Here is a 72089-nt window from a genome sequence, read left to right on the forward strand (position 1 = left end):
ATCAGGTGTAGTAGACATGATCTGCATTTTACAGACCCAACATGACTGTGGTCCAGAATTTGGTGGTTACCAATGTCTTTTTTTATAAGTTGTATGATGATACAGTCTATGGCCTTGCAGAGCAGGCTCATCAGGCTAATGGGGTGCTATTTCCTGGTGTCCGTGGTGTCTCCACCCTTGTGTAGTGGGATAACTGTCACTGTGCACCATTCAGCAGGCACAGAGCCTGAGGTGAGGCTATGCCTGAACATGGTACATTGGTGTGGTGCCTGTTCGTTCTGTAGTTTGTGTAGAACACAGCCTGGAAAGTTATCTTGTCCCATGGATGCTGTGATACTGGCTTTGGAGAGTGTTTTTTACCTGTGCAGCTGTGATGACAGCAACTTTGCAGTCTTCCATTATAGAGATGTGCTCTTTCATGGGTGAGAGGGGGATACGGTTAACACTGATCCTATCTGCCAGGATGTGGGCAATATCAGTTGGGTCTGTATATTTAGTGCCATTGAGCTGTAACTCAGAGCAGATCAGAGTGTTGCCATGATATGGACCTGTCTGTTGGGCAGAGATCTCCTCAGTAGACAGTATGCAATGGAGTACAGATTGAGTTAAATTCAGTCTTGTTGCATGGGGCAACTGTTTGAGGCCAGTAATCCTCCTGTTGAGGTACTTCATTGGTCTTTCCAGCTGCTGAAGATGCCTAGTCAGATTCATCGCTGGTGTGTTGTGGTACTCTGATGGGTCTGATGACTGATGGGTAGAGGGGAACCTCCTTTGACCTACATGCAAAGATCTTGGCAGTTTGTGGGAACACATAGCATGATTTTCTGAACACTTTTTGAATGTATTTCTGGAAGTACAGATGACTATCCACATTTGTCCATAGATCCCTTATTATCATCTCCATATTTAGGGTGTTGGCACCTATGTGGTATTTGTATGACCATAGCTCGAGGACATACTTTTGACACCACATCTGTCTGACTGAGACCCTTTTTAAGGATGTCTCTGTTGTCCCAAACATCGATTATGACAACTTTTTGGCAGTCATCCACAAACTTTGCTAAACATAGCCCTCGTGTGTTTGACTGTATTTCTGAAAAGTATACACCAGACAGGAGGGGTCCCAGGACTGAGCCATGGGGGACAGCTGTTGTTACCAGCTTGTACGGGAGACCACAATTCTTATCTTGTGTGATCTATCTGTGCCCCAATTGGCAATCCATCAGATGACTGATGTATTTATGCACAGGTTGTTGATTTTGTGGATACAACATGTGTCTGGGATGTTGGCAAAGGGCTTTTCAAGGTCTATGTGGGACATGTGTAGCTCATTTCATTGATGTATGTCCTGGGTGACTGCCTTGTAAACAGTCTAGCAAGTTTGGGAACCATGATCTGCCCATGACCAAACCAAAATTGGTAGGGTTGGGTATTTGTAGGCTTGCAATAGCTCTGTTTATGAGTTCCATCATGATGGACTCCATGGCCTTGCAGATCAGGCTTAGTAGGCTTATAAGACAATAGTTCCCATGTTCTGTTGTGCGCCAACACTTGTGGAGTGTGTCAAACATTGCTGTAACACATTCAACAGTTTCATATCCTGTACAGAGGGTGAGTCTCAACATACTGTTCTGGTGCAGGCTCTGTTTGTTCTGGAGTTCACTTATGACACAGCTAGGGAAACAATGTAATCCCATAGACACCATGTTTTCAAGTTTGGAAGGAGCTGTTTAACCATTCTTTATATGATATCTGTGCTTTCACAATCTCCAGGTATGATGATAGGGCCTTTTGTCAGTGAGAAGGTGGCATGTATGTATGGGCCTGTCTGACAGGATGTTGGCAATGTAAGTAATTTACAGTTTGCACTGACTCAGGACATATATGAGTCTACATTGCTATTTATGACATAGCGGAAGGAAGCGTCATGGTTCTCTATGGACTCCTTCACAGATTCTTTTGCCAGAACATGGATTGGATAATATTTGGAGTGCACATTGTTTACTGATGATACTGATTGCAGATTTATTGAACTTCTTTGCTTTTTCACTTTCTGTGAACAACTTAAGTACTTGTGGTACATAGTTTGATTATGACAGGGTTCCAATATATCATATGTGTCTGTTTTCATATAACTGTGTGCAAAAGGCAGGATTGGTGAATAGTGACAGGTTCCTGGGGTGAAACATGCAACTGCCAGATATGTGTGGCCCACTGCTGTACTCAGACATGGCCTAAGTGTATGAGCATGCCCAGTATGACCTTTCAGTATGTTGTTGCCTGACATTTGCTTCATTTATTGACGTGTGTGAGCATGCTCAGTATGATCTGTCTGCATAGGCCTGTGGGGGAGGTTACCCATATGCCTCTTTAGGGTCATGATACAGCATTTCTTTGTGTTTGCATTAGTGTACAATTGTCCTGCTGTGTCTGTGCCATTCTAATGCTGTCATGGCTTAGTGATTCAGTACTATGACTATAGTGCACAATATCCTGGGTTTGAGCCCTGTCACTGCTTTTTATTTTCATGCTGGGCAGACCAGACTGTTTAAGGAACAGTAAAGCAAATATGAGCATGTTTACCTGGCTTTGCTCAACTTTGCCCAACTTTGCCCAACCTTGCCCAACATTGCTCAACTTTGCCAGACATTGCTCTAGTTAGCACGGGCAACTTTGTTTACATATACTAAATCATGGTAAAAGCTGCTTAGCACTGCTTTATATTGCTTAAAACATGGCAATCATGCCTCAGGTGGTGCTGCAGGGCTGCCTATGTCAGATGCACATAGTACACTCCCTATACATGTTTGAAAACAGGTAGTGTCAAGTTAGACATCCCTTTTATTTTATGTGCGAGTCAGAGAGAGGTATAATTTCCAAGGTTCATACTGAGCCAGTGTATGTGCTATGCGTTGCCTCTTTGCCAAGGCCAAGGTATTGTGGGCACTCCTCCTTCTGCCTACTGGGGCAGGCTCAGGTTATTCCTCCTCCAAGTCACGCTGTGCTTGTCCAGGCCTTGGCAATGGTGGGGGGCTGTTTGGCCCTGCCCCATGATGTTCCTGTTGCAGCTGTTTTCGCAGGATCATATTGTGTAGCATGGCACATACCATGACAATTTGGGTACATGTAGTTGGTGAGTACTGCAAGGCTCCACCAGATGTGTCCAGGCACCGGAACCATGACTTGAGCATCCCAAACACATGCTCGATTACATTTTGTGTTTGTGCGTGTGCCTCATTATGGTGTTCTTGTTCAGGTATGTGTGCATTTCTGATGGGTGACATCAGCCACGGCTCCAGTGCATATAAAGCATCCCCCACTAGGTGACCGTCAGGGATGTCTCCATTGGCAAATGTCTGGTACAGCTGCGTCAGATGCCAGATATGGGAATTGTGGTTGCTTCCAGGGCAGCCAGCACACACATTCAGTATTATGCCCTGGGCATCACACACGACCTGGCAGTTGATGGAGTGGAGGCCCTTGTGGTTGATGTAGGCCCTACCCCGCTCACCGGCTGGTGCTTTGATGTGTATGTGCGTGCAGTCAATTGCACCCACTACCTCAGGGTATTCCACTATTTGCTGGAAGAGACGCATATTGCTGGCCAATGCATCACAGGAATTGGGGAAATATACATGATCACCGACATGTGCTGACATGGCATTCAGGAACTGGTGCAGTACCCTGGATGCTGATGCCTGTGAAATCCCCATCATATCACCAGTTGGTCTCTGGAAGGTACCTGTAGCTAGTATTCTTAAGCCAACACATACCCTGGTTTCCACTGGGATGGGTTCCCCTCTGTTGGTTCTGTGTGTGAGGCGTGGCCTGCACAGCTCAACAATTTGTTGCAGGAGGTCTCTGTCCACTCTATAGCACTCCACTATCTCCAGCTCATGTAGCCCCTGGTAGGTTACCCTGGGTCTGTACACTCTTCTCCGTCTCCTCACTGTGGGCTGTTCAGCAGCATTCGCAATGGCACCACGCTCAGCATCTTGCACATGTTGCCTTATAATAGCAATGGCAGCCCCTAACATTTTTCTGTCTCAGTTAAGCTTTTTAAGTTTTCACTTCTCTTTGTATACTGCAGTGTTGCAGTGTTTCTGAGTAAAACATGGAGGAATGTTGTTTGCAAAGTTTTAAGCGCAGGGGTGGGCTGGGCTAGTGTACTGCCTGTGTAACTGGCTGATTCTGATTGATTTCACCTGGCAGGTCTGCTAGTTATCCTTGCTTAACTTCCTACTACTTCTTTTTCTTCCTTTTCCCTTTCTGTTTCCAAAGGGAGCAGCGCCACGCAACCACGCACACACGAGCGCACACGTGCACACACAGGCTTACACAGGCTTACACAGGCTTAGGCGGGTGCACATCCACACACACAGGCTTAGCTAGCCTTACACAGGCTTACACAGGTGCACACAAGCTTAGACGGGTTTACAGGCACGCACACGTGCACACACAGTGTAAGCATCTTTGCAAGAAACTTTAGTGATATCCACGGCATACACCTTCGGTTTCTCGTTTTCAGTTAAGACAACTGTAGACACGCCTCTTCCAGTCCTGAGTAACTCACAGCAAACACATGCCACTCTGCTCCAATAAGTTTAACAGTGTTTCATACATACCCCCTCATGATGTCACCTATCTTCTACTCTACTACTCCCCTAATCCTACACTTACACTCTAGGGACATGGTTTACATGGCAGGGAAAACTGGGATTCACTATCCTTATCCTCATTTGCACAGGATTGCCTACTAATGCTTGGTTTCATCTCTCAATCTGAACTTCCCCCGTTTGAAAGTACTACTCAGTAGCCATGTTGTCTTCAGCCTGCCATTCACCTGCATGGCAGAAGAATATTTTTAATAAAATGTCTATTTTTGCCTTTTTTTAATTTTATTTTCTATTTTTTATAGCACCACACGTTTGCACGGCACTGCACTACGCTTAAACATCGGAGATTGGGGAAAAAATTATTTTTATTATTTTGCAACAGATATAAATGCCAATGGCCTTATATTTGGCCATTGGCATGCTTTCTCAACTGGATGCATCCTTTACTTGGAGCTGTCATAGCCCCATTTTGCTATTTGCAGAACGGTACTCTGTTACCAATGGAGTACATTTCTGCAAATAACTCTACTCTTCCATGGACAGGTTAGTGTTTCCTGGATCGCAAATTTACCTCATTTGCATAGCTTTCAGCAGCAAATGAGGTAATTTACATAACATGACGCTGTCCGTGCAAGAGTAGTTTTAGGAGATCTCATGCACGCCCCTGCCGGCTGTTGCTGGATCGCTCGGCAGACATATTGGCTGTCTGACGGCTTACTCTGCTCTTAGACTCCGTGCAAGCCTTCGTGAATCTGGCCCGCTGTCTTAACAATTCTTTTGAAAAACAGAAAACAAAAGACTTCATATATAAGATAAATATGTTCCAGTCATTACATAACTGTGCATAGTTTAATAATAACTTAATACCTTATAATATGCTAATAGTCAAGAAATGTTATATTAGTATTCATATATTTACTTAATCTAACAAACAAGTGATTATATTTTTAAAGAGATATATGTTTGTTTAATTAACAAGCTTGCCTATATTCTAATTACTAATGAAAATTAAATTAATCTTAAATAGATGTCATTTCTTCTTTATTTTTATAGAAAACTAATATTTACTAATAGTGTTATAAATGAGTTACTTTATGATGGTTTAAATAATGATTTTCCTTTGATTTTATTTATTTTCTATATGTGGAGAACTAGTGTGCTGATGGCAGGAGTGCTGATCTGTTTAATGGTTAGGTAATAAGTCAAGGAGATTGAAAGTTGTTGTATGGGAAATGAATGTACTGAAGGTGCTAATGTTAAGTTTGGTGGGCAAGGTTGGTCCAAGTGCTTTTGAGCTATGAAAAATGTTTTTTTTTCACTGAGGGAGTTTGGCTATATGTTATATGATGCCTTTTCATTTTGTTTCCTTTTTCACTCACTTCTATTATCTTTTTTTGTTTTATTTCTGGTTGTGTCTTTGATGTGAGTGATTGGGAGAGTGGATGTGCTGCATGGGTGGATTTCCCATATGTCGGTGATTTAGGATGAGTTGTGTTTGTGGTTTATTTCTGACTAGAAGCAATACGATGCAGTGTTACATCTTTTCCTTATTTCTTTCTTTTTTGCTTACCTTGTTCCCACCAAAGTAGCATGCGTTCAGTTCCTCTTTCTTTTTTTAAGGAAGGGGAGGGAAGAGTGATAAGAAGGAGGTAAAGGAAGAGAGACGTTTGAAAGATGTCATCAATGTAAGGTCAAAGTTTTGGTAAAAGATCAAGTATTTCAATTAAAATGATAGTTATGACAAAAATGCACAGAGCATATTTAATGAATCCTTTGTGCAGTGTGTAGTAGTACTACCTTTTAGTTTATGACTGTTGTCACAAATCATAAATTTTGTACGAAAGACCAAAACATTTTAATGCAATTTAATGTTTGCCGATCTTTACCAAAGAAATCTGGCAAGTAATGCAAAACCATGGAAATTAACAGAACTAAGGAGAGTGGCTCTGTGCTTAAAGATTCTGTCTCACTGTTCCAGGGTCTACTGGTCAGTTCTACATTCTAGTTACTGTTTATATGAAGCTTATTTGGTCTGTCTTTGTCTCTCTAGGCTTCTTTTTCTACTTCTTAAAAGCATTCCAGTTGATTGGTCACTAAACTGACTATATATATATATATATATATATATATATATATATATATATATATATATTGATAGATCATATTTGAGACACATTTTTTATGCACAAATGTGCAAAGTCCCGAATCCATAATCACCGAACATATATTAACAAAAGCGCTTTCAACGAAAAAGCACTTTTGTTAATACATGTTAAAAAAAAAGAAAGAAATCTACATTTAGATTTTTTCATTTCACACCCCCCATACTTTAATATTCTCACTCCAAGATCAAACTACAGTGAGGAAAGGGTTATATTTTCTTATCCACACCATAGTGCGGTCTTGCAAACAGGCATACTTATGTGAATGTGCTTCTTCGGTTAAAGCACTTTTGCGCAAGTATGCCAAACCGAAATTAGTTTTGGTGATTTTGTCTTTGGGGATCTGTACGGATCTCATCTGTCTATAGCAGTGTTCATGACCCTCCACCAGTATAACCAAACTTTTGCTATAAAGGTGCCATTTTTTAACAATTTGGATTTTAGAAAGTCAGTAATATAGTAAAAGTGTTGACATCTGAAGCTCACTGCTAGTACTCGATATGTTGACTGTAGAAAATACATATTAGACCTTTGTAAATGTATATATAGTGTGTGAGTGTGTGTGTGTGTGTGTGTGTGTGTGTGTGTGTGTGTGTGTGTGTGTGTCTGTGTCTGTGTGTGTGAGTGTGTGTGTGTGTGTGTGTGTGTGTGTGTGTGTGTGTGTGTGTGTGTGTGTGTGTGTGTGTGTGTGCATATGCAAGTGGGGCAAGCTAAACTACAACAACATAATGCTTCCCATAAGGCGCAGTAAAAGATAAGAAAGTTGGTCATAGCTAGCTAATTTTTCAAATGGCATGTATTCCAGCAACATTTGGAAAGAGTAATAGAAAGAGGATGTGTCATTACTTTGTCTCATAATGTTTTCATTGACCAAAGTTTAACACAGAGTATTATATCATCTTTTTTGGCATAGAGGATTCTTTATATTAAACAACGAATGTATTTACAGCAAATGTATATAAATTCCTGTTTTTGTTTTATCACAGAAATTGTAAAGCACTTCCACTCAATATAAATAAAAATAATAATCCTAGAAAGCTCTTATGCAGCACACTTCAACAGATAGTGCAGAGCCTGCTGGTTGAAAAATAAGGGCTTGAAATACATTCCCTGGATTCACTCTGATTTCAGCTAATTTAACTAAGGATAAAAAAGACACATTTATGGGAGACAAACCAAGGAAAGAAACATAATTAATAAGTTAACTGTGCATGTGACTGTCTAGAACAGAATCCCTTGGTGTACTTGTTATTGAATATTTAGTTTTTAATGAACATATATATAAAATAACAATCTTCATTATTTGAACTAGAAACATATATTATGTAGTAACAAATAGCAGGTCACATATATAATATAAAGTTTGATTTAAAAGAAATTATATGGAATTAATACACTTTGGTTAAATGAAACAATTACAATGAACCTTTTGTTTAAATTAAGCATTTAAATGTCAATAGAGTGAAGTATGGATTTGATTTTAGTGATTAAGGAGGTATGTTTGCATAGCAATACTATTCAAACTAGGAGTGTTAAACTTCATGAAGGGTGATAGGGTGATAGATATAAAGTTTTTTATGTAATTTATTTTTTGGTGTCTACCATTATTAATATAATGTATTTTATTGATAAAATTGAACATATTATGTGCAGATTTATCTATAATCAACACAAGTTTTATGAAAAGGATTGGCTAATTCTGAGGAACATTTAATTAAACATACTTTTTCTATGATATGACAAGTTTTACTTGCATTTCCATTAATGTTAATGGTTTAAATAATGGATGAAAAGGGTGTAGTTTAAATCAGTATTTACAGTTATTCAATGTTCAAATTATAATTTTATAAGAAACTAATCTAATACAAGAATATATAGAAGGGTCAAATACCAATTATTATTCGGTACTTACAAATTCTAATTAGAAGCAGAAGAGAAGAGGGTTAGCGATATTGTGGAAGAATTATATGCCCGTGCTCAAAATCATAAGAACCTCTAATGATAAAAAAGGAATGTTTTGTTCAGTATCCTTAGAAATCAAAGTAAAAAATATATACTTTAATTAATGTTTACTGGTAACCAGGGATTTGTGAAAAAGTATTTAAACATAAATTTGAAGAGATAATCTGAATTTCTAAAGGATGTGTAATATTTGCTGTGGACTATAATTGAATCTTGCCTAATAAAGACACTAATGCCATTAAGAGAAATAGAAAACCTGCCTCTGCTAAAGCTCTTGTGAATCTTATTGATTTACTTAATATAAAAATATAAATTAATTCTCTGAATCAATTACATTATTCTTCAAATATATTTCATATAGACATGGCATTCATAGGTTTATAGTTTCATAGGTGTGTACTAGGCTAATGACCCTGGAGCCTTTACAAGGCTAGCTCATAGGATTACCCTGGCATCATGCAACCCATCCTTAGTTCCCAGTGCCTCTGTTGAGTAGAGCCACTGGAGTGATCCCCAGGGTGAATTTTCTATTTCCCACCCACTCATCAAGATTTCATTTGAAGAGGGCCAGTGAGGTGTTCTGCTTGACATGTGTGGGAAGTCTATTCCATAGCATGGGCAGTCTCTGGGTTATGAACCTGTCCCTCCAACATGTTCTGTTGATTGTGGTAATGAGGCTGATGTCTCTTGATTGTGTGGTGTGGAGATATTGGGATTTCTTTAGATGTAGCATTTCTAACAGAGCTAGGTCAGACATGGTTTTGTAATTCAAGCAGAGATCGCCTCTAAGTAGGCAATATGAGACAGAGGATAGTTGGTGTTTTTTGAGTCTGTCCATATAGAACACATGTTTAAGGCCTTGGATCCTCTTTGTGAGGTACTTTTACGGCCTCTCCAGTTGTTGCAGGTGTCTAGTGAGGTACATGCCAAATGGGGCATTTTACTTGATGATTGGCCTGATCAAGTAAAGAGTAGAGGAAGACAATGACCACTTTCTTCCTGGATGCAAAACCCTTAGTAATGATATGTGCCACATAAAAGGACTTTCTGACCACAGTGGCAATGTGGTGGTTAAAAGAGATGTTGCTGTCAACCTGTGTTCCCAGATCTCTTATAACACCTTCTGTGTTCAGTGGACTACCATCGATGTGATAATTTCAGGGAACCAGATTTTTCCCAAGAGGGATGACAACACATTTTTTGGCATTGAGCTTAAGGCCATGGTTCAACCATTATGCAGTAGCTCAGAGCAAATCTGGGTATTGCCGTGGAGATGCTTTACATAATTATAGAAAACCTTGTGGTTGTCTTTATTATCTGCTGCAATTCTGTTTTCATATATTTCAAATGCTCTAATTACATGATTGGGTAAAGTTAAATTAGTCTCTTGTCTATTTTCAGATCATAATGTGATTATATTTGAAGTGGTAATAAGAACTAATAATAATTTTATCAGAAGAATTCCAATGAAAACCAGCATATATAACCAATGCAAAAGGTTTTAAAGACTATTTCTGTAAAGAAATACAAACTTTCATAAATTTAAATAATGGAGATGACACTATATATAAATATAAAACAATGGGATAAGGATGATAGATTTACAGGGAAAATAGATTAAAGAAAATTAGATGCAAAAAGGTGATAAAAATACATTAGAAGAATTTAATAGATTGAATCCAAAATATTTAGACATTTTACAAGAAAAAACTACAATAAATATATTAAAGATTAAATTGACTTCTTACTCCCTAAAGCCTAAGAATTTACATAATGCGCTTATGAGAACAAAAGCAATCCAAAAATGTAATCACATTAAAAAGCTTTACATCCCAGGTATTAAAAACAAAGTTACAGATGTAGAAAAATATAGACCATATTCAGAATCCATTTTAACAAAATGAATCAAAATCAATCTAATGTAATAATGGAAACAAAGAATATAATTAAATGCTGCATAAGGAAAATATTAAAAATAAATTATCAAAAGATCAGATAACAGATAAACCCTTTTCAATGACTGAACTTAAAAAACAAATCACAAAATTAAAACTTACTAAATCCACGAAATGATTGTGGTTTACCAGAATTATATACATTATTTCCAAAATAGGTCTTAGTGGTGCTGTTAAAAGTGTATTCAATAATTAGAGAATTATCAAATGTTCCTCCATCTTGGAAATATACTCTCATCTTACCCATTTTAAAAGCTGATAAAGATCCAACAAAATGTTGTTCTTACAGGCTGATTTCCTTATTAAACATAGATTATAAAATATTTATGGCAATGTACTGAAATAGGTTTAAACAATCTCCTCCCATGCTGATAAATGAAGATCGTACTGGTTTTATAGTGAATATAAATTCTTATTATATGAAAAAAATAATTACAACAATTGATGTTGTTAATATTATGATTGAAAATATAACCTTAGTGAGTATAGATATTAACTCATTACATTGAAGTGAAGTCTTCAGGTGCATTTGCAGTTAACTCCTACTGACGCCTCTAGGCATCAAATATTGCTTGTTGGTATTTGCATCAAATAATTTCAAATCATGCTATATATAAGGTTTTAAAATGTTTCATGTTAATGCTTACCTGATGGCAAACTCAATTGAATTAATTTTTGACCTCTGTCTACTGTAGGTAAAGAGATAGTGACTGTTTTTTTATTATATCAGTTAATATATATATCATTTTCATATTTTTCTAAATATCTCAACAACCAAGTAACATAGACAGAACCCTTTAGCCTCATATGAAAGCTCTCAGCTAGATTATTAAAATGCTGCTCACACTATGTGTCTAACTTGAGTGGTTGATGAGATATTGTAAGTTGTTTGCAAAATGTTACTGTGTTTACTCTGACTTATAAAATTCAGTTTAAACCTAGAACCTAAATAATACTACCACTGTAAAAAGTTTGTGAGGAAGGGTTTGCCATTTATACTTCTTCCATAACCCCTACTGTTCCAGAGATATGAACATTTGTTTGAAATGTAAGGGCATAATTTGATTCTGCCAAAAGGCTTAGGCTCCACCCATTGGAAGTTACAGTGCAAACTTCTTGATCTCCATTGGAGTGAATTAGTTAATAGTCCCTTTGATTTGGTTTATTGGGTTTATTTATTATATGTATTGGAAGTGTATCATTTTTCAAATAATTTTTTACAGATTATTAAATTTCAATAAGAAAAATATTTGATTATAGAAACAAATGGCTCATATATATCCAAATCAATTAGAATTGCAAACAGCACCAAACAGGAATGTCTATTATCACCTTTATTATTTGTATTAATTATGGAACCTTTAGCAAATTATATTAGGCCAAATATAAATATTAAGGCATTCAAATAAATGATCATTTAAATTTTGAAAGATTTTTGCAGATGATATTCTATAAACTTTGACTATGATCTCTCAATACTTGATTTAATTCAATTTAATTTTTTCAGAAAATGTGAGAACTTAGTTTTAATGATGATAAAACAAATATTTATCTTATAAACTGTAATCCACATTAAATGAAAAGGTAATTTTCTACGTATACAGTGAAAGGTTAAAAAATAAATATTTAGAAAGTATTTTAACAGATAATATTAAAGCTATAATATCACTTAATTATGCTAATAGTCTATATATTATAAAAAGTCTTATTAAATGGAATAAACTGTTTTTTTTTACAATCAAAGACAGATTGTCTCTAATTAAAGTGATCAGTCTCCAAAAATATTATATATAATGCAATCTATATGTTTTCCTCCTGCAAATGATTATATAAAACTATTTAAATATTTGCTTCTAAAGTTTCTTTGGTTTCCTAATAAACCTAGACTGTTATTAAACCATCATATATGGGATTGGACAACAGGAGATATTGGCATTCCAGGTCTAGAATTATATACAATATCATCAGTTATCAAAACAATGGTTTAATAGCTAAATCCTACTTACTCTGCTAAATGGAAAGAAAAGCATGAAAAAATCTGGTTGAGATCCAATTATTCAGTAACAATACAACATAATATAATATTAAGTGACATCTTTCAATAGTTGATTTGGGATTATTTTTCTGAAAATAAAAGCAAATGGAGTAATTCTTATTATATTGCTAGCATGTTAAATCTTTTTAAAAAATTTATATAAAAAGTATAGTTATTCTTATTAGATCCTATAGCTTTTATGCAGGATTATATTAATACATTTAATTTATCAAAAATAATAGATTTTAAAAAGAAAAACTCAAAATTCTGTCATTGGCTGATATTTAATGGAAAACTACATTCCATGGAATTTATTTTGAATAAATTTGATTTTCAAGAAGAAACATGGTTAGATATACAAATTTGTAGGTAATTTATTAATTGTAAAATTGTGTTATTGCAACCAACAATACAAAACACTGTTCCCAAATTTATTGAATCATTAATTACATTAAGAGGTTATAACACAGTTGGAAAGAGATGCTCATCTAAAATATGTAAAAGAGTTAAAAAGACAAAAAATATATTGTAAAGAAAATTATTGGGATTATTCTAAGTTAGTTAATAAACATTCTCCAACTGCGGAAGTTAGGACTCAAATACTGCTGTCACCAAAACAAACCACTCTTTCTTTACATTGGAGATTATTCTCCTGGAAATGTATGCATAGGAAATGTATTTTACCATATAAAACTGAATTAATTTATAAAAAAGAATTTGGATATTGGAGTTGTAAATCAGATATAGGAGCTGATTGGCAGTATATGTTTTATGATTGTACATTACTCATGCTATTTTGGGAAAACATAAATTACTTATTACATTTTTCATGAAAGGCTCACATTAACTAAAGCTGGCTTTATTTAAAGTGCTATTTTCTACATGGGTTAATAGAACAAAATATCTCATCCTCTGGAGTATAGTAGCTATGGCAAGAACGGTTATTACCATCATTTGGAAGAATGACTCTATTCCTACATGGAAAGTACTTAAGAATATTGCAAATAATGTATGTCAACTCAAATTAGCTAAAATCAAAGCAAGAACTGGAATAATTACTTCATACTATAGTACTTGGCAGAAATTTAAAGAATTATTGGAAAAAATGATGATAAAATCTTAGAAAAGTTATGTTTAAAATGTCACCTTCAATAATTTTAATTCATAATAGGCACCTTTGCAAATAGTTGATGTTATGTTTGGTTGATATGAAATGTTGTTATAGTTACAATAAGTTTTAAATATTTTTCTAGCTTACACTAATTGTTTTTTTAACATTTAATAAAAATAAAAAAAACACCGAATAAAGTATTCACACATTGCAATTCATAGAGATGACATTAAACTCACTGAGTACACTCTTTGGAACAGAGATGGTTGTATAATCTAGCCTAGGCAACAATATATTTGTTCTTTGTCTAAAAAAGGAGATTTTAATTATCCCTTCTCTCTGAAAATAGGCTCATGGGTAATTATTAAGCTTGCTACCCTATAACAACATAGTGGTTTATTCCCAGTTCATGTAGCTTCTCTATTATGCCTGAATGAGGAATTCTGTGGTCATTTCAATGGGGAGTCATTGTGAATGGTGCACCCCAGTTTGGAGCACCTACAACTGACAGAATGGATGATTCAGTCATGACTTTGTATATATACGTATTTTATGTGGATGTGCAGAGCAGGAGTTAAAGGAGGCTAGAAAACATGCTACTAGCGAATCCTACATTTTCAAATGAACAAGTTTTTCTAAGTGGTACCTAATTGGGAACAGAAAGTCCCTTGAAGTTAACATAGTTCTAGTCTTGAAATATTTGTGTGAGCAACATCAGGATGGCTTAACATATGCTTCTGTTAAGCTGCATTTAGTGGCTTGTCTGCCAATAAGTCCTCATCATTCTTATCTTTTGGTAAAAGAGTTCATGAAAGGTGTAGTTCATAAGACACTGCTTACAAACAAAGTTCTCCTTCATGGGATCTGAACTACGGTCTGGAAAAATTTATCTTACCACATTTTGAACCTGTCTCTTAGGCTAATCTGAAGCTCTAATCATGGAAAACTTTTAGCTTATTGCTCTGACATCTGCAGGGCAAGTCTCTGTGCTACAAGCTCTCATGGTGATTCATCTTTACCTAATTTTCCACAGGAATAGGGTTGTGTTTGGCATTAATCCCCTTTTCATGCCAAAAGAGGTCTCACAATTCATCCTCAGTCTATTAAACACCCTATATTCTTCCATGAACCCAAGAATAAAGGAAACCTTGGAAGTGCATCTGCAGCTCCTTTGACAGATTAAAAACCTTAAGGAAGGCTGAACATTGTTTTACTTTCTACATAGGGGAAAATAAGGGTGTTTGGTGTTTTGGTTGCTGCTGAGTGCTGCACCATGACATTTATTGTTTGTGTGCGTTTTAATTGCGGTGGAACAGTAGTTGTTCTCAGGCCTGCATTTTCATATTGCCTCCCTACAGGGCCCTAAACAACTGAAAGGAACTGTGTGTCTGAAAGGCAGTCTTTGTTTTTGGAGGTGATTGGCCAGTCACAGCCATATAAGCAGCAGGAGCAGCTCAGAGCTTTGGTATACTGTTAGAGATAGGGAAGTGGGGCACTAGTACTACGTATATGCCATTAAGGCAGGTGTTCTGAGAACTTCTGTTGTTACAAGTAAGTTGTTTTAAGCAACTCTACCCTATCTTACTATTTTTGTGAAAACCTGAGCTCCTACAGAAATGAGATTAAACTGTAGTGTATGAAAATTGCTTTTTGTGTAAAAGCAATTATTTAGTTTACAAACTGCATCCTGCACTCACTCAGTAGGTTTCCTATGCCACTATGTACTGCCACAGATTTGATCACTTTATTCTTTATTCTTGAATGAAAATGTCTACACAGATAGAATTATTTGCAGCTCTAATGAAACTTCCTTTGCAGCATTCAGTCATTAGTAAGACAGTGTAAGTAAATGTCTGATAAGATGCATTCTAAAAGTTTATTTAAGCTATTATAAAAATATATATTTAATTACACAGAAAAACATCTGTTTAGTCCTTGACTCTGGAGTTCAGAGGAACAATGTCCTGGCTATGGCCCACATCCATATTCAGTATGTTGTCTTGATGAGAATGATGGCAGTGAGTAGTTTGCCACTAGCTTACCCATTTAGATGCAGTTATGGCAGACTGAGCTAATATAATTCTGCCACCAAACAGACCCTAGGAGTTTCCAGAACACAACTTTCAGGACAAACACATGCCCAGGAGCCCCCATATATCCAACTTAGGATTTTAGGATTCCTGTTTATCCATCTGGACGGGAGGTAATGGCAGGTAGGGTAAGTAGAAGGCACAGATGTGTGTCTTGATATAGGCATCTCCATAGGAAGAGCAAGTTACTATGGGGTCAGCAGGCAGCAGGAAGAAAAAGACATTTGGGGAAAAAAGCAGTAGCAATTTCGTGTAATCACATTGTTTAAGTAATTTTACATGGCAGATATTTCAGTATTTTTCCTATGCACTATTATTTATGGTCCTCTTTTGTACTATATTTTTCTTCAAACAACTGCCAGATTGCTATCTTCTTCAGTATAAGATTCTTTTCTTGTATACCTCAGTCCCTTACTTTTCATTGCTTTCGACAATTACAGTTCCTCACTTGGGTGGCATTTTTGCCAGATTCTTGCATGTTTACATAACATAACAATACTATGCCAAGAAATAATGAGTTGTTATGCAGCAATAATGTATTCAGAGTTACTCTGTGCTTGATGAGCTCCACTGACTTTACCTCATTGATGTGCATGAACTCAAATGTGCACGCGCTCAGTAAAAGGGTGCCATCTTGTCTCTTTCTTCACAATGTAATGCAAGTAATATGATATATATATATATATATATATATATATATATATATATATATACCAATACATGTCATTTGTTAGTGGAATCCTAGGGTGAAAAGTTCCAAAAGACAAGCATTTGTATAATAACAGTTTTATAAGTGTTCTAAATAAAAGTATACATAAAAATTGTGCAAATATTTGACATGAAATTGGCAAACAGGTTTCATGCATATATCTAGAATGAAAGCACCAAATAATCATTGTGGGCAATTCAGTAAACCCTACATGAAGCAATTCTCCATGTAGGAATAGTGTTGTGGCTTGAACATGGAATATGGCAGCCAAGCAATCCAGGAAATAGGGCTGGGGGTATTCATGAGTAGGTGGGCACCATGCAAACACAGAGGTGTCCACCAAATGTAAATCACCTCCTCTGCTGGTGAAAACCATGTAAATGAAGGGATTTTCTGACTTAGGAAGCAGAAAGACATCCAGGTAGGTGCCATATCTGCAGGAAAAATGTACACAGTTGCAAACTCTGTACCGGACTATAAAATTTAAACAGGGGCTGTAACAGCAAAAATAAAAGGCTGTATATGTAACAGTACCCATGCAACTGGCCAAATCTATGGCCGATGAGATGAAAAAGTAATGCAATATATGAAAAAATTATCTTTTTTTTATACATATGCCACGTTTAAGTGGCACACAGAGGCACCCAAACATGCTATTTTTGAAAAAATAAATAAATAAATAAAATGTATAAAATATGAAATATAAAGGTTTACAAAGTTATTGCATTATAGTGGCAGCATGCATAGTCCTACAATGGTAGGTTATAGTGGCTGCTCAGAAGATAGGCCCTGGTGCAGTGCTTTATCCAGGGTATACGTAATTAGGTGTATGTAAATATGACAGGGTTACTGAATCACAAAAAGGACCACTGTGTCAATAGGCACTAACTACAGTAGGGCTAGAACTGTGTTGGTGTAAGCAAAACAGATTGGTACCATGAAAAAATGGGGTGTGTCACAGCATATTACGCAGACTTGAGCTTACCAATGCCTGTTTGTGCTAAGCAGAGCTAAGCAGGGGGGGAATTTCTGGATTGCTTAGCTCTACTTAGCCCTGCTGTGTGTATGTTAGCAAGTTAAAGAAAAGCTAACTAAGCATGCCCATGTACAGGGGAGGGTCTAAACTGCTGAGCAATGTTTACACTAGCTCGGTGCATTTTTGTGGAGCACCAAAGAGCCTAGCAGTGGAAAAAATGGAAAAAAAAATAAATAAATAAAAGGAGATAGCCTGGGGAAGCTCATCAGGTATAAATGACTAATAAATCCTGCTCCACTGACACTGGCCTATTCAAACCACTCAGTAATATAGCTGGCAGGTGGAATGTATCATAGTCAGCCAATCACACAGGCTGCATCTGCAGCACACCAGTATAAAGTATGCATACACCCTTTAATCTGATTTTTCCCACATACTCTGCACCATTGGAGTATACACTTGGGAATTTTAACTGACAAAATGATAGGGGCCCCATCTATCTGTATGTGATACATATAAGATTTACCTGGATCTGTTGACTGTGATATACATACAGATATAGGTAACATATGCAAATATATCAGTTACAGAGAGGCTGAGATGGGGGGAGACAGAGAGAGAGAGACAGAGAGAGAGAGAGAGAGAGAGAGAGACAGAGAGAGACCCTGAGTGATGTACTGCAGCAGCCACATGTGCACCAATTTTAATCAGTGGCATGTGCAAATGCTATGGTGAGGCCCATTGTGCAATAGTAAGTAGGGAGGGGTTGTGATCTCACATCAGTCACTGTGTGTGCGTGTGTGTGTGTGTGTGTGTGTGTGTGTGTGTGTGTGTGTGTGTGTGTGTGTGTGTGTGTGTGTGTTTCTTTATGTATTACACGTATAGCAGAATACACACCCAACAGGCCTATGTCTCTGTAATGGCCACCTATAGCAGTCTACCTGTCAGCAGCTACTGATGCTATCCACGTCAACAGCACTGACAGACACCCTCTAAATGTGTAATTCCTGTGGTGCATGTGATAAGTACATAGTGCTATAGTGTTGCATGTGATAAGTACATAGTGCTATAGTATAGACAGTTAAATAGGTAGTGTGTGTGTGTGTGTGTGTGTGTGTGTGTGTGTGTGTGTGTGTGTGTGTGTGTGTGTGTGTGTGTGTGTGTGTGTAAGTATATTCCCTTGTGACTTTGTGGATTTCCTACCTATGTGTATGCAATGCCAATAAATTTTGAGGCCTATTCTACCCTGTTAACCCACCATTGTCCTACTTTACAAGGTCTGCTAATCTCTTCCACCTTAGATGCACCACTGGACATACTCCAGGTAGATAAACTCTCTGACGCACGTGATAAGTATGTAACACTATAGTACATACAACTAGGTAGGTAGGGGTTTTAATCTCAATACTGCCAAGTGTGTGTGTGTGTGTGTGTGTGTGTGTGTGTGTGTGTGTGTGTGTGTGTGTGTGTGTGTGTGTGTATGTATGTGGGTGTGTGTGTGTGATGCTATTTTGAGGCCTGTTCCACCCTGCTGACTCCATGATTGAATTCATTTACAGGGCCTATTGGTGTCATCCACCTTAGATGCACTGTTTGACACTCTGCAAGCCATACCTCTCAACTGTATAGAGTTTTGCAGAATGTCCAGATGTTTGCTTCATATATTTGGCCTGTGTCTCATAAAATTGTGGTTTCCTGGCAAATCACTGGCAAATCATTAGGAGTTAAAGTCAGAAAATAAAGACAGACATCTGAGTGCCAGGCTTCATACCCTTTACAAAAGTAATGTTAATATAAAACCTGTCATTCTATCAGTTATCTAGGTTTGTAAGAACAATATGTAAATACTGTCCCTATTTTTGGGCCTGTATTCCACCATTATTAAAGGCTTTGTCCACATGTATTGTTCTAAGAGGTTGAGTGATTTGCCCCAGACATATAAGCTCCATGGCCCAGCAATAAGGACATAGCACTATAGTAAATACAACTAGCTAGGTAGGGGTTCTAATATCAACATTTTCAACTGTGCGAGTATATGTGTCTGGGTATGCATATCCCCTGTAGCAGGTTGGCTGTCTTGCCTGTGTGTGTGTGTGTGTGTGTGTGTGTGTGTGTGTGTGTGTGTGTGTGTGTGTGTGTGTGTGTGTGTGTGTGTGTGTGTATGTAATGCTTACACCATTTTGTGTGCCTGTGCCATGCTGTTAACTCCATCATCACAAACCTATTCATTGCCTACAGAGGTCATCCACCTTAGATGCAAAGTTACACATTTAAAAACACAATAGCACTGTGGCACATGCAATACGTATGGTGGGCTATAGTGTACATAACTAGTAGATAGGTGTTAATATTCCAAAACAAGCAGCTCTCTGTGTATGTGTGTTTGAATGCATGACCCCCTGCAGCAGTGTGTGTCTGACATGGTTATACCATTTTAAGGGCCTGCTCACCCCCTCAGTGGCAATACTTACAGCACCTGCAGATGTCATCTATCTTATGTAAAATTAGCCAGGTGGGGATTCTACTATCACAAGGGCAGTTAATGAGTGTGTGTGTGTGTGTGTGTGTGTGTGTGTGTGTGTGTGTGTGTGTGTGTGTGTGTATACATATGTATATCCCCTTCCAACAGTGTGCCTGTGTAGGGCCGCAAACATATCTCTCGACCCCTTGGAAAAAGACATTTGGAGAAAGTCATACAGAAAAGTGGGACACAGCTCAAATATTAGGGTCAATCTTTAAATATTGCTCTGAGAAACATACAAAGTAGATAGCATAACAGGTTGTGCATTTGCATGCATTTTTGAAGGGTATGAAGTCTGACAGGAAAATATCTGTCATCATCGTGTAACATCAGTCTTTAATGATGTCACACTACTTTGTCAGAAAACCACAATGTTATGCCATGTGGAAAAAAATATGTGGCAAACATCAGGACATTCTGCAGAAATCTGTGGAGGTGAGAGATATGAGCACCACCTGTCCCACCCTGCAGGTTGCAGTCCATGTTTAGCCAGGTGTGACCTGTCACAATGACACAAACAATACAGAGGTCCCCAGAGTGTAGGACAACAAACATTTCTTATAGTTGTGTACTAGCTGCATAAAGCAGTTATTGCACATTAGAAGCACCTTAATGTTATGAGAAATAGCATAAGCTGAGGTAATGTGAGACAAAAAAGCTGTAATATTGGCAAAAAAGGGAAGTCCTGTCTGTTGCACTTGCTGTGGGGGTAGTATGTCCTGCCAACTGTCACAATACTACAAGACATGCCCCACATTCCACATTTGATAAGGTATCTATATCCCCTTGGACAATTGTGCCTGTGTTAGGGTCACAAACATACCTTTCGACCCCTTAGAAAAAGACATCTGGAGAAAGCCAGACAGAAAAGTGGGACACAACCCAAATATTAGGGTCAATCTTTAAATATTGCTCTGACAAACATATAAAGTATGTAGCATAACAGGTTGTGCATTTGCATGCATTTTCTGAAGTGTATGAAGTATTTCAGGAAAATATCTGTCATTATCATGTAACATCAGTCTTTAATGATTTCATACTACTTTGCCAGAAAACCACAATGGTATCCCAAACAGAACAAAAATGAGTGACAAACATCAGGACAGTCTGTAGAAATCTATAGAGGTATGGCCATCACCTGTCCCACCCTGCAGGTTCCAGTCCATGTTTAGTCAGGTGTGACCTGTCACAACAACACAAACAATACACAGGTCCCTAGAGTGTAGGACAACAAACATTCCCTAAAGTTGTCTACTACTTACATAAAGCAGATATTTCACATCAGAAGCACATTAATGTTATGAGAAATAGCATAAGCTAAGGTAATGTGACGCAAAGAAGCTGTCATATTGGCAAACCAAGGGACGTCCTGTCTGTTGCACTTGCCATAGGTTATGGTATGTCCTGCCAACTGTCATGATACTACAAGACATGTCCCACATTCCACATTTGATAATGTGGCAACTCTTCTCTGTGTGTGCAATATGTAGACATGTGTAGGCCCTGTGAGTAGCTGCCACCCCCAGTGATCCACATGTATCTAGGCACGAATGCTAGCTGCCACCTCCCACTTATTTAGGTACCGCCTAAGGTTGTGGAAACTGTAAGTAGTGTGCTATCTTGTCATTGAGCCACAAACTGATGTTAACACACTGCAATGGGATCATACAGTGGGTATGGAATGGTGCCCAGGTCCTGACCTCCAGCTGAATGCAGAAAACAGTGCCATCATACAATATGACACTATTTCACATGTTAACAGCAACCCCATAAACACACAAACCACATTGACAGACCTGGCTACTCAGGTTGATCACACTGTTGCATTCAGCCATCAAGTACTGGCAGTGGTCACAAAAGGCTTGGACGTGGTTCTCCACATAGGTAAAGGGACTGCATCCAGACAAAAGATGGACATTACCTCTGTATAGTTCTCAGTCAGTACTACAATACATTATCAGCATGGCCGGCCTGATATGTAAATGTGCATACATCTGCACCAACTGTAAATGCGATATAAACAGCCACATGGCCTTCAATACCTGTTCCATGCATACAGCCATGAATCAGTACTGCCCCACTCAATATCAGACAGGTTATCCACAGGTGGGTTGTGTCATGCCTAGATGGCAATGTTGTGCTCAACCCTTCAACAGCTGCCCCATATATGTGAGTATAACTCTGTGCTTATTACTGGCATGACAGGCCTGAATCACATATGAGACAGCAAAAAAGAAAAAGAAAAACTGCTGGAGAGACAAGTTTGTCTCCCAGAGGCTGCCCTGTCTCAGGAATGTACTCCCCAAACATGTCAAACACAGTACCATGCAGACTCACATCAACTGCATCAAGGTTGAGTGGATGTGAAAAAAAAAACATCTATCCCAGACGTACAACCTGAGTTCATCAATGCCAGGTGTAACAGGTGGTGATCGATGATTCTGTTGGGGATAAAGTAATAGCTAGGTTTGTAAGGGACCCAGGGCCAGTACTCTAGTGACCTCCTCTGTACCTATTAACCTGTGATCATCTATCAAGAGTAGCATCCTGTGTCAAGGGTATGCATGCAAGGTTAGTCTGTCTGCCTTCATTGCCCTCATGCATGGCTCCACGCATATGCAGCTAAGTAAACATGCACATATACAGCCCTACCTTGGTGATGAAAAAGTCCCTGCACTGCCACTCTGCCATTTTGAGCTTCTGTAATGGCAACTTAGACACACAAACACCTGGAACAGAAACAGAATAAGGTCTGTGAGTCTCATTAAAAGTACTATATTCAACCTGTGCATCAGACACATATTAGCATGTCCCTGCATCGATGGCATGGATAACAGGGATGTGGCACGGTTATCATCACATGCACAGGGTGTGGTCTGGGGTTGCCAAAGGCCGAGACTGTGCCATACAGTTAACATTGTGTGTGTGTGTGTGTGTGTGTGTGTGTGTGTGTGTGTGTGTGTGTGTGTGTGTGTGTGTGTGTGTGTGTGTGGAGGGGTGCTGGACAGCTGGGCCATGAAGAGAAGCTGTGTGTATCTGTCAGTGACCTGCATGTGACAGTGATATGTGAGTGTGTTCATGCACACAATCAAGCCATGTGCTAGCCCTACATGAGGGTATGTTGGACAGCTGTGGACCATACATGGCAGAATGTACAGTTCACCATCTCTGGCCACAAACACGGGAACTGGTTCTACTAGGCGTGGCACTGGCACCACCATGCCCAGGGCCAGATGCAGTACTATTTCCTCACAGTGACCAGTGCCTGCTGGGTCTGTGTCCCTCATGGGACCACCCAGGACCATGTGACTGTGGCCTGCCATGTTGTGGTGTGGAGAGCGCCATCCCTTCTATAGTGCTGGTGGTACTGCCATTATGGGAGCGTGACTTTGCATGGCCATATGGGCTCTCAGCTGATGTCGATGCTGACCTATGTCCAAGTGTCTGACGTCCGACTCCCACCATATGTTCAAGCACATACATTGCACGGTTAAGGACTGACAATGTCTCACCCCACTGTCTATCTACTATATTGGTGAAATGACATAAGGCATCAACAATGCTGTGGATGGAGTCATGCATGCCAGGCAGTGTGGCATCCATGACCCTGAACATCCATCAGGTGTACCATTCACAATGTGCCTGTCCCCCCAAGACAGAGCAAAACACACATTGGGAGACACATGCTGTGACACCTCTGACAGGGGCTGGATGGGCAGCAGTCTTCCTTCAAGCACCCCTGTCAATCTGCCTGTGTAGGACCTAGCCAGCTCTCTGACTATGGCTAGTGTCCACAGTGACAGATGCTATAGTTGCCACACTCCCCTGTTCGATGCCATGACCCTCGACTGCTCAATATCTGTGGCTGTTAGGGACTGGGTATGTGTGGGCATACTGACTGTGTGTGGCGACATTGTGGATGGAAATGGGATGTCAACCAATGGAACAGATTCAGCCCCCAACAACCCTACATGTGCCTCACAATGGCCACCATCATCATCAGAGTCCAATGAGAAACTGACATCAGGTTGTGAGAGGGACACACTCCAGTCCCCATGTTCATCTGTGAGGGGAAGACAACATGACAACATTAATTTCTGTACTATAATGTCTGCTGATCCACACACACACACACACACACACACACACACACACACACACACACACACACACACACACACACACACACACACACACAAACACACACATGCAGGTGAGGTGATACAAAGGCATTATACAGACTACACCTTCTGACTGATGCTATGCACAATACACAATCAGACCACAGCAGATACACTCTGAACAATGCCCTCAACAATATGCAGTGCAGCTATGTCCAGTTAATGTTGTTAGTACTATACACCTGTGAGATACGTGACAAGTCAGAGTATGTGATGGACCTTCACCTAAATCACAGTTCACACATTTACACAATAGTAATGCACCCCTGTATAGCAGACTGGCTACACCCATAAAAAAACTACTTGTTAATATGTTACAAATATGCTACTGTGATTAACAACGTGATACACTGCAGTGAATCCCACCACAAGTGAACATGCACGTATTGCAATATGGCTAAGTGTAACAGTTGTGTTCATGGCAAACTGGCAGTCCTTAACATGCCTAGGGTATAGGTGAGCCATAATAAGGCAGTTACACACTCACTGGCTACAGATTGATGGCCCCAGCCAAACCAGAGGTACCTATGGATTTGTGAAGTAGAGGTATTGTCAGCAGACACACATGTGGCATTGGTGCAGGATAATATGTGCATTTATCAACATGTACGGTACAAGCTGTGATATTACCCAAATTGCTGAAATTCACAATATGTGTGCACATGTGTGCATTACAAAACTCACCCACAAATGCAGATTGACCTGACATATGTGTACAATTATGCAGATGCTACTGCTATGAATGCTACATTATTAATGTGATGAGCACTGGAGTCTTACCTGGATACTCCTCGTCTGTGGAATCTGTGTCTCCCACCTCCACGACATATGTACTGATAGTTTCCTGTGAGCTGGTGGCTGAACCCAGGTTTTCAATGAACTCCTCTGTGGCTAAGAGTGGTGGTTGTGTAGGAGGCACTCCTCCTGTGCTAGCGTGGTCCCTGGCCACAGCTGCAGCCCTTTGCCATGCATGATGTATGATATCCATAACACAGTGTCAGACCTGTTCATAGCTCCTGTCCCAGTGGCCCACATCATTCACTGTTGCTACCAGGTCTGCCCATAGTGCAGAAAGATGTTGCTGGTTATGGTGAGTCCTTAACAACAGCACCCAGTGATGCAGTCTTAGGGAATCAGTAATTGCAGTGGTCTCAGCTTCTGAAAAGGGTGAATTGAGACATCTAAACATCCTACCTGAAAGACATGAACAGGGGAACACATCACAGGACTGCATACATTGCTCACCATTATGTACACACCCTGCATATCCAGTTTTGCCAGCACTATCCACAGCTAACACCCACATCATATCCCACCATCTATCAGCAAAGTATGTCTGTGGCTATCAGAAACATGGTGGCAATACAGCATGCATTGCCCTCCTGATTCTGATGTTTCATGCTATTTGCTGCATGTGCTATGAGGTGTTCAAATACAGTTACCAGTTGAACCTATTACTGCATGTTCATCACCTGTCTACATGGTATGCTGTGGTGTCAGCCTCCTACTGTTGTAGTAAGCACCTGGGCTGTAGGCCCACCCCTTAAGTCTCCCTGACCTTCCTCCCTCATATTCCATTGCATATGGCTGGACAATGTCCTACAGTTTCTCTTGCCAGTGTGGTTGATATTGGTGTCCTGGGCAGTGTAACATCTGCCTTATGTACACGGATAGACAACCATATACAAACACCACCAAGGAACACACTGTGTGAGAGATGAAATGCCAGGAGGAACCTGCAGCCCATGCCCTCTCCCTGTCCAGGCCACATATCTGTCACCAAACAGGTTGTCAACACAATCAGCACACCTCACACACCATCCACATCTAAACAACACACACACACAGACACACACACACACACACACACACACACACACACACACACACACACACACACACACACACACACACACACACACACATGCAGTGGGCCTCAACATACACAACATAAGCAAAGGAGACCTCCGAGACAAAGCCACATGTGAATGCCACAGCCTTACACAGCACATACAACACATAGCCACACACCTGTGTCCCACAGCCACACAGGTGTCAGCACATGTCAAACATATTACACATAGGTGACTCCATTGTGAGACACAGTGATGTGTCTCTTACCTGCTGTATATGTGGATGGCCATAGTTACTTCTGTGCCAGGTGATAGAGTCTGCCATATCGCATACACACTGCTGTCTCTCACCAACAGGTACTGTCATGAGTCTGTCACGGCCCATGTTGGTGTGCCTGACCTGAGATGTACTTCCCTGGACTATATGCAGTGGGACAAGAGTGAGCACACAGATTATGTTTTCCATGCAGTTATGTCCCTAACATTATGCAGCATTCCACTGTCAGCCAGAATGATGCCACAATACATTCAGGAAATGATTGACCTTAACATGTGGCCTTTTATCCTGTGATATTCCAGGGGGTTCCAGTACCTATGAGCCTGGGATGATATGGTCAACAGACCACAATGCTCTGCAATTGATGGCCTCCATCTGTCTCAACTGGCCTTCAGGCATCTGGCAATGGTTCTTGCCACCCCCATAGTGCCTTCTTTAGGAAAAGTGGTATGGTTATCACTACCAACATACAACTGTCATTGCAGCACACATTGAAGGCCATGCTGCTAAACCCTAGGTGTCCACACATGACTCTACCCTAAATGTAAGCGTTCTTAACCCTGGGAAATGCTGACATCTGTGCAGTCACACACACATGGCTCAGAGCTGCAGAGAGCACCCCAGCCTTACCTGGTCAACCATCCTATCATACAGTCATACCCCAAAGTGTGGGTGGAAATAGCATGTGAAATATGATTTCGGTATATATGAGACACATACACACATCCTTGCTGTACAGACAGTAGGATGCACAAGGGACACTGCAGGGGCACTTCACCATTGCAAACACACCTGTTCAAATCATAGCTAGCTACCAGCCACCACATGAGACCAAGAAACCAATCCTGCCTATATGGATCTCATCAACTGTATTCTGATTTGGGTCTGCACCCTGAGCCTGGGTCACTTGAATGACGCAAACATACATTGGAAGATGTACCCATGGCAGCATACAAATGGCCAGAGAGATATCAACAGTTGAATTACAAACACCTCTGTGCAGCTAGGGGCTACCCCCACATGAGGTGAACCTGTGTTGCAGTTGATATTACACAACACAGGTTACCACTGCAGGATCCCTACAGTGTCATCTTCCATGGCAAAGCAAGAATTATGCTGTCATGTTTGCAGTCAACATCTCCCACAACACCCATCTGGCTAGGGTCATACATATATACACCTCCAACGTGGAATACAGCCTCCTAGGGGTGGTATACACAGCTTCACAGCCCCAACCCCCTCTGTTAAGGACTGGCACCAATAACCACACATACACACATTTGCTAAATGTGCATTTGTACAGATGCATGGAGTCAAGTATACCCGATAGGACTACATCATCCTCTGCAAGGATATGTACACCTGTCTGTTGTAGATCTGCAATACATAATTGTCTATAACAGGGATGACATACCACTGTCCAGAATGGGATCACTCCTGGAAACCTGCACAGCAAACCCAGAGCCCACATTGTCGATATCCACTACAGACAATCACCTCTCATTCTGCATATATGTCTGCAACATTGCAGAAAGCACCTGCATCTGCTCACTTGTGGTGGCCAATGAAACCAGCTATACCAGTGCTGTAGGTATAGCATACTTGATAGCTGACAGAGTCAGTGTATGTGTCCCCATCAGTACATCAGGATGCCCACAGTACCTGACCCTTCTCCTATATGTAGGGAATAGATCACCACTGCCATGTGAAAGTCATGGTATACGTCCACCATGGGAGCCTATCACATCACAGGATGCATCCTACATGACCTCAAGCATAACCTTGCAACAACATAAGCCACTGTATTCAAAGGAGGCATAACTACCACCTTTGCCCCAGCCATGTGAAGGACAACCACTGTCACTCCTTTACACTAAGGTGGTGTTCATAGGTTCATAAGTTCATAGGTAGGTACTAGGCTATCTGCCCGAGGGAATTTATAAGCCTAGCCGGAGTGTGTCAGCTTTTGCCACCCCATTGACTAATTAATTGAGCCTCTGTCAAGAATAGCCAATGAAGTGATCCCAGGGGTGTATTTTCTGTTACCCATCCACTCGTCAAGGTTTCTCTTGAAGAGTCTTAGTGAGGGGCTCTGCCTAATGTAGTTAAGAATTTTGTTCCAAAGCATGGGGAGTCTCTGTGACAGGAATCTATCCCTCCACCATGTTCTATTTATTGTTGTGGTGAGGTTTTGCTCACTAGAGTGAGTGGCTCGCAGTGACTTGGATTTCTTTAGGTGGAGCATTCCATCGATTCTGAGTTGGACATGGCTTTGTAAGTCAGGCAGAGATCACCTCTGAGTAAGCAATATGCGACTGAGTACAGCTGGAGATTTTCCAGTCAGGCTGCATAGGACATATGTTTGAGGCCAGTAATCCTCTTGGTGAGGTACTTTTGTGGTCTTTCCAGCTGTTGGATGTGTCTTGTGAGGTACATCCCAAATGGAGCATTGTACTCTATGATGGGTCTGATGAGTGATGAGTAGAGAGGCACTATAACCTCTTTATTTCTAGATGCGAACCCTTTAGTAATTAGATGCGCTACATAGAAGGATTTCCTAACTACTTTGGCAATATGATTGTCAAAGGAGAGCTTACTATCTACCTAGGTCCCCAGATCTCTTATTACTTCTTCTGTATTAAGGGGGCTGCCACCTATATGGTAATTCATGGGTGTTTTGTTTTTCCCAAATGGGATGACTATGCATTTTTTGGCATTTAGCTTGAGATCATGACTTTGACACTAGGTGTCCGTCTCAGTAAGGCCCTTTTGGAGAATGTCCGTGTCAGCTGGAGAGTCAATTATGGCTCCCAGTTTGCAGTCATCAGCGAACTTGGTTAGCCACAGTCCTCCTGTGTTTGCCTGTACTTCTGAGAAGTATATGCCGAACAGTAGGGGTCCCAGGACCGAGCCTTGTGGGACACAACTTGTGACTGGTTTAGAGTCGGACCTGGAGTCCGCTATTCTTAAAGTGTGAATTCTGTCTGTAAGCCAGTTGACAACCCATCTCATGATGTAGTGGTTTATGTTCAGGCTGGTGAGTTTTTCTGCAATTCCAGAGTGGGAAATGGTGTCAAAAGCCTTGGTGAGGTCAAGGTAGGCTGTGTGAACTACCTTCCCCTCATCTATGGCCTTGGTGACTGTCTCGAAGAAGTCAACCAGGTTTTGTAGGCATGATCTGCCCTTAACAAAGCCAAACTGGGTCGGGTCAAGTGTTTGGAGGTTCTCAATGTCTTTGTTAATGAGTTCCATGATGATGCGCTCCATAGCCTTGCAGGCCAGGCTAGTCAGGCTTATGGGGCGATAGTTACCAGGGTCAGTTGTGGCCCCTCATTTGTGAAGCGGAATAACCGTTGCTGTGCATCATTCTATGGGCTCATAGCCTGTGGAGAGGCTGAGGTTGAACACTGTGTTTAGGTGGGGAGCTAGTTCATTCTGCAGTTCATGCAAGACGCAGCCTGGAACACCATTTGGCCTTATTGACACTGTGCTTTTTGGCTTTTGAAAAGGCTGTTTTCACCTGTGTGTCTGTGATTTCTGGGACACTACACTTTTCTGGTATTGATGTGGGCCCTTTTGGGGGTGGGAGGAGGGTGAAGTTTGCACTGAATCTATCTGCCAGGATGTTAGCAATATCAGTGGTTTCAGTCCAGAGCAATCTGTCACATTATACACCCATCAGCCTAACTTGGCTGTTCTGCAAGACGATAGCACTGTTTATAGTGAACCTCATTAAAAAGGACATTGGAGACCTCCACACACTCCATCACACACAGTTAGTCTTTGTCAAGGAAGGGATCATATCTGTTACACTCAGTTGACTTGTTTGACACAGTCACCAAAGCCACGGATGGGGGGGGGTGACAATGCACACTGTCTATCTTGACCTGAATGAAGTCTTTGACAGTATAACCCACCTGGCCATAACAGATATACATTCCCAAGTTTGTATCACACCATATGTTATCATATGGGTAGCACACTGGCATGCTGACATGACCCAGCTAATCCATATAGGGGAATCCACCCCAAGCAGTTGACCCATAACTAGTGGCATAACCTGTTGTTCTGTGATTGGGCCTCTGTTATGTGTGATGTACATGTCTGTGGTGCACAGCACAGTCATTGGCCTATGGCTGACTATGTCTGCAGACAAATGCATGTTGTGTGCTGTCACCGAATTCTCTAGTGATGTGGATATCTGCCTAGGAGGGTCTCATGCAGATGCATATCTTGTGCCAGAAACATGGCCTCAGGCCACATAGCAGGACATGCACTGTCAGCTCCTTTGGGGAGAGTGACGTCCCCACATATTATCATAGTACTAACAACATCCTAGGCACACTATCAGTCATGTGGGATCTGTGCACACAGGTCAATGGCAACATGTCATTTCACCACCATGTTGCTTCTGTTCTATGGTAAACTTTCTACATGGCCCACCTCATACCTAAGGGTATATCATCTAGGGATATGGGGTCCTACCATTCCTATATTCCCTACAATAAGGCCCTGCATGCTGTGTCTGGACATTGTTAACAGACTTTCTGATTCTGTGGCAGGTTACTGTTTAACACTGTTACTGTTTAACAATGTATGTTGGGGTCAGTAAGGAGAGAGGCAGATGTGAGTGTCATAGATCATTTTTATCTGAATGTACATGCTGCTGCAGTTAATACTGGTGTATCAGCTGTGTAGGTTTCTATGGGAGACTGTGTCACATGTCCCTGTCACCTGAACACCCCCCAACCCTTTATGTGTGGGTGTTGTGTGGATGCCCTATTCTAGGTTTTTGGGAGGTATGGTAGGTCTGTAGCAGGTAGCTAAGCATACTGCTGCATGTGTAGCAGGCTGCAGCTGCTGCATTCTGGCCAGGATTCCTACTGGGGATTGTGAAGACATTGGGGGACTGCAAGCTGTATATGTAAGTGAGGGAGCAGTGTCAGGTCCTGTGTCACAGCATGGCCAGAGTGTAGGTACATATAACAGTCCAGGTGAGGCATGTGCCTCTGGTACATATGTTAAGTATTACTACCATCCAGAGATAGGTAGGGGACATTTAGGACATGTATTCATATTTGTGACATGTGTCCCACCCTCCAGACCTTTGACATGCTACTGTGGGTGACAATGACTGCAGTAGCAGCAAATATTTCTGCTGGACATTGCGGATCTCAGCTTTTTCTATTGCATTGACAAGCATGTAGTTGTCATGCAACAGACTGCACTGTGGGCCTGAGCTGTGGGTGTCCAGATGTCAGACATGCTAGGAATTTAACAGAGCTACTGAGTCATTATTATGGGAGGTGTAGTTGCAAGACATATGTGCATGAATACAGTGTGTTACACAGGATCGGCATGAACATGTGTGTTTGGATGGCTATGACGTGACATTGACCTGTCTGTCATGCTTTTGTAACCTCAGTCTGCACTGACTTGCCAGTGCTTCAGCACACAGAATAGGTTTGATGACAACCATGCCATAAGTAGGTGACACAACTGTGGACATTCTGCAACAGTCTGTGCAGTTGTCACTTGTACCTGATATCGTAGGCCTCCCGTCAGTCCATCGACATGTCTTTGGCTGTGTACTGGTTTGGTGTCTACATCACAGCCAAGTATGCTATCATTCATCACATTATATGTAGAAGTAGTGTCACTGGTAATCAAGATATCTTCGTAAAAACACCAGTAATTCTCCAGAGCTGAGTTGGCCTACTGGTGTATTGCACCGAACTGTAGTTCAGAGTGTTCTGGTTTCAATATTTGGCAGGGGTGCCTTTTTCCTCTAATGTTACATCACTTTACTGCATGATATATTTATAAAAACAGCAGTAATTCCCCAGAGTTGAGTTGGCCTACTGGTATATTGCACTGAACTGTCATTCAGAGTGTCCTGGTTTCAATATTTGGCAGGGGTGCCTTTTTCCCCTATTGTTACATCACTGTACTGCATGATATATTTACAAAACAGCAGCAAATCCCCACAGCTAAGTTGGCCTAGTGGTGTGTTGCTCTGAGTGTAGTTCAGATGGTCCTGGGTTTGAGACTTGGCAAGGCTGGCTATTTTATTGCTAGGCAGAACAGTGTCTGAATCAGATAATGTGATTAAAGCAGTTTTAAGCAGGTTTGCATGGGTTCACATGATGGGCCGTGATGCCAAGCAGACTTAGTCCTGCTTAAACCCGTACTATTTCCAAAAAAAGAAAAGAAAAAAAGGGGTGATAAGAAGATGGTGAAATGGGGGCAAGCAGGGAGAAAAACAATACAAAATACAGCTAGGGTTGTGCAGGACTGGTGTAGAAAAGGACCATAGCTCTTCATTTCTTGTGCAGCAACAGCTGTGCATGATGTGGACAATTTGGAATTTGGAGCCACACACCCCACAGGGAGGGGTGTGCATCACATAACTTTGTTAATCAATGGGATAATTGATTCATGACAGTGTACATGGTTGTGAAATGGAGAGCTATGTATGAGACAAAATTTTGGGGGGGACAGATGCCCTTTTTTTTTCAAGGTGAGAGTGGGATGTTGAAGAAGGGTTGTAGGTAAGTTTGGGGAGGTAAGTGGGATAGGATAGGTTGCTTTTTCAGACAGACAAGACAGAAAAAACAGCAGACAGTGGAAGTGTATGACACATGAGGGAGGTAAACACCTTGGATGGGGGGGGGTTGTTGGGTATCGGAGAACAAAGTGCCCCAGATGGCAACAGTGGGACTAAGATTCCCACCCATGGGCAGTCACCATGGATCCTTCACTGTCCCGAAGGTGGCTGTGCTGAGGGCTGGGCACCAGAGCCTGTCTGCCCTCGATCTGGCACAGTGTATCATCCAAATCACTTTGGATGACCCTGCGCACCATACCAGAAACCTGATTCCATGTGACAGTCTCCTCTTGAGCCCACACCTGGGGAGGACGGGCCCCGTACCATGAGGTGGTTCCACCCAAGGGTGGTGCAAAACCAGCAGAAGGAGCAGTTCCAGGTTGGGTCCCAGATGTGCTGCGACCCGGTGCCATGGCCAGATGAGGTGGGATAGACAGATCAGCCAGAACCGGCCTACCCAATCATGCTATGGCGTTGAGGTTTGTCAAGATGTATTGGTTAGTCATGAACAAAACATTTCAATGTTAGTTATAACAGTATGCATGGGTGTTCCAATTAATCCAGAACAATAGAATTGCATAGCATACAGAATACAGACATAAATGGAAAAACAGTCATTATTGTAACAGCATGCCAGTAACAGTTACAGCAAAAGACCAACAACAGTGGAATTTCAACAAGGTATGTTAGTATGCAACCATTGAAATATATAACGAATACTACAACAGAAGGCCCAACATTAGGTTTTGAGAACAACATATGTGGAAATGAAAACATACCCATAGTATAATAATAATAATTTGTGATGCAGATAAGGGGTGGGGAGAGAGAAAAATATTACATTAACAACTGCATAGTCTATATTGTTTACAACAGTACTGCTGAATACTCTACAAGTCTGCCCTTACTTTATATCTATATGTGCCCTATAGCTTCTGTAGCACATACATACCTCTCAAGCTGTTGACATGGCATTGTATGGGCCAAGCTGTAAGAACTATAGGTACATAACTTCAGGGGACTTGTGCAAGTCAGGGTAACATATATGACTAACAAGGTATACCCTACACTGATGTTGTGTGAGTGTGCTACTGGCATACTTCAACTGGATTTATATCTGTGTCCAAGGTTATTGGCAACAGTGATCACTAGCTATGACAGTATGACACATGAAAGACATGTATCATGCACAGTGCATGGAGTATATACCTATCCTGTTGTCATCTGTAGCATGGTAGACATTAGTATACTCTTCATATAGCTACTACAGGCAATTCTTTACCTGTAAGTCCTGTGTGAATACCTGTTAACAGTATGTGACTGTTTCTATAAATAATCAGTACTACTTGTCTGTTACTATAAATAAATCTTACTACCGGTCCCTGGATTCAAACCTTGGTTTGTGTGTGGAAAAAATAACAACATATATATTGCTTATTACACTGAACTACTGCTGTGTGTTGCTTGACTGATATGTACCTAAATCTCACCTATTGACAAAGTCTGACCTGGTAATATCAGTAGAGTGTCACATGAGACTGCAGTGACACTTAAACATATATACATGACATTCATGCATGACAGATATAGTAGGTGAAAGTTGTCTTAATAGTTGGAATGCAGGTGTGCACAATTAACCCTAGTGAATGGGAATATGTGTGATCTGTACAGACCATATCAGGGTGCCAGGATGCCTACCTGACCCATATACATTTGCAGATGGTATATTTGCAGTCTACAGCTACTACTGTGCCATACTTGCCTGAATCAGCATATCTACATTCAGGAATGCCAATAGCTGAAATGCAAAGGTTAACACAAGACAATCCTGAGGGAAACAAACTATAATACCTTACACATTACTATTCAAGGTTCAGATGTTAGATAATAACACATATCAGATTGCATTCTATCTTGTAGTACAGCTCCACATCTACACTTTAACATAACAGTTCTTTAGCAGCCAAACTTCAGCCACTTCATGGTGTTATACCCATATTTGGTTTGTAGCACCTGTAAAATTGGATTTGATTACACACAACAATTGACAGAACAAAGCTTTACTGAGAGAGACATGACACAGTCATTGGTATACATTTGACAAACTTTAGTGTACTCCAGTTTAAATAATGCCTGCATTGAAGGTGTGCGGTTATTACAGAACCTATGCAATACTAAAACTTTATTTCCTTCACAATTCTGACTACAGCTGTACTATATTTCCTGTAGATCATGAATGTATGTCATTTATTCATAGGTTCATGGATATCCGTGTCCGCTTTCCACACTGAGGGCGTCATGCTGCAGTCTTGTCAGTTTGCAGTCACTTTGTCCTCAAATGTCTGCCTTGTGCCTGTGTGCCAGTGAGAAGCCAAACAATAGCCAAAGAGATGTGGGACCTTGGGATGTGACGACCGACTCCAGGACGACTTGACAGCAACCTGCCTTGGCTTCAGCCCTGCTGTGGGTGTCTCCATTTGCAACCCATCTTGTTTATCTGTGTTCATAATGTTTAAGTTACAGCACAATACCGGTGTGGGTATGCCGTCGAGGTAGCTTGTAGGCAGGTAGGAGGTATGGAGGTCGGCTGCCTGGTTTCGGGCTCAATGGCCTTATTGACTATCATCAAAAAGTTCAAAAGTTCAAATTTCCAAATCCAAGCCAACAAGGGTCCAATGTCCACAAAGTCCCCTATATATTTGTTTAATTTATGAGCATCATTCCTCTCCCCTCCTAGCCCAGCAGAGACAGACTTTAAACATTATGGGGTATATACCTCAGGGTAAGGGCCGTACAGGCCACCTTTGTGGAATGGGACCACAGTTGGCACCACCACTCCACGACGTATCCCTGGGGCTGAGATTAAACAGCTGCCTTTATGTGCTGGTTTAATTCCTCATTTAATTTTTAGTAGCACACAGCCGGGACACCATCCATCCGTCCATTGATGCTGTGTTTTTAGCTTTTTTAGGCAGCTTTCACCTGCGCATTTGAGATGTCGGCACATTTTGGAGTGCAGGTGCACTTTATTACCAAATCGTTAGTATTAATAGCATATACACATTATTCCTACACATTATTGTTATTGCAGTACAGTCAGAACCGAATATACCTACTACTGTACTCTTTCTTATTTATATTACTATATATTGCAAGATAGGTCTGTACTCACCACACTGACAGCTCATCCTCACTAAGCACCCTGTGTGGGCCTCCAAGTTGCAAGCCCTCTCCTCTGCAGCTGTGGGAAGGGGAAACACACCATTATGTGTACCTGCCTATCATATATTAATGCTATAATTTGGTAAAGCAATGTTTCCTATACTTACAAACCTCTGGGGCATTCCAGTCCATGAGCATCTTGGCTCCATTGGTCCAAAAGCACCCCCTTGCTCTCCTTCAGGTTATCATAATGATGAAGCACCTAATCACCAATGTGGAGGGATTCCAGTAGCATAGGTGAGGTCATGTGTCAGATGGTCCCAGGCCTTGGGCTTGTATTCAGAGCCCTGGTACTTGCCCTCCAGCAGTCTGTCATCTTGGTCTTTTACATGGAGCCCAGACATGATCCTGGACTCCAACATGCCCCAGCACTGCAGCAGAAAGTGGTCTCCCTCTCTGACTCCAGCCATAACTCCTGCAGTAATAAAACTCCAAAAGGTTCTGTCTGTATTCCTGCCTGTGCAGCTTAAATAAGGATACCCCCCCCTTTTGCCACCATTGGACAATTTTTTTAAAATGCGAAGCAAAGCTTAGCATCATGGAAACCCGCTAAGCGTAGTTGAGCAGTGCTTAAAGTGGTGAATGTTTAGCAGTGCTTAGAGGTACGGAAACCTGCTTAGCTGAGCTGAGGACTGCTTAAACTGGGAATGCTTAGCAGTAGCCAAACCAACTAAGTGGAGCTGCACTTTGCTAGGTACTGCTAAAACAGGTCCTGTTTGAGCATTGCTTAGCTTTGTTTAGCAGTGTTTAGCTAAGGGCAAACTACAGTTTTTACAAAGAAAAAAAATATTGCAAGAATTTGTTCATTAATGAAAATTTATTATTATGTGTATCTATTTTACTTTATATCCCCTAAACAGATGCATTTCACTACATTGATTTGGTAGTGTAACTTTAATGTATTGGACACTTGTGTGTAACTGGGGCTTTTATACTCGGGTCCCCACTAAATATGGGCTTCTAGTCAAGCTAGACTAACCCGGTTAGCACATTTCAATTTATACATAAAAAAATAAACATTTAAAACATTTCCCTAAAGCATGTCAAAAGCTGAATGGTCAGTATTTGGACTGTGCACCTACTGCACATGAAGCCGTCAATCTAACCATTCAGCTACCAAGGATATGGTGATCAGCGCTACACTGTTCTGTATAGGTCTCAGTTACGTTTAAGCACTGCTGAGTGCCATGCCGCACTGTGCAAACCTGCTCAGCTATGCTTAAATGACCTTTTCTAATAAAATTAAAAGCACTCGGTTTCTATTTCTAGGTGTCTGGCATGTGTTTATTACTAGTTCTGTGCAGCACAAATACAAAATAAAAGAAATAAAAAAAAGGGACAATCGCATTTTCACATTTAATTTCTGTGCTGTACGGCACTCTGACAGTACAGGGGATGTGTTATGGACATTGTAACACACCCTCTCTGTGAAATTAATAAAATTAAATATAAATAAATGTCTGAGCACACTTCACTTTAATCTTTTAGTGCCATATGGCACTTTGACAGTGAAGGTGATGTCTTACAGACCCTGTAACACACTCCTCTGTGAAATTAATAACAAACAATATAAATAAGTGTCCAAGGACACTTTAATCATTTACTGCTGTATGGCACTTTGACAGTGCAGGGGGTGTGTTACAGACCCTGTAACACATCCCCTCTGTGAAACACATAAAAAATATAAATAAGTGCCCAAGGACACTTTGCTTTAATCTTTTAGTGTAGCACAGCACATTGACAGTGCAGGGGGTGTATTACACATCTCAGAGCACTGTAACACACTCCCTATACCGATTCACTAACCATGTACATGGCTCTCCCTCAGTAGTGCTGCTGAGGGGAAATTGCAGACATGGACGCAGTACACTCCGTGTATGGCTTGCACTATTCCTACATAGAGTTAAATAAATCTGGGGGATTGTGTACTTGTTTACAATGTGCACACTGATTAAAACAACATAATGCCAGTGAGTGGAGTATTGAAATGAAACCAGGAATCTATCCATAGCTACCTTTTTTCCTAATTTGCATCTGGAATCAGAGCATCACATCAACAGTGACAATCATATATAGCCTATGTTCACACCACTGGTTGGCTGGCCCTGCTACACTTGTTCTTCCTTACTATGCACATGCATGTGCACACTCATATGCTAGCAATTTAAGTTATCCAGTCCATCTCTTGCTTGTCTGTGGAATATGAAAGGAAACATGGACACCCAAAGAAATCCTATTCAATTACATAAAGACAGGGATGACATGCAGACTCCACACAGAAGGCAACCCATCAATGAATCAACATGGGAATATATTTGAAATTAGATCTGAGAGTACATAGCTATCATTTTCAGTACAATATCAAAACTTGATCTTTTATTGACCTATACTCACACATCAGCCTAATTTCAGACCTTATTACCCTGACTTTCTTTAGTATATTTAAACAAATTCCATCTCAGTAGTACTTTGCCTGCAGAGTATTAGTTTAAATAGTGCTTTATTGACAACCATGTACTACTTTTGTAATATTACTTCCAGTTAATTCATGTTTTTTTACTTTCTACCCTTCTCGCTGTCTCTTGGAAGTATAACTCCTTTTGATTAATTAGGCTCTTCTCCCCACCTCTGTTTTACTTCCCATCAGTCTATTACTCCTCAGTCTCCTTGGTAAATATTTATTTGGTCTGCCTTACTATACCTTCTATTCTTTTTCTAAATGTAATTTATTTCTACACTGACTTTAAGCATTCATTATCATTCCATACATAATCAGTACCTAGGAGGTAAATTAATGTACATGCCTTGCTGTCAGTAAAAAATATTATTTGTTGATGAATCACTTTTCAGAAGAACTGCATTAATCCATCTTGTTTAATCAAGTAACTGAAGACAGTTCTTTATGTGTCAATACCTTTGCCCCTGTCTTGATTGCCCATCTAAATGGGTTGATGTCCAAGTTACTCAGAAAATCAGATCATAAATGCTAACACAAATGTCATGCTTCTAAAGTGCATTCCCTTTCCCTTCTAGCTAGGCTTGCAACAAGGGGATGTTATATGTATTGTTTTTTTTTTCTCTGTGTTAAATAATGCAGTACTGCATGCCAGATGTAAAGATGTGTTACTCACAGGCCTCAACTCAGTGTAGAATGCATCATGATGGCCTGCTGTTTACCCTTAACATGAAGGAATTCTCCATATATTCCTAGCTGTACATAATGATGGTGCCCCTGATACCCATTTGTTCATTCTCAGCAATAATCCATTTTCTCACACAGCAACTGTCACTGTCTTGCAGTTCTGAATGTACACGTTATTGTACTGTGTGCTACATTTTATCATTTATTGCTGTTTTCAAGACCAGCAGACTGCAGTGTTGTATGCTCACTGGTATGACTCACCTTGAGATGCCCACATTGGAATATAATGGAAGGCCATGGACCAGCACCTTTAATTGTAGCCTGTCACAAAATGCCAGCTGAGTTGCTGAGCAAAATATGCAGTGCAACATAGAAATGAATGACATACACAGCTGCTGGGTTGTACCATTTATTTACATTACATGAGCTGCTCAGCTGATAAGTTATTCTAAAATGAGGGATTTGATCCTGAAGCTTGAGCAAAGGCTTTACATTGGATATTATGCTTGAATTCATCACTGCAACTGACATGATCTTCACATGTAGAATAAATCATGTTCTGCAATGGTTTGCTTGATCCAGCTCCTTAGATGTTGCTGTTTGTGTCAAGTGTTAGATGCTGATTGGACTGTTTCTAGTCAAGGATAAAGACCAGACAACTTAGCAAGGATAGCAGCTGTAAACCATTTTGTATAATTGGAAGTCCTAACAGAAAAGGGCTTTCCTGTGATTTCAAGTAGTTTTAATTAAATGGTCTCACACACACAAAATATTTCTAATTTTTCCTCTGAATCACTCCCACCGTTCATTAATTTTCCTGTTTTGCTTCTTATGACACTGAGTGCACATTCTCTTAAAAAACTCTCATCGCTGGAGTTTAAGCTAGGCAAGCTCTTAAAAACAGGTTGCATTTCTTTGTATGCAAGGAAACCTTTGACTGTATGGTAAAGTATTTATTACACTTCACACACCGCACTATAGGAATAAATATCAGTAATGCTGTGAAAAATTTACAGTCTTTTTTCACAATAATTCTACAATAGAACCTGAACTACAGAAAAGTATTTCTTACCTGTGGAAATCTATAGATGCTCAGTAATCTTGCAATTGGTACAGTAAGTGTTGAAAAATGCTCAGCCAATACAGCCAACAGTTTCTTGTTTGCTGCACAATTATAATTTGGAACAGTCATTTCTCCCTCAGACAGCAGCCGCAAGGCATTCTCAACAGCAAAAGCTTCAAAGAAGCATGAATCCATAACCTTGAATCCCAGTGTTATATTTGGTATTAATGAGTGGTCACCGTTGATTTCAGCAGTGGCATATACCAAAGTCAGTATTTCCTGATAACGAAGTGAATCAAGCCTGCAGGTGCAGAAAATGTAGAACATGATTGTGAGATTCCATGATTGTGAGATTCCAAGTGAAATACTAACAATCACTGCAAGTAAATTGAATTGCTTTTCTTTGTCACATTCTGTGGAAATTACACATTTATTTAATGTTTGTTTATTTTTTGGGTTCCAGACATGACAGTTTAATAAGGAAGGACAAGCATTTTTCAAGCATATGACACTTTACTTAGTGTACTATGTTTTAAGCTAAGACAAATGTGTAACAGTGAAGTTTCCTGTCCATAAATATTAAATTATCATGCCAAAGTTCTCATTTTCTGTTTAAAGATAATAATCTTTTTAATGAACCTAAAAAGGGTGACATTCCCCTTATATTGATGACTTTAAACTCCCATGTTATCCACAGATATACAATGGATTACATTAGTATTGTGAACCAAATCTATAATATCAGCTGACAAAAGTTAAACCAATGGCCTAAGAGTAGAAAAGGGGCCCTGTGGTGGTGAGCACATCTTGGCTGTGCTATTAGTGTTAAAATAACAGGGAAGTGGCAGCAGAATTTTGGGACATGTCCTTTGGGGACAGATTCTAACAGCAAATAAATAATACTTCAAATATGTAGTGCTTTAGTCAGACCATAGACTGAGTACTGCATCAAGTTGTGAAGGCAATATGAGGAAAATGATATCAGACCATTGTAAGGGATTCATAGAAGAACTATCAGATTGTTATGTGGATAAGCTGGAAGGAAAATGACCGTATGGTAGAAAACCTCTAACTCTTCTCAATTAAAACCAAAAAAGATTGAGGGACGTGACGCTTATGCACAAGATCATGCCATTGAGAAACAAAACTATAATTCTGAAGAATGACAGAAGAGAAAAGGGACACAGTCAGGAGACTGTATTGACAAACTAAAACCTGGGTCTAAAAAAGTTTTCTCTCTCATAGAGGGTTGATGAAAATGTGAAATGTACAAGAAGAGTGCACGGTAGAAAGGGAATCCACAGATAAATTCCAGAAACATTAGACATTTGAAAAAATGATAAGTGGAAATAGAGATATATTAGAGGTGCTGAATATTAAGGCACTTAAAGAGTCATACATGATAGTCTTGTCTCCTTCTGCCATCAAGCTAAGCTAATGCAATGCAAAAAATAAGGAATAAGGTATGTGTAGGGGGGGGGCAGATTTCCCCCAGATGTCTGAAGGAATGTCCTGCAATATCAGTTCAGCTGGAACAAAATATTAATACTACTGCTACTTCTTAACAGACAAAATATTTTTTTTCTTGGAAGTTCTACTTCAACAAAAATTTGAAAATATTTGATCCTGTGCTGGTGGTGTACAGGGATGAATGCCCGGACTATGACCCAAGTGAGATGAGGTAGAATAGAGGCTTAGGCACCTTGTGCAGAAAAGATGGAAGCACATGACCTTCCTGGGAGAGGGGGGGTGCAAAGCCTTGGGAACAAACTCTAGTTTGATTCTCTGGTGAAGTCTGGGGATAAAACTGTGCTGTGATACCTAACAGTGGGTGGTGTTAGGTAACAGGGTCCAGCTGACATCAGCCTGTTCTAGAAGTGAGGGTTTTGGCACAGAAGCCTGTTTCAACCCCACCCCACCCCAAGATGTTTATGGCTGTTCCTGGAGGTTGGGGAGTGAACATGCATGTACTGACATTATCAAAAAAGCCTCAATCTTCTGGTGGCTCAAAAGATAGTAGTCGGATCAAGTCCAGAAAAAATGGAGGGTTATATAGACCTGGAGATTGAGGAGAGGCATTTGAACACTTCAAGGTCAGCATCCTTCTTCTTTCGGCTTTTCCCGGTTAGGGGTTGTCACAGCGAATCACCTGTCCACTCATGATTGGCAGTGGAGTTTTACAGTGATGAGTTGCCAGCCTGACACCCAACCTTCCACAGAAGGTACACACATGCACACACTCACACCTAGGGCCAATTTAGAGTGTCCAATCCACTTACATCATGTCTTTGGGATGTGGGAGGAAACCGGAGCACCCATAGGAAACCCACAAAACCACAAGGTCAGCATCCTATGAACCAGAAATACCAACTGAAAATAAAAATATTACATGTTGTATAATGTTCATATTAACTTTCAAGACTGACAGAAATTTGTAATGTAGGTATGTAGTTAATTGATTGTTCATATTTCTAAATGGCAGGTGACTGCTTGACTGATTATAATTCATAGCTTGTGAGAAACTGCTTTTTGGTCATGGTTTCTATAATCCATAGTTCAGACTCCAACCAAATTTCCAGTTTATTGATATTTATTATAGACTAGATATAGCAACTGAACTTATTAGGGAGTGAGAATGCTGAAAATCTTTGTGGAAGAGACCAGTAGTTGTCCTGAGACAAGCTCCATCTTAACCCAGAAGTGATAGCAGGGCTCTGAACTGGATTATTGAAGCATATTTCAGAGATGGTGTCTTTACTCTAAGATGGAAGGAGGATTATGTCACAGGTAAAGATCAGAGATGGTGCCTTAAATCTAATATAGAAGGAAGTTTATGTCACAGATAAAGAGAATGAGTCAGATGTTTTGGAAGGTAGACAGAAGGAAACAATGTGCACTGAACATAGCTGAGGATTAAACAAGAATGACTTGGATTTTGGCTGGGCAGAAATGCTATCCAGTGAAAAATTCTAGTAAGAAGTGAGATCTCTGGACAGTATTGGAAGAGGGAATAGTGGACATTTCCTATAGCAAAAAAATATGTACACATAATAAGGTGTGTAGGAAATAGAGGTCCCTGAGAATAAGTTGTTCAGGAAGGACTGACTATGGAAGGATGGAGGTGAGGTGCCAACTAACACTAAAGGAGCTCATCAGATGTGAGATCAGAAATGGGGAGGAAAACCATCCCATGGAGGAAGATAGGGTGTTAGCATGGTCAGAATTCAGGATAAGATTCCTGAAAACAATGCTATAAAATGAGGAAGATGATGGGAAATTGATGCAATTCTTTGGCCTAGCATACATCAAGGTAGGAAATTAAAAACTTCAGGAGAGAACAAAGGTGTTGTGTAGAAGAAAATAGTTATATTTATGTGAGATCTGAATTTTTCAAGAGTAGTTAGGGATATTCTGAGCGCCAGAGTAGAGAGGAAGAGGAAGCAAATTGAACTCCTCAACCATTTAGTTGTTCAGCCCTCTTTTGTGGTACTGTGACATATTGGATAGAGTTCTGGAACTATTCATAACTAAGATGGAGGAGGTAGGATGGCCAGGCTGAAGATATTATTTGCCAACAGTGACCATGCTATTATCTGGTTCATAGTCTTGGTAGAGGTGGGACACAAAGACAGAAGTGTGAGACTTTAGGTGAGTGGATTGTGATGAACTGGTGTGAGGCCCTAAAAGGATTTAGTACAGCGTTACAAAGCTAAGGGTATGAACAAGCTACAGGACTGAGCCATGAATCTAGCATTCATGGTTACAGAAAAAATGAGATCCATTCCGATTGTAAAGAAGGTGAGACTAGAAAATGTGGCAAATGGCAAGGCATAGAAATGGTAGAAGTGGATGGGTTGGGAAATGGGAGAACGATTTAAGGAATCAAGAAGGTCAAGATGGAACAGAGTTAGCAGAAGTAGCTAAAAGGGGGAACAAAATGTTTAAGTATATAACAGAAAAAAGGAAGAGAGACATGGAGATGTTGAGCAAGGACTGGAGGGTTCATGGATGAGTCAGGAAAAAGCAGTGGATTTGAATAAATACTTCATTTCATTTATTACAAAGGGAAAGATCAAAAGGTGAAGAGAGGGAGAGCAGGCAACATGCAGCAGTACAAAGAGGAAAGAGGATGAAAGGGAATTTAAATAAAGAGACCAGATGAATTGCCTCCTGTGTTCTTTAGACTATGGCAATTTTCTAACAGATCCTTAATTTCAAGTTTTCAGCAGATCACTGACCACTGGCAAAGTGCCTTGGAACAGGCCAATAGTAGCTATAGTACCCCTTGTATAAGAACACTAAGTGGATAAACCTGGAAGGCTCTTTGTATAAGGACACTAAGTGGATAAATCTGGAGGGTACATGACCAGTAGCTTAATATCAGTGGCACAGAAGGTCTTGTAGGAAATCTTGAGGGGAAAGATAGGTTGCTTTGTTAGATGGCAACATTACCAAAATAAGCTGTCAGACAAACCTGATCTAGATTTATGACAGTGTTACAGGGGATTGTAACAAGGGAGTTTTCATTTATGTGGTCTATCTGTACCTTAGCAAAGTCCAAAATAGGTGGTGCAAGTAGAGGGATTTATGGTAACATCATATCAAAGGAAAAGGTTTTCTGTGTCATTAACTGATGTCATGAACCATGACATCAGAAATCTTATTAGGCTTGACCCTTAACAGTTTGGTTTTGCCAAGGGAAGATCCTGCCAATTAAATCTGGTTAACTTAGGATTTTCACCCAGGCAGTTGACAGTGGCATACTGTTTATGTAGACCTGGCCAAAGCATCAAATGACATATCCCATGTTGGCAGCATAAGAAAACTAAGCTATTTTAAAATAGATCCCTATATGGTAAGATTGGTAGCAAATTATTAAAAATGAGGTGTTACAGTAAGAGTACCTCATCAGAAAGTATGAAGTTGACAATGTTGCTCCTCAGAGCTCAGTGTTTGGTGCCCTCTCATTTTAGCATTTATTTTGCTTGTTTGCAGGCAAGGGTGCAGGGTTATGGCTTTCTATGTTTGCACTCAAAGCGCTTAGTGGGAGTTAGTCTACCTTACAACCAAACCCTTCAGTAAGAACTCTCCCTCAAAATATTGGTGTACATAGATAGGCTAAAATTAAATGCTAAAAGATATTATATAATTCCTCCTAACAGCATATTGTATTGCAAATTCTCCATTACAAAATGAAAACATAGTAAGGGAGATTGGAGGTTGGCTTGATAATGTTGATCATGTGACAACAATGGTCAGCAAATCCAACAACATTATTGATATCTATGGGGGTCATCATTCCATGGCATTCAGCATCGACTAAGTCCTTCAGGGCAACAGAGGTTCCTAAACAAGAAGATCCCAAGCATTAAGATCTTGGGTGACTGGTGACTAACAGGAGGCTGGAAGCATACTCTCATTATTCAGTATATTACAGACTTTTGAGAGAAGATCTCTGCCTACCCTGCTGTGCCATTGGAGATCCAGTTGTCCTTATCTCCAGTACTGTAACACCTGAAACAGAGACCTATGTCTTCACTAACCTAAACAAAACACAGTGGAGAGACAGGTTGGTTACACAGCATCTCCCCCACCTCTGGAATGGACTTGTCCTTCAAGACAAATAGTGTAATTTGCTAGCATCTATCAAATGGAACTTAGGTGACTGAATGGGTTCCACAAATTTATGCCAGGATTAAATGCCTAGCTCCAGTGGCGGCTGGTGGCTTCAAATCAAAGGGGGGATGCAGGAGACAGCTGAATAGATGGGGCCAATAGGAAGGGGTGTGGCTAACTAGAAAGTGCGGGAGCTATGCTAAAAAACACAAAAACTGGGGCTTTAATTAAATACACTGTCCTGGGTGCCAATCTGTCATTATGAGAGTCCAATCAAGGCAAAATGAAGTGTAGAAGAAAAAAAATATTTCAATGTATTGGCTACATGACAGCTTACTTAATATCTAGATGGAAACAAAAAGGTTGTGAGGGATAAAAAAATAAATTGCTTTTTAAATACATTACTGGAATCCCACTCAAAATAAAGTATAAAAAAACAAGCAGCACTCAACTCAAACAACTTCTCCTTGCACTGCCGTTCTAATTATAATTTATATTCAGCTTTATAAAAGTGCCAAGTACCATGCTGAAAGTAGCAATTTCTGTAATACCCCCACTTGTGGAAATGTTTCTTATCAAAAAAAGACCTGCTGCCTGACAACAACTATCTACTTGTTTCATGGGGAAAACATGATCAAAGTAAAAAATGAACAGCAAACAAGAAACAAGCTCAAGATAAATTGCTTAAAGGATTACTGCACAGGTTATGGACCACACATGATAGATTGGCATTCTGTTTAGTTTTTGGGTAAAGCCTGCAAAGATGACTGCAAGTCTCCAACAAATATAATGAGTTTCTGAAAATACTGTAATCCTGTCCTTTATTACAAATACTGTCATATGCATTTCAATATCCAAGGCGTATATGCTATCTAGTAATGCAAATATTCTCTGCATGTCAGCAACAAAAAGGCTTTTACTGTTGGTAATTCTTTAACAGTATGCTTATTAAAGCTTACTTGCATCATACAGTCAAAGACAAGCTTACCTGATGGTCATTAAAGCATTGGTACTTAAACACAGAGCAACAGGCACTTCCACAACATGCATTTTCTGAATAAGAAGTATAAATCAACAGTAGAAAAATATGGCAGAAAAGCAGAACATTCTGCAAAATCAAGGACAGATGAAAAGCCACTGTAGTACTTGTGTCTACCTTGGATGGGGGGGGGGGATACTCTGCACACCTAACGCTGCATAACTGCTCCTTGCCTTGCTTGGACACATCCAGAGTCACTACATGGGGGAATGGGGTGCAACATGTATGCCACAATTTGAAATGTCTCTGGCTGACTGTGATGACCCTGACACATTTGTCAAACTTCTCAAACCTCAGAGCAAGAAATCTGGACAAAGCCATAAATAGAAGTGGGACAAAGGCCTAAAAGTTAGGACAGTTTTTTAAATATTGGTCTTATAAACTTAGAAAGATAATTAGGTCTTGCATTAGTATGAATTTTCTGAAGGATATGAAATCTGAAACTCAAATGTCTGCCATTATTTTCTAACTTGCAATTAGTATTGAAAAAGAAAAACTAATACACTTTTAGAATAACAGACACTGAGCTCTCAATCAGCAGTTCCTAACCTAGAAGGATGTAAGCTGCCTGTCCTGCCACCACAGTGCAGGCCACAAACCTTCCTAATGTAAAACAACTGGTCTGAAGCCCAAGTGCTTAATCCAAAAGACTTAGAAATGATAGCTACACTTTAATCAAGTTACTACCAGCAGTAATAAATACAACTGAATACTTTAAAAAATGCCTGGATTAGTGCTCAAGTTATACAAACAAAGCTAGATTCAGCAGGTCTGGATCTAGTCTATGCCAAACGAGGTGTACCAATTTCAGTAAGAAGCAGTTCAAATATGCAGGCACTATAAGCTTTAACCAGAAATTCCAGCTCAGAAGGACAGAGTCCAGCCTCTCCTCCCACAAGAGTGCAGAACACGAACCCTCTTAATGTAAAATAACTGGCCTCAAGCCCAAGTGCTTAAACCAGAATTAATACACTTTTAGAATAACAGACACTGAGCCCTCAATCAGCAGTTCCCAACTTAGAAGGATGTAAGCTACCTGTTCTGCCACTACAGTGCAGACCACAAACCTTCCTAATGTAAAACTGGTCTGAAGCCCAGGTGCTTAAACTAAAAGGCTTATAATGAGTTACACAAGCAGTAATAAATACAATTGAGTACTTTTAAGATGACGCAGAGCAAAATAAAGTAAGAAAACACAAATACAGTATATATATATATTTTTTTTTTTTTTTTTTGGAAAGAGAGAAAGGAAAGAGAGAAAGGAGTAGAAACTAAGCTGATTGGCCTTCTCAAATGCTCTCCCTGTACTGGGTAGAATGAGGTAATGACGCTAGACTGGGAGGAGGGTCCCAGATCAAATTTACACTAGGGGCGGGCAACTGCAAAGCCACCAACTATAAAAACACTATACCGACATGGAGGGAGGGTGGGAAACAAACTGCAGAAGTGTTACTCCCAGCTGAAAAGCAGCAGTGAGCCTTTAAATGAAAGTTTTAAACAGCTAAAGGAGCCACTAGAAAAAAAGAGTTTAACTGCAACAAGTTATCATAAACAAACAACCCAACAGATGCTTAATAAGGGTGGACAATTTCCAGTTAATACCTCACACACAGTGAAACTAGCTAGAAAAAATACACAGTACACAAAGTGCTATAAACAACAAAGAAATAAAGAACAAAATAAACAAAAACCAGGATACTTAATGTTATATATTGTAGCTCCGAGTTTGCTGAGTGTCCTTTCTTCGATAAGCTCACTGTAAAATATAACCCTCCATGATAGTCTTGTCTCCTTCTGCCATCAAGCTAAGCTAATGCAATGCAAAAAATAAGGAATAAGGTATGTGTAGGGGGGGGGGCAGATTTCCCCCAGATGTCTGAAGGAATGTCCTGCAATATCAGTTCAGCTGGAACAAAATATTAATACTACTGCTACTTCTTAACAGACAAAATATTTTTTTTCTTGGAAGTTCTACTTCAACAAAAATTTGAAAATATTTGATCCTGTGCTGGTGGTGTACAGGGATGAATGCCCGGACTATGACCCAAGTGAGATGAGGTAGAATAGAGGCTTAGGCACCTTGTGCAGAAAAGATGGAAGCACATGACCTTCCTGGGAGAGGGGGGGTGCAAAGCCTTGGGAACAAACTCTAGTTTGATTCTCTGGTGAAGTCTGGGGATAAAACTGTGCTGTGATACCTAACAGTGGGTGGTGTTAGGTAACAGGGTCCAGCTGACATCAGCCTGTTCTAGAAGTGAGGGTTTTTTTTGGCACAGAAGCCTGTTTCAACCCCCACCCCCAAGATGTTTATGGCTGTTCCTGGAGGTTGGGGAGTGAACATGCATGTACTGACATTATCAAAAAAGCCTCAAACTTCTGGTGGCTCAAAAGATAGTAGTCGGATCAAGTCCAGAAAAAATGGAGGGTTATATAGACCTGGAGATTGAGGAGAGGCATTTGAACACTTCAAGGTCAGCATCCTTCTTCTTTCGGCTTTTCCCGGTTAGGGGTTGTCACAGCGAATCACCTGTCCACTCATGATTGGCAGTGGAGTTTTACAGTGATGAGTTGCCAGCCTGACACCCAACCTTCCACAGAAGGTACACACATGCACACACTCACACCTAGGGCCAATTTAGAGTGTCCAATCCACTTACATCATGTCTTTGGGATGTGGGAGGAAACCGGAGCACCCATAGGAAACCCACAAAACCACAAGGTCAGCATCCTATGAACCAGAAATACCAACTGAAAATAAAAATATTACATGTTGTATAATGTTCATATTAACTTTCAAGACTGACAGAAATTTGTAATGTAGGTATGTAGTTAATTGATTGTTCATATTTCTAAATGGCAGGTGACTGCTTGACTGATTATAATTCATAGCTTGTGAGAAACTGCTTTTGGTCATGGTTTCTATAATCCATAGTTCAGACTCCAACCAAATTTCCAGTTTATTGATATTTATTATAGACTAGATATAGCAACTGAACTTATTAGGGAGTGAGAATGCTGAAAATCTTTGTGGAAGAGACCAGTAGTTGTCCTGAGACAAGCTCCATCTTAACCCAGAAGTGATAGCAGGGCTCTGAACTGGATTATTGAAGCATATTTCAGAGATGGTGTCTTTACTCTAAGATGGAAGGAGGATTATGTCACAGGTAAAGATCAGAGATGGTGCCTTAAATCTAATATAGAAGGAAGTTTATGTCACAGATAAAGAGAATGAGTCAGATGTTTTGGAAGGTAGACAGAAGGAAACAATGTGCACTGAACATAGCTGAGGATTAAACAAGAATGACTTGGATTTTGGCTGGGCAGAAATGCTATCCAGTGAAAAATTCTAGTAAGAAGTGAGATCTCTGGACAGTATTGGAAGAGGGAATAGTGGACATTTCCTATAGCAAAAAATATGTACACATAATAAGGTGTGTAGGAAATAGAGGTCCCTGAGAATAAGTTGTTCAGGAAGGACTGACTATGGAAGGATGGAGGTGAGGTGCCAACTAACACTAAAGGAGCTCATCAGATGTGAGATCAGAAATGGGGAGGAAAACCATCCCATGGAGGAAGATAGGGTGTTAGCATGGTCAGAATTCAGGATAAGATTCCTGAAAACAATGCTATAAAATGAGGAAGATGATGGGAAATTGATGCAATTCTTTGGCCTAGCATACATCAAGGTAGGAAATTAAAAACTTCAGGAGAGAACAAAGGTGTTGTGTAGAAGAAAATAGTTATATTTATGTGAGATCTGAATTTTTCAAGAGTAGTTAGGGATATTCTGAGCGCCAGAGTAGAGAGGAAGAGGAAGCAAATTGAACTCCTCAACCATTTAGTTGTTCAGCCCTCTTTTGTGGTACTGTGACATATTGGATAGAGTTCTGGAACTATTCATAACTAAGATGGAGGAGGTAGGATGGCCAGGCTGAAGATATTATTTGCCAACAGTGACCATGCTATTATCTGGTTCATAGTCTTGGTAGAGGTGGGACACAAAGACAGAAGTGTGAGACTTTAGGTGAGTGGATTGTGATGAACTGGTGTGAGGCCCTAAAAGGATTTAGTACAGCGTTACAAAGCTAAGGGTATGAACAAGCTACAGGACTGAGCCATGAATCTAGCATTCATGGTTACAGAAAAAAAATGAGATCCATTCCGATTGTAAAGAAGGTGAGACTAGAAAATGTGGCAAATGGCAAGGCATAGAAATGGTAGAAGTGGATGGGTTGGGAAATGGGAGAACGTATTTAAGGAATCAAGAAGGTCAAGATGGAACAGAGTTAGCAGAAGTAGCTAAAAGGGGGAACAAAATGTTTAAGTATATAACAGAAAAAAGGAAGAGAGACATGGAGATGTTGAGCAAGGACTGGAGGGTTCATGGATGAGTCAGGAAAAAGCAGTGGATTTGAATAAATACTTCATTTCATTTATTACAAAGGGAAAGATCAAAAGGTGAAGAGAGGGAGAGCAGGCAACATGCAGCAGTACAAAGAGGAAAGAGGATGAAAGGGAATTTAAATAAAGAGACCAGATGAATTGCCCTCCTGTGTTCTTTAGACTATGGCAATTTTCTAACAGATCCTTAATTTCAAGTTTTCAGCAGATCACTGACCACTGGCAAAGTGCCTTGGAACAGGCCAATAGTAGCTATAGTACCCCTTGTATAAGAACACTAAGTGGATAAACCTGGAAGGCTCTTTGTATAAGGACACTAAGTGGATAAATCTGGAGGGTACATGACCAGTAGCTTAATATCAGTGGCACAGAAGGTCTTGTAGGAAATCTTGAGGGGAAAGATAGGTTGCTTTGTTAGATGGCAACATTACCAAAATAAGCTGTCAGACAAACCTGATCTAGATTTATGACAGTGTTACAGGGGATTGTAACAAGGGAGTTTTCATTTATGTGGTCTATCTGTACCTTAGCAAAGTCCAAAATAGGTGGTGCAAGTAGAGGGATTTATGGTAACATCATATCAAAGGAAAAGGTTTTCTGTGTCATTAACTGATGTCATGAACCATGACATCAGAAATCTTATTAGGCTTGACCCTTAACAGTTTGGTTTTGCCAAGGGAAGATCCTGCCAATTAAATCTGGTTAACTTAGGATTTTCACCCAGGCAGTTGACAGTGGCATACTGTTTATGTAGACCTGGCCAAAGCATCAAATGACATATCCCATGTTGGCAGCATAAGAAAACTAAGCTATTTTAAAATAGATCCCTATATGGTAAGATTGGTAGCAAATTATTAAAAAATGAGGTGTTACAGTAAGAGTACCTCATCAGAAAGTATGAAGTTGACAATGTTGCTCCTCAGAGCTCAGTGTTTGGTGCCCTCTCATTTTTAGCATTTATTTTGCTTGTTTGCAGGCAAGGGTGCAGGGTTATGGCTTTCTATGTTTGCACTCAAACGCTTAGTGGGAGTTAGTCTACCTTACAACCAAACCCTTCAGTAAGAACTCTCCCTCAAAAATATTGGTGTACATAGATAGGCTAAAATTAAATGCTAAAAGATATTATATAATTCCTCCTAACAGCATATTGTATTGCAAATTCTCCATTACAAAATGAAAACATAGTAAGGGAGATTGGAGGTTGGCTTGATAATGTTGATCATGTGACAACAATGGTCAGCAAATCCAACAACATTATTGATATCTATGGGGGTCATCATTCCATGGCATTCAGCATCAACTAAGTCCTTCAGGGCAACAGAGGTTCCTAAACAAGAAGATCCCAAGCATTAAGATCTTGGGTGACTGGTGACTAACAGGAGAGGCTGGAAGCATACTCTCATTATTCAGTATATTACAGACTTTTGAGAGAAGATCTCTGCCTACCCTGCTGTGCCATTGGAGATCCAGTTGTCCTTATCTCCAGTACTGTAACACCTGAAACAGAGACCTATGTCTTCACTAACCTAAACAAAACACAGTGGAGGGACAGGTTGGTTACACAGCATCTCCCCCACCTCTGGAATGGACTTGTCCTTCAAGACAAATAGTGTAATTTGCTAGCATCTATCAAATGGAACTTAGGTGACTGAATGGGTTCCACAAATTTATGCCAGGATTAAATGCCTAGCTCCAGTGGCGGCTGGTGGCTTCAAATCAAAGGGGGGATGCAGGAGACAGCTGAATAGATGGGGCCAATAGGAAGGGGTGTGGCTAACTAGAAAGTGCGGGAGCTATGCTAAAAAACACAAAAACTGGGACTTTAATTAAATACACTGTCCTGGGTGCCAATCTGTCATTATGAGAGTCCAATCAAGGCAAAATGAAGTGTAGAAGAAAAAAAATATTTCAATGTATTGGCTACATGACAGCTTACTTAATATCTAGATGGAAACAAAAAGGTTGTGAGGGATAAAAAATAAATTGCTTTTAAATACATTACTGGAATCCCACTCAAAATAAAGTATAAAAAAACAAGCAGCACTCAACTCAAACAACTTCTCCTTGCACTGCCGTTCTAATTATAATTTATATTCAGCTTTATAAAAGTACCAAGTACCATGCTGAAAGTAGCAATTTCTGTAATACCCCCACTTGTGGAAATGTTTCTTATCAAGAAAAGACCAGCTGCCTGACAACAACTATCTACTTGTTTCATGGGGAAAACATGATCAAAGTAAAAAATGAACAGCAAACAAGAAACAAGCTCAAGATAAATTGCTTAAAGGATTACTGCACAGGTTATGGACCACACATGATAGATTGGCATTCTGTTTAGTTTTTGGGTAAAGCCTGCAAAGATGACTGCAAGTCTCCAACAAATATAATGAGTTTCTGAAAATACTGTAATCCTGTCCTTTATTACAAATACTGTCATATGCATTTCAATATCCAAGGCGTATATGCTATCTAGTAATGCAAATATTCTCTGCATGTCAGCAACAAAAAGGCTTTTACTGTTGGTAATTCTTTAACAGTATGCTTATTAAAGCTTACTTGCATCATACAGTCAAAGACAAGCTTACCTGATGGTCATTAAAGCATTGGTACTTAAACACAGAGCAACAGACACTTCCACAACATGCATTTTCTGAATAAGAAGTATAAATCAACAGTAGAAAAATATGGCAGAAAAGCAGAACATTCTGCAAAATCAAGGACAGATGAAAAGCCACTGTAGTACTTGTGTCTACCTTGGATGGGGGGGGGGGGTACTCTGCACACCTAACGCTGCATAACTGCTCCTTGCCTTGCTTGGACACATCCAGAGTCACTACATGGGGGAATGGGGTGCAACATGTATGCCACAATTTGAAATGTCTCTGGCTGACTGTGATGACCCTGACACATTTGTCAAACTTCTCAAACCTCAGAGCAAGAAATCTGGACAAAGCCATAAATAGAAGTGGGACAAAGGCCTAAAAGTTAGGACAGTTTTTTAAATATTGGTCTTATAAACTTAGAAAGATAATTAGGTCTTGCATTAGTATGAATTTTCTGAAGGATATGAAATCTGAAACTCAAATGTCTGCCATTATTTTCTAACTTCAGTCTTTAATGATTTGCCAGTAATTTGCCAGAAAACTACAATTTTATGAAAAAACTGACCAAAAATGTGATGCAAAAATCTAAAATAGCCACACAATACAGCTGGGGACCTGTCAAAGAAGGGACACTTTTTAAAATCAGTACTGTTAACTTGAGCAGCTGACAAAATAAGAGAATCTACATGCATTTCTGAACTCCGGTGGTGGTGCTGCGGTAGCGTTGTCGCTTCACAGTTAGACATTGCCCGTTTGATTCTCAGTTAGAGCGTCTTCTGTGTGGGACATATGTGAATGGGCATTTCTTTGCTGAATGTTGTGTGTTAGGCCCGGCAAGCCAGTACATAAAAATCTACTGCAAATCATTAGCGGACGGGAGTTCCGCTGTGGCGACCTCTATCCGGGAAAAGCCGAAAGACACAAACAAACATGCATTTCTGAAATTAAAAGTAATATATAACTCTGATCATTACAATTATTTATTAATTGTAAACCATCCACATTTTCTTCCAAATTTGCCATTTTGCAAAGGGATTATTATGGGGGAGAACAACATTTTGAGCCAAAATCAGGGGCAGTTGAGAGGTTTGGATATACCTAATTCTATAAAGCGATTTATTCGTGCATACCTCATAATGCAGGAAATTTGAACAAGGCCAAATATATTGGGGAAATAATAAACAGTACTAAAATTGCTCTTGTATAAACATAGAAAGTTGACAGAATAGCAGGTCTTGAATGCATTTTTCTGAAGGGTATGAAGTCCGGAACTCAATGCCTGTCATTATTTAGTGACTTCATTCCTAAATGATTTTTCAGAAAATCACAAATGTTATGAGGAACAAACCAGAAATAAGAAGTATAAATCCATTCATTCTACAAAAATCTGGACAGTTGAAAAGTACAGCTCAGCCAGGGCTACCTGAGTTTGCTGCCCTTACCCATTCACAAAATCATGGTCGAATGGGGCTTCCCTCTACAGCTATTCCAATGTCCCATTACTCGGCTATTTCACCGCATTTATCATAAATACTGTAATGGGCATACTGCTTTACTTCTATGATGATTTGGATTTCATTTAAAGGTTTTATTTTACATTTTACAGCACAAACACTAATAGACATCAGCTAAACAAAGCAATGCAGTCTCACAATGAAAACAGACTTAGCATTAAAACTTCTCTTTCCCTTGAAACTCACATTCATTGAAACAGCATTGAAACCCACATTCAAAGAAAATACATCTGGCCAGTAACAGATAAATATTAACTTTGGGCTGTTTTCAAATCATAGGCCCCTTGCACAGTAAATTTACATGTGTTCTTTGATACACCTTCCTGATTGTATTAAATTATATTCCTTGTATAATACAGAACAGTTGTTAGAAGGTGTTCTAAATTTATTGTTTTGAACATTTTTCCAGTAAACAATGAAACAAAATGCATGCACCAATAATGACAAAACTGCCCAATTCAGAAAATTTCCATCATAAAAGTCTACTCAAACTTCTACAATCCACTAGTATTAGTAAACATGCACAATCTCTTCTTCTGGCTTTTCCTGGTTAGGGGTCACCACAGTGGATCACCTGTCTGCTCATGACTGGCAGTGGATTTTTATGGTGTTGAGTTGCCAGCCTAGTGCCCAACCTTTCACAGAAGGCACACACTCATTCCTAGGGCCAATTTAGAGTGTCCAATCCACCTACAGCATCTTTGGGATGTGGGAGGAAACTTGATCCTCTGGAGGAAACCCACGTGACCACAGGAAGGACATGCAGACTCCACACAGAAGGCACCCCATCCAAGGATTGAACCAGAGAGCATCTTGCTGGGAGGTGGCAATGCTAACCACTGCACCACCGCAGCCACCCTAAGTATGCACAATCTCTGCAGAAGTAAATGTCATCTAAATAATTCCACATTAAAGAGATCTGTAACTAATGAAGAAGTTGCTGCTAGCAAACAGCTTTATATTTCATTGTTTCATCCACAAATAAAGCTCCTGCTGCCCTTGAGGAATAAATTTCCTATGTTACATAAAAAATGATAAGCTGGTAATATTGCAATAGGGGATGGATGGCAAACTGATAACAGGTTCATTGTTACTAGGTATCTCCACCAAAGAAGACATTCCCAGGACTGCAGCATCCACCCATGTTAAAAGTACAACATAGTACAGTATCAGCAATGACTGTAAATATTGTGGAAGTAGAACCCACAGTCTTCTGCATCAAAAGTAAGGACACTACATATTCTGCTATTAATGCAATCAGACTCAGTATAAGCAGCACTAAACTTGTCTTCAACCTCTCGGCTCCTTGTAAAATCTACTCAACACTCAACTGTACCTCTCAACTTTAAAGCACAAGAAATCTGAAAAAGGCCAAAATTTGTTGGGTGGGGGCAAAAGCCCAAAAATTAGGGACACATTTTAAACATTGTTTGTATAAACTTGGAAAGTTGCTAGAATAAAATTCTTTGCTACCACCATGCATTTCACTGCCGAGTCCTGAACCCAGGACCCTGTGCACTACAGTCAGAACAACATACCACTATGCCAAATCAGATGTTTCTTGAAATGCAGCTAGACTGAAACTTAAATGACTATCATTTAGTGAATTCAGTTCTCACCATAGCTCTCACCTAATTAGCACAAAACTCCTAGACAAAGCCAATAATGGGGGAATACAGCCCCACAAGCATATTTAGTGAATTCAATTCTCACTGTAGCTCTCAACCTGTTAACACAAAAAGCCAACAATGATCTTATAAACAGAAAATTGCTAGAATAAAATGTTTTGTGTTACCATGTACTTTCTGAAGAATATGAAGTCTGAAATTCAAATCCCTGTCATTATTTTCCAGAAAACCACAGATTGTATGAGGAACAGAGTAGTAATCTTCTTCTTATTCTTTCGGCTTTTCCCGGTAAGGGGTCGCCACAGCAGATCACCTTGTCCGCTCATGATTGGCAGTGGAGTTTTACGGTGTCGAGTTGCCAGCCCAGTGTCCAACCTTCCACAGAAGGAACACACACGCACACACTCACACCTAGGGCCAATTTAGAGTGTCCAATCAACCTGCAGCATGTCTTTGATATGTGGGTGGAAAACGGAACACCCGGAAGAAACCCACGCGACCACAGGGAGGACATGCAGACTCCACACAGAAGGCACCCCAGCCGAGGATCGAACCGGAGAACCTCTTGCTGTGAGGTGGCAATGTTAACCACTGCACCACCGTGGCTGCCCTAGGAATAGAATGGTAATATGAAGCAAACATAAAATGCTGTGTTACCACCATGCATTTCATTGCCAAGTCTTGAACACAGGACCTTGTGCACTACAGTCAGATCAACATACCATTATGCCAAATCAGCTATTTCTTGAAAGACAGCTAGTCTGAAACTTAAATGGCTATAATTTAGTGAATTCAGTTCTCACCATAGCTCTCAACTTATTAGCAAAAAACATCTAGACAAAGCCAATAATAGGGGAATACAGCCCCACAAGCATATTCAGTGAATTCAGTTCTCACTGTAGCCCTCAGCCTGTTAACACAAAAAACCTGGACAAAGCCAACAATGATCATATAAACAGAAAATTGCTAGAATAAAAGGTTTTGTGTTACCATATGCTTTCTGAAGAACATGAAGTCTGAAATTTAATTGGTTGTCATTTTTTTTCCAGAAAACAAAAGATTTTATGAGGAACTGAACAGTAATATGAAGCAAATCTTTCACAAGTGGTGGTTGTTAAGGAATTCAAACTCCTGCTACCTACTTATAAGGTACAGGGTTTGAGTCTAGCCACTACCAGGTATATTTCCTGAGTTGTTGTAATCACTGGGGCATTACACACACACATACACACACAAAGACTCTCTGTTTCAGCAAATAAAGGCATAAGCATATCCCACTGTTTCCATAAAGCAATACCTGCTGTTTCTCAGCATATCTGGTTTTAGAATGCCAAGCATACACATATGCATGTATGGGAGCACAGACTTCTGACCTTGCAGTCTGATCTTCTTCCAGTCTATGTGGCTGTAACCACACAGACTTCTGGGGCATCTGTGAGACTGCTGCCTTATTCTGAATCTGGACTGGTTAAGCAGCAGTCTGGATTTGAGTTTTCCACTCAAGCATGCGCAAGTTTTGGGATTTGGAATTTTTTTTTTTTTTTGGTTTTCAGCTGGGGGGCTGCGGTTCTGCAGTCCAATAGGATGAGCTGCCACTTCCTAGCCCTAAAGAAAGAGAGTGCAGACTGAGGGCATACCTTTCAACTATCCAGATTTTTGCAGAATGTCCAGACTTTTTCTTCATTTTTGGCCTGTTCATCCTAAAATTTGTGGTTTTCTGGCAAATGACTGAGACTAAAATCACTAAATAATAACATACATTCAAGTTTCAGACTTCATATTCTTCAGATAATGCATGCTACTTCAAATCATGTTCTGGCAAAGTTCTAAGTTTCAAGGAGCAGTATTTAAAATCTGTCCCTCTTTTTGGGCCTTTGTCCTGATTACTTGCCTTTAGCTTGAGGGGTATGTGTGAGGGTGAGTACTAGCAAGGTATATATATATATATATATATATATATATATATATATATATATATATATATATATATATATAGTCCTATGATTAAATTGCCTTGAAATATCTATGAATCTATAATCTTAGATTAAACATGCAGTGCCAAAGCAAATGACTGCTCTTACAATTTTCAGCTTTTCCAAAAATAGCTACTTAAACAGTACTCATTCAATACTGTTTCACACAAACACCTTCTTTGTCATCTCTCTAACCTCCATTTCTCACTAAACACTTTATCTTGGTCCTCCAGTTATCTAACAGACAAATCACAGGCAGTCAAATGGAAGAACTCCATCTCTTCCTTCTTACCTACCCCAATTGGTGTACCACAGGGATCTATCCTTGGCTCTATGCTTTTTAACATCATCATCAATAACTTTCACACTGCTATTCCTGATGCCAAAATCATTCAATACACAGACAATTCAACCTTAGTCTGCTCTGCTTCAAACCTCTCTGAATTGCTGACTGAAACCCAACTTGCGTTCTCCACAACTGAAAACTGGATGTGCCAAAACCACCTCTCTCTTAATACAAATAAATCAAAGATTCTACTATTCCCTCCCTCAAAGACCCTCTCCTACAACAAAAACAACTTCAAAGTCCATAGTCAAAACAATTCACCTATAGAAGTGGTTCCTTCCACTAAACTACTTGGCATTACCATTGATGAACACCAAAAGTTTGAGATCCATATTCAACAAAATATTAAGAAAACCCACCAAAAGCTAGGTATGCTGTACAGAAACAATCGCTTTCTCTCCAACTCTACTAGGCATACTCTGGACACAACATATCTTATTCCTTCCTTACTATATGGAGCCCCACTCATAACCAACCTGTCCTCCAATATCACCTCCAAACTAGAAAACTGCTACAACAAAATTTCTAAATTTGCCACTAAATCCAAAAATTACACCCATCATTGCCTTACCGTACAATCCCTGAATTAGCTTGAACTCCCAAACTACCTAGACTACCTCCAACTCACCACTGCACATAGACTTGTATTTCACCCAACAAAATGTCCTGCTCTAACTAATCTCCTTCCCCCTTACACACCCAACAGAACTCTAAGATCTGAACATCAGAATCGAATTTCTATCCACAAACCAAAACGTCCTGCTGACTAACTTCTCCTCTCTTACTCACTAAGCAAAAAATGGAATTCCCTTCCATTCACTCAAAGAACTATGCCAAACACGCAAAACTTAAAAACCCAGCTTTTCAAACACCTGCCCTCTAAATAGAAATGTACCTGCCTTCACCCTACCTAATCCATGCTAAGCATTTACTCCCAGGGTGTTCTCTCTCTGGTTCCTTAGCTCTCTATAACTCTCATAGATACCCTCATAAGGGTCTGTTTAATCTCCAGACAACTCCTATAGCTTCTCTCTCTCTCTCTCTAAGCTCTCAGCAACTCCTATAGCTACTCTCACACAACTCAACCTTGTAAATATTGTAAATAGCATCCCAATTTAAATGTCTGTAAGTAAAGTGTATCCACTATTTCTTTTTTTTTTTTTATAAATGCTCATACGTACATTGTTTCCAAACCTAATACGAGTGTTTCATCAAATGAAACTGTATAACCCTTAACTTCATTCTCAATGACCATTGTTAAATATGCATGATACCAAATGTGTTAATTTGTCACTGTTCTACATAATGTTATCTTTTACACTTTTGTATATTAACTGTATAATGCATCTTGGAGCTTTTCTCCCCAGGCCTCCACTGAAAATGGGTCATTTTGGCCCAGTGGACTTCCCTGGTAATCAAACTGGAAGTAAATAAATAAATTAATTAAATAAATACATAAATACTCTTACTAACATATCTATATTTAGGAGTGTTATATGAGTTATTGCCACACAAATTTTAGCCCATGCTGAAATGCTGGTATTTTTCATCTGTGGTGCAGTTTGCTGAATTGTGTAATCTGACCATTTTATATATATATATATATATATATATATATATATATATATATATAGACACACACACACACACATACACACGCTCGCACACACACATGCACACACACGCACATACACATACATATACATAGCTTTATACGTGTACTCTAGGCTAACTACTACTAGGGCCTTAATAAGCCTAGACATGCAACCCAAATGTGACCACAAATTTGGTTTTATATATTGGGGGATTTACTGACTGATCCATCAATCAGAGACAAAGGCATGACATATGTGTATATATTCATATACATTCATGTCAGTGTTGCTGTCAGAAGCACACCCTCCTTTGGTGTTGGAAGACCAGGAGGGCAAGAGCTCTATTCCCAGGCCTACTGATTTGATTGCTGATAATCCAGTTTAGCATGGGGGGGGGGTGCACTCCTGTGTGTGTCATACTTCAGGTCAGACTTTTTCCATATCTTTCAACATTTTGGTTTAAAAGTCCACATTTGTGCTTTTCCCGCTTTTTCTGTAACTAGTCTAGTCCAGATACAGGTTTGCTATATCAAGGACTGTTTGTAAGCTTCTGAGTGGTGCCAAAGTCAGCTTTTCAATTTTTCCCTTAGATCTGCTAGTTCTCTCCTCTCCTGCAGTTTTACTCGCTTCTTAGTTAGGACTCTACCAGACTTCTTGTAGCAATTATTGTACCACGCAAAAGTGCTACCAGCACTAAACGTTCTAGAAGGAAACAGTTCCAGTACTTATTATTAATGCCCACCCCTCCAGGCATGTCTAAAGATCAGTTCCCTGTGCTTTCTTCTATTAACCTGGTGAACTTTGGCATCCTGAAGCAATGTAGCAACTGCGTCATGTACATTGACAACCCTCTCCTCTTACCTCCCAACACTCAGACTTGTGAGAAGTGCACTTATATATCCAAACTGGAAGCCATGCACTCTCCAGCCTAGACCAGAATAGCTGTTCAAGATTAGAAGGTCAACACTTGCACCACACCACATGGAACACATAGCCCTCCAGAAAACACACCAGCACTGTCTTCACATAAAAACACAAACCACACCCCCACTTTCACTGAGGCTCTCAATAAAAAATCTACCCAAACAGCAGAGACCTCCAAGGCAGAAACGCACTCAACCACCACAACACAACACTAATTATGAGACACATAACTCTCCTAAACAGTGTGCCACTCAACCAAAGCCTCTAAGGCAAAACAGCATGCTCAACACATGAATCATATTTGACTTGATAGTGAGGCACACTGATGTTCTATTCACTAGGTTGAATAAGGAGAAAGTAACAATCAGCTGCCTGTCAGGCATCAAGATCCACCACGTAATGCATGCACTCAGGTCCCTCAACAACAGGTACAAATATCACTCTGTCATTGTACATTTGGGTGTGAATGACCTAAGATGTACTTCCCTGGACTACATGAAAAGAGACATGGAAGAGCTCTCGGATTATGTACCCCAGGCGGGTATGACCCTAGCCCTGAGCAGCATCCTACCATCACCCAGAATGATACCACAGTACAAGCATAAAATGATTGATTTCAACAATTAGCTATATTTCTGGTGTCATTCTAAGGGAATCCAGTATCTGTCTGCCTGGGATGACATGCTTGACATATCTCGATGCTTTGCCAGAGATGGCCTGCATCTTTCACCCCCTGGGCTTCCGAATACTGGCCAAGGCTCTTGCCACCCATATAGTGCCTTTTTAGGCGGTGTTCCAAAGACCAAATTACCACCATAACAGCTACAAACAAATGCAATATGCGGGTCATGCTGCTTAACGATAGAAGTCTAAATCTCAAAATGCACTTGCTTGAAGCACTCCTTAAAGTGGAGAACATCAACATTTGTGTTGTAACAGAGACCTGGTTCAAGGCAGCAGAAAGTACCCTTGCACTACCAGGCTATAACTCCTTCTGCACATTTCGGCCCCAGAATTTGGACTGAAGCTCCAAAGGCAGTGGTATTTCAATATGCATAAAGGATGCACACACCTCCAGACTGGTAGCCCAACATAACACATCTAAGATACTTCAGTTGCAGCTAACACTGGGTAAGACAGAGATTCAGGTCATAGCCTGCTATAGGTCTCCAACCATGTCCCAAGACTCACACTCCACATTCCTAAGCACCCTGGAGAATATTAGGGTCCAGCCTAACACTCTCATACTGGGTGACTTCAACTACCCCTCCATTAACTGGGAAAACTACTCATGTACCAATACACTTGCCCAATGCATTCTGGAATTCATTAATTCAAATGCCTTGGACCAGCTCATTATTACCCCCCACTAGAGGTAGCAACATCCTTGACCTGGTCATTACTAACATGGGCAACTGTTGCTCTACACCAATAGTCAACTTCTCCCTGGTTAGATCTGACCACAAACTAATCACCTTGGAAATCCACATCCTCCCCCACAAAGGTAACTACCATGAAAAACTTCTCCAAAGCTAACTTTGACGTCCTAAAAACAGAGGTGGCTAACTTCATGGCACCCATGCAAATGGAGAATAGTTGCATGACCACCGAAACATACACCAATTCACTGTATGAATACTTACACAAATGCATGGATCTCACCATACCCAATAGAACCAAGATGCTTCCTCAAAAATAGGAAGCCAATCTGGTGGTCCCCATCCATAAACAAACTTTACAACAAAAGGAGGGAAAGGATGTGGAATAAGGTGACATCCCAAGACTGGAAAAACTCCCTTATCAGCCTCAACAAAAGGTTAGATTCCTCATCAAATCCTCTAAAGCTAGCTATGAAAACAGAATTGCAGCAGACAGTAAAGACAACCACAAGGCCTTCTATAGTTATATAAGAATCTCCATGGCAATACCCAGATTTGCTCTGAGCTACTGCACAATGGTGTGAAGATAGGTGAAGGCTACCAGCCTAGGCAGATAGAATTTTGTAGATAATTCTGTCATTTGTAAATATTAATATAAGCCACAGGCTTGTTCTCTTAAATGGGAAAATGGTGTTAAATGTGGAACTGCAAAAAATGTAACAACAGTGCACTCTGCTCTAACAAAGCTGTTAAGTCAATACTTTGATGTCAAAAACACGGAGCCGAGATGTCTAGATAAAGGCATTCTGCCTATTGTTTTAAGGTCAGAGTTAATGACTAGAATTTGCATGTATAATTTCTTTTATTGTTCTGGTTCTTGACCAGCTGTAAGTTCAAAGGGCTATTAACCTCTGAGAGTCTGTTAGCCTGGCAACCAGAAAGTAATGTAATCTGAAATGAATCAGTGATACTGTGTTATCAATTTAAGGACAGAAAGAATGAGAGCATTAGAGCATTTGTCTTGAGAAAATCCAACTCACCACTCTGCCTGTGTCTATATATAAGTAAGATTTTAGAACTTTGTTTTCTCTTAGAAATAGCTAGTAAATTAGAAGATTAGACTAAGTATTTTTCTGTGATGATGTCAGAACCATCCTACTGTATTATTTTAAGTATTTCTCTGTGATCTCTGAACTCTTGAATAGCACTGTGTAGTAAGAAGTATTGTCTTGTGTTTTTATTATTTATTATTAAATATTTTAAACCTTTCAACTGTGGCTGTTTTGCATAGAGATAATTTAAGCTCTAAGAGTACATTGCATGTATATAGTGATACTGTACCAAGTCACTCCAAATAGGTCTTAACTGTTTGGCTGCACTTACCATTTTGATAATAATATTGCACAGTATAATTGGAAACCCCTTTCATAAGGGCCTTTGAGTAGCTGATAAGTATTAGCTGGGTGGTGTCAGTGATTTCTACCATATAGTCTGGGTAAAAGGAGCACAGCTGGAGAAACTGTGCCAGCCTTCCCCAGGAGTGTTTGTGTGGTTGTATACACTCTTATCCAAAGTGTCTGTGTGTGTGTGTGTGTGTGTGTGTGTGTGTGTGTGTGTGTGTGTGTGTGTGTGTGTGTCAGCTACTTGGGCAGGGAAAAAAAGCACTGGTTGGACAGAGAGGGTGCTGGAGGTTTTAGCTTGTCCACTAGGCTGAGAACTGGACACTATAGCTGTGCCAGTGTGGAGTCTTATTGGGAACCTGGAGAGAAAGGGAGAAACCAGCCCCAGACTGACTGTGATCTCTGTGTGCTGTTAAGGGAAAATGTACTTTACTGGGTGTGTATTTATGTGTTTATATCACGTTATCGAAAGATGAAAATAGTGAACGCTATTTAATCGGCCCCAAAACATCTAAACATGAAAATATCAAACATTTAGAACAGCAAATTTTTTTCCCATGGAAAAAATTTGCTGCTCCGAAACACATACACACAACACAAGCACATCAAACAAACAGCAACCACACACATATACTTAAATTCCTACATCTAATGCTACACTAAACTAAACATACACTACTATCTACTCACTTACCTTAACCCAAACCCTAACCCTAAGATCCATCACTATCGCACACTCACCTAATCCATGCCCTAACCCTAACTCACTTAAAATGCCCCTAACCCTAAAGTCTGCCACTATCGCACACACACCTAACCCGCGACCTAACCCTAACTCACTTAACCCACCCCGACCCTAATGTACAAACAATCGCACACTTACCTGAACCCAACCCGTCACTTTCCACCACAGTGCTAAGAATAGCGAAGCCACAGAAACGGCCAACTGAATTCTTTCCACAGGAAATAATTAGTTGTTCTGCAGCTTCACTATTCTTAGTGTTTGCTGAATAGTGTTCAATATCAGACCATTCAAAGTTTTAATACTTCGATGTTCTGATACAGACCCGTATTTATTATCCTTTCCCTATATGGACACCCCTCACTGGAGTTAGTGGTGAGAATTGAGGCTCCTTGATTGCTGGGCCAGTGCACGGGCATTACAAATGGAACCTTTTTTACCGAGCCAACAGATATTGCCAATATACTGGCCGACAGATTTAGTACTAGGTTTACCCCTCACCCCCCCCATGGACCAATCACAATACCAGTAGATTGCCAGGCACCCAGTAATACTGCTGCACAGGTTAAACTAGCACTGTCCAAGGCCAAGACTACAGCTTCTATGGGACCTGACAATATCCCCAGCTGTGTTCTACATGAACTACAGAGTGAACTGGCACCTCACCTGTGTGCTCTGTTCAATCACAGCCTCACCTCTGACTTTGTCCCTACTGAATGGTGCACTGCCATCCCTCATCACAAGGGAGGAGTGACTACAGACCCCGGGATCTATCGCCCCATTAGCCTGATGAGTCTGATATGCAAAGCTATGGAACGCATCATCATGGACCTAATAAACAAGTATACAGGGAATCTCTAAACTCTGGATCCTACACAGTTTGCACAGATTGGTTTTGTGAAGGGTAGATCATACCTGCTCAACTTGGTTGACTTCTTTGAGTCAGTCACCAAAGCTGTGGATGAAGGCAAGGTGGTTCATACAGCCAACCTTGATCTGGCCAAGGCCTTTGATACCACTCCCCACTCAGGAATTATAGAAAAACTCGCTAAGCTATGTATCAATCCCTATATCACTAGGTGGATTGCAAACTGGTTCACAGATAGAACCCACAGTGTGAAAGTAGTTGACTCCAAGTCAGACTGTCGACCAGTCACAAATGGAGTCCCACAGGGTTCGGTCCTGGGTCCTCTTCTGTTTCGTATCTACTTTCCTGAAGTCCATGCCAACACAAAAGGACTATGTCTAACAATATTCACAGACAATTGCAAGTTGGGAGCTATTATTAACTCCCCAAGTGATATATATATATATATATATATATATATATATATATATATATATATATATATATATATATATATATATATATATATCACCACAATAAACAGGAGGGATAGATTCCTGCCCAGAGACTTCCTATACTCTGGAAAAAGCTAGCAATCTATGTCAAGCAAAGTTCCTCATTAGCACTCTTCAAGAAAAATGTTGATGAGTGGATGGGAAATAGGAAATACACCCCAGGGTTCACTTCGGTGGCTCTGCTCGACAGGGACACAGGAAATTAACTTTATTGGTTGGCATAAGCCAGGGAACCTTGTTGGCTAGGCTTACTTAGGTCCTTGGGACGATAGCCTAGTACCTACCTATGAACCTATGAACCAATATATATATATATATATATATATATATATATATATATATATATATATATATATATGGTTACCCTTCATAACATCAATTGCCCATAACGTCATCTCCCTGAACATCGAGATGACAATGTCAAAACTTCATAACAGCAAAATCCTGCTACAGCAAGTCTCGCATCTGGGAAAGCAACCACCTGGCCACCACTGTCAACCTTTGCCCTTTTCTGCACAATAGTGTGATCTTGGAGATGGAATATTTAAGTAGGGGTTGTAGAGGATGAAGCCCCCCACTTAGATGTGTTTAATGTGTTTAGGTTGTTGTTTTTGTCATTTGTGGCCAAGTGGTTGTTTTATCGAAGGGGAGATTCACTCTTCCTGGATTTCACTGTTATGAAGTTTTGACATTGTCATCTTTCTGTTCAGGGAGATGATGTTATAATATATATATATATATATATATATATATATATATATATATATATATATATATATATATATATATATATATATGCGTGTGTGTGTGTGAGTGTGTGTGTGTGTGTGTGTGTGTGTGTGTGTGTGTGTGTGTGTGTGTGTGTGTGTGTGTGTATGGGTCCTGGTAACTGTGTTGAATGTTACTTTGGTCAACATCTGTTCAATTGATATAATTTGTTCAAACTAACCAAATGTTTGACAGGCATTCAAGATCAACAATCTTCGTCTAGGCGAATATACCTGTTCTCCTGGTGATTTTGTACTCCCTAATTTATTGCATGCAATTAGCAGGGGGTGTGGGGGTGCAGGGGGCTTCCCTCCTACAAAAAATGCTTTGTTTGTAATTTTTCAAAAAGTTTTGCATATGCCATGATACTTTCTCATTGCATGCATGGTAGGGTGTCTACCTGCATATTCTCAATCAATTTCTTTTAACATTATGCAAATCAGCATAAATGGTATTCAGTCAAGTTAAGTAATACCATCTATATATACAATTCAAATTAAAAAGACTCAAAAGACCAACACTCTGAATCAAATTGATTTGAATGAAAATAATTTAAATGACAACAAAAACTGTTTGCAGGGAGGGCAGTTATCACTGCACTCTCCATACCTCCTGCTAACTATATACACACATATATATATATATATATATATATATATATATATATATATATATATATATATATATATATATATATATATATATATATATATATATATATATATCAGCTATGAAATCATTCTTCACTTTGAAAAAATACACATTTCTCAATCCATAGTGTATGATGATCTCGCTCACCTAAACACTGCCAACATTCCAAAAGTTTACTTTTGAACCCTACTGCTGATGTTTCATTTATTTAGATATTTTCATTTTGTGACACTACTTTTCCTTCTTATTTTTAAACCCAAACACTGCAATAAATAATCTGCCTCCTCAGCTTTCTAATTTTTTTCTTTTATTATTGTTCAATACTGTAGGAGATACCAACAGGAATTTAGCACTAAGCTTATTTCACATACTGAATCCCCATCCTGACAACTACACAGCCGTTCAGTAACCAAAAGTCTCAGATAATTCCCTCCTACCTTCTCCATTTTTTTAATTACTCAGTATCTCTCTCTATTTTTGGGTGTTTGTGTGTGTGCGTGTGTGTGTGTGTGTGTGTGTGTATGTATATGTATGTATATATATATATATATATATATATATATATATATATATATATATATATATACATATATATATATATATATATGTAGATATAGATATAGATAGATGTAGATATAGATATAGAGATACATATACATGCACACCCACAGCCACACTCATGATAACCAATGCTAAAAGCCAGTGAGAGTCCCAAACCAACAATGTGCAGTAGATCTCAGTATATTTTAGATCAGTACCTACCTGGGCCTTGGCATCTAATCCTCAAGATCTCCCATTCACCTAGCTTGTTTGAGTGGATGAAACCTGATAGTGCAAGTACTTGCTACAACTGATCAGACATATGACATATTTACTTGGACCTGAGTTGTATAGGTTCATAGGTTGCTACTAGGCTATCGGCCCTAGGGCCTATGCAATCCTAGCTATAACAATTCCCTGGATATTTCTTCCCACAATATTTACTTTTCTGGGCCCCTGTCTAGCTGACATGATCCCAGGGGTGAATTTCCTGTCATCCATCCAATCATCAAGGTTCCTTTTGGAGAGGGCCAATGAGGCGCTCTGCTTGACATGTATGGGCAGTCTGTTCCATAATAAGGGGAGTCTCTGGGTCAGGAATCTATCCCTCCAGCATGTTTTGTTCATTGTGATGACAAGGTTTAGATCCCTGTAGCGTGTGGCTCTGAGGGATTGGGAATTTTTTAAGTGGAGCATGTCCAACAGCTCAGGGTTTGACATAGCCTTGTATGTTAAGCAGAGATCGCCTCTCAGTAGACGATATGTCACAGAGTATAGCTGGAGTTATTTTAGACGGTCAGCATATGGCATCTGCTTTAGGCCTGTGATTCATTTAGTGAGGTATTTCTGTGGTCTTTCCAGCTGTTGCAGATGTCTTGTGAGGTGCATACCAAACGGGGCATTATACTCTATAATGGGTCTAATGAGGGATGAGTACAGTGGGACAATGACCTCATTTTTTCTGGATGAAAAGCCCTTAGTGATGAGGTGTGCCACACAGAAGGATTTCCTGACTGTTGTGGCAATGTGGTTATCGAAAGTGAGACCACTGTCCACCTGTGTCCCTAAGTCTCTCATCACACTTTCGATGTTTAGCGTCCTGCCACCTATGTGGTAATTCATGGGTACGTGTTTTTTTCCAAAGGGGATAACTATGCATTTCTTGGCATTAAGCTTGAGCCCATGGCTCTGGCACCAGGAATCTGTTTCTGTAAGGCCTTTTTGTAGAATATCCACATCATTTGGGAATTCAATAATGGCTCCCAGTTTTCAGTCATCTGCAAACTTTGTTAGCCAGAGTCCCTTAGTGTTGGCCTGTATTTCAGAGAAGTAGATGCCAAACAAGAGTGGTCCCAGGACTGAACCCTGAGGTACTCCACTTGTCACTTGTCTGGAGCTGGATTTTGAGTCGGCTACTTTTACAGTCTGGGTTCTGTCAGTAAGACAGTTGGCAACCCATCGAGTGATGTAGGGATTTATGCCCAGCTTAGTAAGTTTTTCTATGATTCCAGGGTGGGGGATGGTGTTAAAGGCCTCAACGAGGTCCAGATAGGCTGTGTGGATCACCTTACCCTCATCCACAGCTCTGGAGGCTGATTCGAAGAAGTCAATCAGATTCAGGAGACAAGATCGGTCCTTCACAAACCCAAACTGGGTGGGGTCCTGTGTTTGAAGGTTGCCAATGTCTTTGTTTATAAGTTCCATGATGATGTGTTCCATGCCCTTGCAGATCAGGCTTGTCAGACTGATGGGATGGTAATTCCTGGGATCCAAGGCGGATCCTCCCTTGTGGAGCAGGATAACTGTAGCTGTGCACCACTCAGTGGGCACAAAGCCTGAGGTGAGGCTATGATTAAACATGAAACTTGGTGCCAGTTCATTTTGTAGTTCATGTAGTACACAGCCTGGGATGTCATTTGGTCCCATGTATGCTGTATTCTTAGCTTTGCAGAGTGTGGTTTCTATTGGAATTTGGCAATCTTTTGGTATTCAGATGGGCCCTTTATGGGGTGAGAGGCGGGTGAAGTTGGCACTAAATCAATCTACCAGGATATTGGCAATATCCTTGGGATCGGTATATTTAATGCCTTTCTGTTGTAGCTCAGAGCAGATCTGAGCATTGCCATTTAGATACTTGACATAACTATAGAATGACTTGTGGTTGTCTTTGGAATCTTTGGCAATTTTATTTTTATAACTAGCTTTTGAGGATTTTATGAGGGATCTCAGTTTTGTACTGAGGCTGGTGAGGGAGTTTTTTGCATCCTGGGATTTTCCTTATTTCTGCAACAGTTTCTTCCTTCTGTTGTATAGTTTGTTTATAGCAGGGGACCACCAGATTGGCTTCCTTTTTTTAGAGAAGAGCATCTTGGTTCTATTTGGGATAGCACGCTTCATGCACGAGTGGATGTGCTCATACAGTGCCTTAGTGTAGGATTCTGCAGTCGAACTTCCAGATCCCATCTGCATGGGTGTTGTGAAGTTTGTCACTTCTGACTTTAGTAGCATGAAGTTGGCTTTGGAGAAGTTTTTTTAAGGAGGTTTCCTTACTGGGGGGGGGGGGTGTAGATGTCAAAGGTGATTTGCTTATGGTCAGACCTGACCAATGAGGGGGTGACCACTGGTGTGGAACATCTATCTCCCACGTTGGTAATGACCAGGTCTAGGACATTGGCTTCTCTGGTGGGACAATGAATTAGTTTATCCAGGGCATTGGCATTTATGAATTCCAAGAACGGTTAGGAAAAGGAGTTGGTACCCGAGTAGTTTTCCCAATTAATGGCAGGGTAGTTGAAATCACCCAGTATTAGGGTGTTTGGTTGTATCTTAATATTTTCCAGTATGTTTAGAAAGGTGTAGTGAGAATCTTGGGGCATGGTGGGGGAATCTGTAGCAAACTACAATTTGGATTGCAGTCTTACCTAGTGTTAGTTGCACCTGGAGAATTTCAGATGCATTGTGTTGGGCATCTAGCCTGGAGGTGTGAATATCATTGGTGAATATGGACACTCCTCCACCTTTAGTGTTTCGGTCTTGGTTTTGTGGCTGAAAAGTGTGGTACGAATTGTAGCCTGGCATTGCAGAGGTACTCTCTGGAGCCTTGAACCAGGTCTCAGTTACTGCACA

The sequence above is a fragment of the Protopterus annectens genome, chromosome 7.part0 (genome assembly GCF_019279795.1).
Source record: "Protopterus annectens isolate FY-2018-M chromosome 7.part0, PAN1.0, whole genome shotgun sequence".
In the NCBI taxonomy this organism is placed as follows: Eukaryota; Metazoa; Chordata; order Ceratodontiformes; family Protopteridae; genus Protopterus; species Protopterus annectens.